The sequence below is a fragment of the Populus nigra genome, chromosome 1 (genome assembly GCF_951802175.1).
Source record: "Populus nigra chromosome 1, ddPopNigr1.1, whole genome shotgun sequence".
Classification (NCBI taxonomy): domain Eukaryota; kingdom Viridiplantae; phylum Streptophyta; class Magnoliopsida; order Malpighiales; family Salicaceae; genus Populus; species Populus nigra.
Genome location: NC_084852.1, coordinates 14,065,335 through 14,121,939, shown reverse-complemented (window position 1 = coordinate 14,121,939; position 56,605 = coordinate 14,065,335). Strand labels below are relative to the sequence as shown.

Here is a 56,605-nt window from a genome sequence, read left to right as displayed (position 1 = left end):
GTTTCACTCCAGAGGGATGTCGCTTCTCCCGGGCCTGAGAGTGAAAGGGGAAATTGTCTCAATAGCAAAGTTTTCTTTAAATTTTCGTAACAAATGTGCCATTACCAGCAAAAAGAACAATAGGAAGAATTCTAACTATTTAAGTGATGATCCAGTGATAAGAGCTTGGGATCAAAAAATTTATTTTTTTTGTGATCTCAGGTTCGAGTTCTGTGATTATTCATATGATGGTCACTGAAGACTTACATGGTCATTAACTTCAAAGCCTGTAGGATTAGTTAAGGTGCACGTAAACTGACCCGGACATCCACATTAAACTAAAAAAAAAATAGGAAGAATTCTGAGGGCAAGCCCTTCATTTTTTTTGTTTTCCTTTTCTTATTCCGATTACATTGACGACACAATTTTTAGGTTTCATATAGTGTTAAGTACCGAATGGCATGTTGGACAAATTCTCAATTCTTTATCCCGGAAAAGAAAAGAAAAATCCTTATTTTTTTGTGATTTCCTCATTTTAATGATTTTTAGGAGATTTTATTAAATGGAGGGTCCAAATTGTTGCTAGAATAGAGAAGAGGGGCTGAATCAACTTATTATTAAGGAACTCAATTAATTAAATCAAAAAAATCAAAAAAATGACATGTAATTATCATGAAATTTTATAGTGTTTACAAAATCACTAGTGGTATCTTATTAGTTATTTTAGAACTTTATATATATATATATATATATATATATATATATATATATATATATATATATATATATAGAGAGAGAGAGAGAGAGAGAGAGAGAGATCTAAATAGAAGAGATAATTTCTTGGTAAAGATATTATTATTAATTTTTATGAGTTTTATTTTTTATTTTTTCTTTATGTTTGTTTCTTCTTCAAGGTGGACTTAAGAAATAACTAATAAAATATCATTAGTTACTATTTGAACACCATATAAATTTCCATTATTATCCTATTATAATATGTTGACTAAAACATAAATCATAGTTTTAATTAAAATAAAATTATATAAATTAGATAATTTAATATATCATCATTTCAATAATTGATTTGTTTATATTTAAAGGTCAAATATAAATCTAACCACATGTCATGACCTCTCAAATGTTATGCAACTTATTTGTGGTTTGTGGTTTAATTAACATTTCAATGAATAGTTTCTTAGTGCAATTAATATTCTTTTATCTATAATGTTTTAATTTAGATATTTGAGTATGAAGTGTATCTACTTTATTAAATCATACTAGCTCACAACATGATAATCATTGATTTTTTCAATAAAATTTCAAACACTTTCAAATCTCATTCCATCTTTCATAAAGATTTTATAATCAATACTGTTTAAGAATAAATAAAATATTTTTTTTAATTTACCTATGGCTATAAATTCTTTCTTGATTACTCAAAAACATTCATATAATTTTTAGTTGTTCTCATTGATTAAAGCATTGAGTAGTTAAAATCAAAACATAGTAGTTCTTATATCTAATAATTTAATGATCTCAAATTTAAAGATCAAGTCTTTTCTTAGACACATGTAACTCTTTATACAAAATCATAGTGCGGGTTAGTTCAATGAACTTGTTGATATACAAGTACTTACATATAATTTTAGGTATCTTTTATATCCTAATTTGTGAGAACAAATTTTTTCTTTCATAAAAAAAAGACATAGAATGTATATATTTCAACAGTACGGATTAATATCCGATTTTAATAAAACATTAACAATAAACATTTAGAGTTAATACTTTGATGAAAAAAATTTATTAAAATTATAATAACTTTATAATTTCATTTTCAAAACACTTTGACACAATTACTTTATTTATACTTTAAATTTATTAATTAAACTCAGATAACTATTAAAACTAAAGAATGCATTTATTATTAATAATAACAATATCATGTATGACTAACTGATTAGTTACAAAGTATATACATTAACAAAAAGATATACATGAAAAAAAATAATAAATAGGCTAAATGAGTGTTATTTTTCCTATACTCAATTCATTTAAAAATTAGTCATTTAATTTTTCAACTTTAGACTTGAACTATATTTCATTTGAAATAAAATAATTTTTAATTTTTTTTTGTTACATCTATAAGCTAACAGATTTTGCTTATAAACAACACAATATGATTGGAAAATATATTATTTTTTTTAAAAAAGGTGAAAATTAAGAAAAAAAAGTACATATGATGCAATAAAAGAACAAAAAGAGGCTTATATTTTTTTTTTTGTTGAGTTGACTTTCATATGCAAATGTTTGTTATTTTATGGAATAAATCCTATAAAGGTAGTTGATGATTTGATTTCAAATGAAACTTAATTAAGAAAAGTGAAATCTAAATGGATTAAAAATCATTTTTCATTTGATTTAATGATGTTATATATATATATAGCTTTTAGACTGAAAGTTGATAAATGATCAATTGTTAGCTAATTAAATCTTGACACATGCCTTAGTTCCATTGAAAATAGACTAAAAAATGTCCAATTTGGATGGTGAAGGGGAAGAAATATTCATTTTTCATATAGATGACTATTAGATACTTTGCTCGTGCTTTCTCGCGGTCAAAGGGTTTTTTTCAGAAAACAATTATATATATAGGTTTTTTTGATATATTTTTGTGGTTAAAAAAATTCTAAATAAAAATAAAAAAGTTTATGCATACAAGTAATAAAATAAATCGAGAACCATGTGTGTTAAATAACTAAAAAAAAGCCATAAATGATAACTAAGAATAAAACTAGAAAAATCAAAAGTCAGATGTAAATCAAGATATTTAATCTCGTAAGACGAGATATTTACCTGGTTATATTTGCTAAATTTGTCTATTAATATAACTTTTTTATTCAATCAAACGATAATAGAAATATGCACATACATTAAATTGATTGAATAAAACAAAAGGAAAAAAAATATTATGTAAGGCTGCACATATTAGAAATATTATCTAAAAATAACATTTTTTTATTTTAAAAATTAATTTAATCTATACAAAAGATAAATATATATATATAGATAAATCATAAAAACCTCTTAAAAAATTAAATGCATATAAAATAACAAAAAAATATCCATTTTAAAATAGGCTCTCTAAATAAAATAAAAGATAAAAATGGTATTAATCTATATATAAATAAAAATAATAATTAAAAAAAACATTCAAAAAATCATTAATTTAAAAAAATAGAAAAAAATTAGAAAAGAAAAGAAAATGCTAGACGATGTTGGGCCTAAGAAGTCATGCTAGCTCGTTTGACCCATTTCATCATGACCTATGATATTGAGTCTTTTTTTATTTTTTTTGCAGCCGAAACGGATGATATGTCATCAATACCAATTATTTTTGAAAAAACAAAAGATCCAGATGACGTGTCGTTTGTATTACCAAGTTCTCGACCATTGTGGTGGTCGAAAAAATAAGGTTAATGGTTTTGTGACCCAAAAATTAGGGTTAACGGTTTTGTGACCCAAAAATCAAATTTTGAATCCATTATTAATCGAAAACACCTATAAAACATCATAGGAAACTTGATAAATCCATTCACGACCTAAAAAAACCTAGAAAATCATCCCAAAACTTAAAATCAACCTAAAACAAAAAATCTTACCAAGATTAAATATGTTTTTCTTGGCACTTTCGAGGTAAAAAAACACCTTATATGAGATCGTCTTATAAAAAAAAAACAATTTGATACCAATTTCAACTGTTTTGAAGGTTGGAATCGATGCCAACATTTTTCTCTTTAGAACCTGATTATAGTGATTTTCTCTCACCTCCTTCGTACTTGGAGCCAAAAAAATAAGAAAAATAAAGTTTATGATCAAAATTGATTTTTTTTTAATTTTGAAAACTAAAAGGACTCAATATCTATAATTTGTAAAGTACAAGGATTACAATAAATATTTTACCTAAACTTTTTAAATTCACCAATTCCCTACGCGTTTTTTTTTAATTTAGTCCTCTATCTTCAATCCCAACCTCCCCCCTCCCCCAAACAAATTGATTTATAATTAATATGATAAGAGCCAAATTAAAACAAAAATAAAAAAAATAGCACTATAAGTACTCTGTCCACAATGTTATATAGGAGGATCTACACTGCATTTTGCATAATAAATCCCCCACGCAATTTAGGTTTGTAGTTGACATTAGACTAAATCAATATAGTACATATAGAATTGTAAACACACCAGGTATTATATCGCTCAAGATCGACTCATATAAATTAAATCGAGTTCGAGTATCATATCAAGCTCCAAAATATTATTTAAGCATGGTTTGTTACTTTATTTATCAATCGACCTCAAGGTTCTTCACAAGAGCAAAACAAAACAAAATCAAATAAAATATTCATAAAAATTATTTCTTTATTTCAATTATATTAACCTCCATCTGAATATTAAAACCATTTTGTACTTCATCTTATATGTATATTTATAGTTAATTTGCATTCATTTTATAATAGATTTTGTAACAAAATATTGCGTTTTAATAATGTTTTTCCAAAATAATTATTTTAAAATACATTTCATGTTTATGAATATTTCAATTCAGAATCAAGTTTATTCATGAAAATGATAAAATTTTAAATTATGAGAAAGGATTTATTTAAATAATAATATTTTATTAAATAATCTTTCAGATCAAGTTGAAATAAAGTAGTCTGTTTGCATTACTAAAGTAAAGACATATCTGGTGATTTTAATCCAAATCTAGTAAAAGTTGAGAGAAGACAGACAAGGATTTTAGCACCTAAAATTAAACTAAGAAAAAAAAAGGAAAAAAAATCATGAAATATATGAAATTTGAGCTTGCTATTTGTTAACTAACTAGATGGGCCTGCATTGCGACTCCATGTATTTTTCAAGTAAAATGTTTAGGTGTCACAATTTTTTTTTTAAATCCAATAATCTCGAACAACCAAATAAACTGGTTTTATTTGAATTAGACAAAAAAAAAAGGTAACAATAACAAATAAAAAATATATATATAAAAAATGATTACAATAACTAGAAAAAAAAAACCTATATCCGAGAATGAAAAGACAATAATGTTTGATTTTTAGCTAATTAACTATGGAAGGATGTAATAAGGTTAAAAAAGAAAAAAAGAAACTAGTTGTGAGTTAACATGATAGACATATAATCTAGGCATTAAAGGGTAAATCAGTTTGGATTAACCCTTCAAACTTGCGTCTAAGGTAACGAGGTCAAGATAATATGATATAAAAGTTTTTTTAAAAGAAAATCACAGCCATTTATTTAAAAAACAAACATGACCCCAGTATTAGAAAAAAATAAGTAAAAAAAAAATATCAAACCCTGTTAACTTTTCAAATCATAACTCGAGTCATCAAACCAGAAACACAATACATGAAAAAACTATAAAGGCTACTCCCCAAGAAATGAAATTTTGAAGGATGGAATCGAAAAACAATTATACAAAAAAACTCAAAATAAAAAATAAAAATTAAAAGAATGAGGTTAAAATAAAAAATAAACTAGAAGGCAACAATAATTTTTCAATTTAAGGGCTAAATTGAAAAGAATAATAAGGTTAACAAAAACAAAAGAATGAGGAACAGATTAAAAAAATAATACACCATAAAGTTAGATTGAAGAGTGAAATTAAAAATACTAAAACTTTTATAAAATAATCAAGGAAAAAAAATCAGATTCAAAAGAATACGGATCAGATTAAAAACATTAATATATAACAAATTGAAATCAAAGAACTAAATTGAAATAAAATAATTTGTTTTATAAAAAAAACCAACAATAAAAACTAGAATTCAAAAGAAAAAAGATAGACAACAAACCAATTAACTTCCACTAATATATACGCACCAAGAGAAAAAGAATGTGAAGGCAATTTAAAAAAATAATTTAACAACTGATGATCCATGCGCCAACAACTTTTTAAATTATAATATTATTTAATTTATATAAAAAAAACCATGATACCTTTCATCAAAATAACAAATAACAAAACACTAAGATGAAAAAAATAAAACCCTAGCCATACAATTTTTTTGAGTTGAAGAATATTTAAGTAATTTAACTGGATATTCAACCAAGAAACAAAAACTGCCCCGGGGACATGTATTTGCATTTTAGTGTTTTTACTGTTATGAAAAAGAAAAAGACCCTCTTACCCCAAGATAGGCGAATTGTTATTTCAGTAAGAGGTAAAACCGTCCTTTCACTGTTAAAATTCACTGTGAAGCGGAATGAGTCTGGCGCTCCCACGCTTTTCCTTCGTTGTAGTATATTTTGTGATGTTCTATCCAGTTTCTCATTCTCAAAATTTCTCTTCATCCATGAAATGTTGCTTTCCCTTAACCACATTAGCTATGCTTGTCCTTCACCTAGAACACACTCTTCTTCTCTCATCTGCCCAATCCCCAAAACCTTAATTTTCGAGTACTATAATAGTAGTAGTAGTAGTAGTAGTAATCCCTCACTCAAATTCCTTGTCCGGAGCTCCAGTGCCGACAACCCCCAAACCCTCCCTCATTCCGCCATCCAACGCATTGCCGACAAGCTCCGCTCCCTGGGCTTCACGGAAGAAACCGAAACCAAAGCGCCAACCACTGCTGGAGAAATCTTCATCCCTTTACCAAATCGATTGCCCAAGTACCGGGTCGGGCAAACTCTCGACCCGAGCTGGAGCACGCCGGAGAATCCGGTACCGGTTCCGGGTTCCGGGAAGGCTATATCTAGGTATCATGAACTGAGAAGAGAGGTGAAGAGAGAAAGAGAAGCAAAGAAAGGAGAGGCAAAAGTCCCGTCATTGGCGGAATTGAGTTTACCCAATGAGGAATTGAGGAGGCTGAGGACAATTGGGATTGCGGAAAAAAGGAAATTGAAGGTCGGGAAAGCAGGGATTACGGAAGGGATAGTGAATGGTATTCATGAGAGGTGGAGGAGGTCCGAGGTTGTTAAGATTGTCTGTGAGGATTTGTGTAGAATGAACATGAAGAGGACTCATGATTTATTGGAGGTTGGATAGAATTTCTTGATTGATATTCTTTAGTTCAGTGAATTATTATTATTTGTTTCTTGACTACGTTTTTCTTTTTTGTTTGCTATGCAGAGAAAAACTGGAGGGTTAGTTGTGTGGAGGGTTGGCAGTAAAATAGTGTTGTATAGAGGTGCCGATTATAAGTATCCCTACTTCCTTGCAGAAACTAGTTCAGTGAATGAAACTTCTCCTGATGCTGTACAAAATATAGACGTGGATGATAAAGAAGTTGATGAGGAGGGGAGTGTCCCGTCTGCCGTGGATGGCGCAGCTCCACCTGAACCAAGATCATCCGATGAAATAGTTAGACCGAGCTTAGTCCAAGGGGTTGGTTCCCCCAATAGAGTACGGTTTCAATTGCCGGGGGAGGCACAACTTACAGAAGAAGCTGATCAGTTGTTGGATGGACTAGGCCCCCGATATAATGATTGGTGGGGATATGATCCACTCCCAGTTGATGCTGATCTCTTACCTGCTGTTGTTTCTGGATATCGGAGACCCTTCCGTCTTCTTCCATATGGTGTCAGCCCCACTCTGACAAATGATGAAATGACCACATTAAAGAGGCTTGGTCGGCCCCTGCCTTGCCATTTTGCCTTAGGTGGGCTTGTCTTCAATTTTCTATCTTGAAGTCTTATGGTTGAAATCTGATGACTTGTTTCCTTTTTTATATCAGGTCGAAATACGAAACATCAAGGATTGGCTGCTTCAATTGTCAAGCTTTGGGAAAAATGTGAGATTGCTAAAATTGCAGTTAAGAGGGGAGTGCAGAATACTAATAGTGAGTTGATGGCTCAAGAATTAAAAGTTAGTAATTACACCTATTTATGCCTTTTCTTTCTGTTATGAATTTTCAGTTCATAAATTATGGTGCTTTGTTATGTATCTTCTCCAATCGATGCTTAAGTCCTTGTATCCATGGATTCTTCATTTCTTTTAGGTGTTAAGAGTTAAGACTAGTACATTTGGAAATCTAAGGAATTAGCTATTTAGCCAATATTGTGGAAATAATTTCCCATTTCTCAAGTCTTTCTTACACTGATTGAAGCGGCTAACAGGTTAAGGTCTTTCTCACAAAATCATATATGAGATTCTTGAGCAATTAGCTTTCCTTATTGATTAACTTGGGAGTATTGCATTAGAATTTGCAGTGTTCTACTTTATTTCCATTAGATCATATCATAGCACCTCTAGTTGCATATCATCAAAGTGTAAATCCTTCTAGTGTGGTATATTCACCTATCTCTCTCTCTGAACTTGTATTCGGACTTCTTTCATATGTTTGTTGAATTCCCTCTTTTGTTATAGAACCTGGACCATGGATGGCGAATTAATATCCGAATTTATGAATTAAGATCCCAATTATGAAAGTCGAGTATTAATTAGAGCAAATAGTAAGATTGGGTAAAAGTTTTCTATTCAGTTTTGTACTTCATTAATTGAGTGGTTGTGAGGCCACTTGGAAAGTTGTTTGTTTGGGATTGTGTATAGGCCACACTAAGATCTATTCTTCTTAAAAATATAGTGCATAATTAACTTGAACACACAGTGAATGAAATTCTGCAAGGACATATTCTATTCTTTTCTGAAAAAAGTACAGATGAGTTATAATCTCATTAAGTTGTATCATGATTTTTTAAGACTGACAAGTTCAATTTTTATTTTTAATTTTCTAGTCAACTTTTATTTTTATACTTCCTATAATACCCAAAGAAACATTTAAAAAATTGTTATTTAGTGTCTTTTATTGGTGAAACTTTACACTAAATATTAATAAGTAATTTTTTCACTCATAAAACATTTTTCTGCCTTTGTAGCCAAAATAATGTTTTCCACTTTTTTTTAAGTGTTGCTAAAAGACTAAACCAGTTGTATATTGTAGTGTGATTTTCATATGATTTTATTCTTGCGAAAGTCTAGAATATTATTAGCAAGTGGTGTGGTTAGAGAATTTTCTGTGCGTTTCACATTTGTGTCGCAAGCTCCCCTAACATTATATTTGGTTGAAAGAAGGGTAGGCAAGGATAGGGTTAGTAAGGATAAATAAAGGAAGGGAGTGGTCGTGTTTCAACATTTCTCTTCTTTGGATATGCAAGGGATGAGAAGGGAAGGGAAGAGAATGAGAGGGTTAGGAAAACATGAGATTAATTATAAATTGCAAAATAGCCTTAATGAGTGGAAGGAAGTTATGCTTAATATTAATTTGTTTAGTGTCCGTCTTAATTTTGCCCTTTATTCAAGCAGTTTTTCCTCACAAAGTTGCCTGAAGCCTAGTGCTGTAATCTCATTTAATGCTGCAATAATTTCTGCCAGTTGTTCTTCAACTGTTATTAAATCAACTACTTATAGAAGGTCTGAAAACTAAATGGCCCAGATAGCCTGCTGTAAGCAAGCTATAATAAGAACCTGCTCTCTATGTTGCATATGTTGTCCGAGGTTTTTTTTTAAAATTTTAAGTTAAGGATGTTTATGTCATTTAATATTCTTAAATCCTCTAAACACCCCAATCTGGGGTGTTAAGATTTTTAATTATTTAAGGGGTTTGAACACTCCTAAACCTTTTCTTTCCCTAAGTATATTTAGAGCTGGATTATTGCAGATCTGGCCGTACTGGAGCTTCTAGCACCCCCAGCTTCCTGGGATTGCTGCATTATTGTGATGGCTTATAGGCAAAGTCTATGATCAGTTCTTTTTATCTCATCAAAACTAGTAACCTGCTTTACACTTGTGGACTTCCACGCCCTTTCCTTCTATTAGTAGTGAGAACCAAACAAGGACAGAGGGTTTTATCCCCGCCTTTTATTCCCCGAAGTAGTTTTACAGGTGGATTTTTGCAGATCTGGCTGAATTGGAGCTTCTAGCACCTCCAGATCCCTGGGATTGTTGCTTTACTGTGGTGGCTTGTAGGCAAAGTCTGTGATTAGTTTTTCTTTTTTATCTCATCAAAACTAGTAGCCTGCTTTAAGTTTGTCTCCTCCCCCCACTTGGCATTGTTTACATCCAATCTCTTAATTACCTTGTCGGCTTTCTTTGAAGAGAGCCTTGATGGACTCTTCTATGTTGATGATATCTTGAGATTTGGTGCTGCTGGCATGTCCACGGGTTGGGGATTGAAGGGGGGGGGGGTGTTTGTTGGTGAGAGCTGGGAAGTATGTTCTCTTTTCTCATGCCAGCTACAGTGGTGCAGGCGGTTACATAGACTAATTAGGACCACCTTCTAAATAAAAGGGAACACAAGTAAATAACCTACTGACCCTCTATGATGTGAACATGTCGCTACAGTACTGATACAAAGAGAAAGGAAAATAAAACTGATTTAACATTACCATCCAAAATGCAACTTTCCATAATTAGTTAAAAGACCCAACAACATGAGGCAAAGACAACCAAATTCAAATTCTTCTTTTCCAACTTCTTAGTATCAAACCCAACATCTTGTGACAAAAAACTCTTTGGACTTGTATGGTTTGTGTTGAGTTATGAATGGTGTAATTTGTCTATGGTTTCTGATGATTTCAATTATTATAGATATGAAACCTTTGATTCTTGAATCAGATTGATACTAATTAAGAATTATGTCATTCTAACAATGATGAACTTGACAACAAATTTTGAAGTTGTTATGACTCTTTCAATTGGTGGCTCGCTCATGCATACCTTCTTGTGAGAGCAACTTGCATCCCCAAGTATTCATCTCTATAAATTGACACTTGATAGATGGATGGCTATGTCTGTCTTCAACCAATGAACAGAAACTCAAAACTCTACGCATTTAAACATTGGTTATCTAAGATACTTCCTTTTTAAACCCCTCCATCTGTTACAACGACTTAAGTGGATTTATTAATCATTGCATTATTCATAAATTACACATTGCAAAATAGTATCAAAGCTTGTTATTTTAAAAAGCTTTATTTGATCACACCACAGAGAATGTTGATTACTCTAATTGTAGATATATGCTAAGCTTAAAACAATTTATTGTAGTGGCTGACCGGAGGAACTTTGCTTTCACGGGATAGAGAATTTATTGTATTGTATCGGGGAAAGGATTTCCTACCATCTGCAGTTTCCTCTGCAATTGAAGATCGAAGAAAGCGTGGAGATATGGATAAACGATTGACAGACTGTATTACATCAAATGACACTTCAGAGGAGCTTAAAGACAGGAGTTGGAGGACTACAAATGCTAAATCTACAGATGACATTGATGGTACCAATGACCGGAAACATGATCTCTCTGAAAATAAAAACTTGAGGTCCACTGATGCAGCAATTAAAAGGACTAGCATCAAATTGTCCATGGTATGATGTTGTGGAGGTGCCATAGCTGTTAAGAATTGACTTGCACTTGTCAAACTCTTATTTATGTTAACACGAGGCATGTTATCACAGGCACTAGAAAAGAAAGCCAAAGCCGAGAAACTTCTTTCAGAGCTAGAGAAATCAGAGATGTCCCAGCAGCCAGAAATAGATAAAGAGGGGATAACTGAAGAAGAAAGATATATGTTACGGAAGATTGGCTTGAAAATGAAGCCTTTCCTTTTAATGGGTGAGTTCTTCGCAAGAAAGCACTGTTGCATGTATCTTTATACTCTTTCTTTCAGATTAAAGGGCTTTTAACTTGTCAAAATGAATTATCCCAAGATGGCCCCTGATGAATGTTTTCTCTTCTTTTCTCAGGTAGACGGGGGGTTTTTGATGGAACAATTGAAAACATGCACCTTCACTGGAAATATAGGGAGCTTGTAAAGATAATATGTAAAGAGAAGAGCTTTCAGGCTGTTCAAGCAGTAGCACGGACCTTGGAGGCTGAAAGTGGTGGAATATTAGTGGCAGTGGAGGGTGTCAGTAAGGGTTATGCTATTATCCTGTATCGCGGGAAGAATTATACACGACCTGCTTGTTTAAGGCCTCCAACACTCCTGAGTAAAAGGCAAGCAATGAAACGCTCTTTAGAGGCACAACGACGAGAGGTAAACTTGGCTTGTATAATAGAAAGTGCATGTATTTTTCCCTGTGCCCTTGCGTGTGCACGTGTATATTAACACATTTTAGAGGTAAACATATTGTTGTAATGTCTTAAAATTGTGTGCTCAAGCTAGAAAAGAAATAACCCATGTGCTTGTTAATTTAGCTTACAAAGAAAGTCTAAATAAATTAACTTATTTGAGAAGCCAAGAGGTTTAGCTTGTCTAAAAGCCCAAGGATGTCATATTTCAGGGTTGTCTTATTTTCAAGCTCTCATTCTCTAGAACTTGGTTGCTAAAGAAAAGAGTGAGTTGGATAGAGATTTCTTTTATATGTGTGAGGTAGATTTGTAAGAGAAAAGAATAGTGTGAGAGAGAGTGAGTTTTGGTGTAAATGGGTTTTGTTTGAGAGAATAATATGTGTGATTCCTTGTAATCTCTGTTTTCACATGGTGCGTTTTTGTTACTATGCTTGCTCATGGATGTAAGCCAAGGTTGCCAAACAGTATATATGTTTTTATGTGTTCTTGTGTGATTGTTGATTCTTGGTCTATTTCCACAACGTATATTAATGATAAGGGTCATCCATTATCGATTAATTTTTAGCTTTCAAGGTCTGTTGACTATATGGAAAGTAAAGAGAAGAGTTGTCCTGGCTTATCACCCTTGCCATGATATGAGAACCTTGAGAGCGCTTTGATGATGTTGTGCTTGCCTTTATGCAAGCTTTTCAATCATTGTTTTTTACTCGTTTCTATCTCCTTTGACTCAGTATGATATCTACATTATCCTTTGGATTTTCTGAGTTGGGCTTTGGTAGTAGATTTTATGTTAAAAACTTGCCCATTAAAATATTGTGTGGTGATTTCTTTTTCCTTTTTCTTTTTTCTTTGCATGCCCTGTCGAATTAAGTTGCCAGTTTCCCTATCTTATAAACATTCAAATAGTTGGTCCTTCTGATATCTGACCTAATATGCTGATTACTATTCCTGCTAAGTGACCTAATTTTTAAAGAGTTTGATTTTGTTTCCTTATTTTCTTAATGAAGTCATTGAAGCTTCATGTTTTGCGGCTCACCAGTAACATAGACCACTTGAAACTTCAACTAGTGAGTATCTCACTTTCCTAAACTCATTTGATGGTTTTTATTAGCCAAGTACATTGTCTTATAAAATTCACATATGATGTTTGACGCAGGTTAAAGACAAGGAAGCCTATAATGTACAGTGCTTTGATGAATCAAAATTTCAGGTGATTGGCTTTCCCTCCCTCTCACACCCAGAAACATGTCATGCACCTTGCATGCACATACACTAACACAACTCTTAGTTTAGTGCCTGCTGGCTTTGTTCTACACACTGCCCAACAATGTTCACTGTTTGATCAATACTAAATTGAACATTTTATTCTTTTACTTAAGGGTTTGTTTGTTTTGCGTAAAATATTTTACAAAAAACTGGTCAATGAAAAATATTTTATAGTCAACCTTTAAAATTAGTTTATTTGTTGGAAAATATTTTCAGCCTATGAAGTTCCGTAAAGTAATCCACTTATAAAATCATTCAACTATTTCAACTACCACTATCATTGAAATATATTTTACATGTAAAATATTTTACGGCAAACATTGAAAAATATTTTACATGTAAATCATTTTCCATCTGTAAAAGGCTAAATTACATATTTGCCTTCTGTTTCAGGTTAAAGATGAATTAGAAGAACCTGCAAGAACAGATTCTGAACTGAAGCCTGATTGTCATTCATATTCAACCATTCCTGCTGATTGTAATGCGATTATTGAGGTAAGATACATATCCACCTCAAAAGAGAAAAGAAGCATATCAATAACATATTTGAAAGTGAAACATAACTTGTCAGAGCTAATTTTTAGTTTTCGCTTGGCATTTTAAGATTGCCTGTTATTCATTTTGAACTGAAGGCCAAATAATAGTATATATGCATTCTGATCACTTAATTAATGCACTTATATTCTTCTTTATTACATAACATTGGTTTTAAATTTCCTTTTCCTTTTTTTTTTTTGTCACTTATGACATCTAATATGGAGTTTGGCATTTTGTATTATTTAAGACTAGGGATGAACATGGAGTTGATTCAACTGCTGTTAATCAAAATGATAGCCTGGGTGCATCAGCGAATCCTAAGCAACTTCAACCTGCTCAACGGTCTAATTGGACTGATCTTTATCCAACATTTGATGGGAATAGGACTGGTGAAAATGAACCTAATTCTTCACCTGAATTCGTGAGAAATGAAACCTGTAATAGTCTTCTATGTTTAAAATACATATCTGTAGCTTCTAATCTGGTATTGCTTATTGACATTTCAGTCAAATGAAAAGAATGTGTCTCACCTTAATGCCAAGAACTGTGTTTCTTTCAATGAGGAAATGGGATCATCAGTCAAATCAGCTGAAAATCAGTCGGGAGAATCAGTTCCAATTGTGGTGGAAGAGGACAATAGAAAGCCTTCCAGCGTTGTTTGTCTTTCCAATAGAGACAGACTTCTTCTACGAAAGCAAGCCCTCAAGATGAAAAACCGTCCAGTGCTTGCAGTAGGTGATATTCTATTCCTGTCATCTCATTTTCTGATTTTTTTTTTATTCTACTTTCTTTTACATCATGGTTTGCATTCCCCTTCAACTAATGTGGTTTCTAAGGGTGCTATTCTCAAACCCTGTGATGGTTTAATGGCATTTTGTCTTGCAACATTTGCTATAATGGCACACTGAACCTGGTGGTTCCAAATAACACAAATGGGTCTTTGTGCTATCATAATCATGACAAGTTGTCTACCATCCATTTCCACCAAGATTTGAATTTGGGCTATTTTGTGGACCTACTTGATTCAAATCATCACATGTTCTAATTTGATTGTGTGTTGAGAGGACTAGCTGCAGCATCAGTACCCACTAACAAAAAAAAATGTGTAAAATTAGCTAAAGTTCATTAAAAATTAAAGAAAAACACATTCAAAATTGAAGAAAAAAAGAAAAAAAACTAAAAGTCAAAATCAAACAACAACAAATGAAGCTCATAACTACTGTATCAAATTTGTCCTCTGACGCCCTCCACAAGCAAAACACAAACCGAAATCTAGTACTGCGAACAACTACATCAAATTAGGTTTCAAATTGAACCCCTATTTAACACAATTGAAAAACAAAACATTTTTTTTAAAAAAAAACACTGTTGGGATTCAGCTAACAATGCAGCAAGACATGAAACTTCTTAAGTGGCCCATGCTATGAGATTCTGCAAGCACAACAGCTGCAGTTAAGCCATGTGATTACTAACAGTTTTTTGTACTCACTGTGTTGAACTTGTGAGACATTGTTGGAGTGTTTGATGGTGGTTTCTCTGTTCCTCCATTTTTCCCCATGGCTATATTTTGTTCAGCAATTTTGCCATACAGTTTGGTGGTGGAGGGTAGAAATTGAAGAGAAGCTAGATTTGGGAATGGAGGAACTCTTTAAATAGTCAAAATTTGAACAAGTTAGTTGGCTTTTGGGTCAGATTCTTGTAGGAATGTATGTGTGGGAACAAAATATACAGCTTTAGCGGATCATTGTCACTTGAAAGAAGAAACTGAAAGTCAGTCATGCCTGGTGAAGACATTCCTTTGAAGTGTTCAAGGAGGAGGGGGAGTTGTTTTAGAGGAAATGAAGTCGATGATGGCCTTTTCATTTCTAATTTATTTATACTTATAATTTAAGGTTTAGACTTTGAGTTGATATTTTCAATTTTCTTTTTACAATTTAGATTTATTAGATTTTATAATTGACAAATCCATTTATTACTTAATATAATTTTAATTTTTTTAGAGTATTTGACAATCAGATTTAGGTATTTATCAGTGGGTGCTAGTGTGGCAATGGTTCCTAAAGGTACCCAATAAAATTGGAACATGAGTGTTGTCTGCTTCCATAAAATATCTCAAATTCAAATGTTCATAGGAATTTTTAATGGATGTGGATGGAAGGATGAAAGTCGACATGTTACAATAGCACAAGGACTTGCTGCCACACCATCGCCCACCAGTAAAATATCTCACATTAAACCTGACAGTTTCAAAAACACAATTGGACAAAATATTGCATTTTTCAAAGCCACTGGATGTAATGTGCTAAAATTATAATAGTCAGGGGATGAAAAATGCCATTAAAGCACAGGTTCTTATTTTCGTTGACATCATGGTTTAACCCTCTTAATTCTATTGGAGGACATCAATTTTGTGTGATCCACTTTTCAGATGTTGAATGTAGTCTCGTTTGCCTTAGTTTATTTTCTGTACTCTCCAAATCATTGTAGTTTGTATATTCTAAATGAAGTGACTCCTGCTCTTTCAAGCCTTTTTTATTTCTTGAGACCACTTTGGAGGGCTTGGATCAATGAATGAATTCTCCCTATGGCTAACTTGTCTTAATATACAATTACTCTTCATTTCACTCTTGACATACAAAGTTTATAATTTATGAATGATTACATGTTTTATAGAAACAAAGAATTAGGAGTTCAGCATCCCAATCTTCTTATTTTAGAGTATAAGCAATGGAGACACCTTCCAGTTTATTTACCCTCTCATTTTATGCATGTTTACATTCTAACAACCATTCTTTGTAGTCCATTCAAACTAGTAATAAATGAAGTATAAGAATCAGCTTCCATTGCTAGAAAATCCTCTGTAGTGAGAATAATCTTCTACAACGAATATACTCTCTTTTGTTGCCACTATGAAACCCAAAAAACCTAGCTTTATGAAGCCCCAAAATGTGCTTTTGTTCATCAGCTGAATCTGCTAGTCATGGCTTTGTTTTCTGGGAAAAAAAGTGGACCCCAAGTTAAGGGACTTTCTCCAATAGTCAAGTGGGGTAACCATGCTGTCAATGAGCTGGTCCTGCGATAAAAAAAACTTTAAACTACCCCATGATAGGCGATGGACGTGAATTATTGTCTCATATGCTCCAAGACCCCAGGATTTAGTTGCTAGTGAAGTTATTTTGCTGCATACTTGAACTGTGCTAACTTTCTTTCCTTGGGTTGATGTATTTTTTGTTGAACTTTCGGCATGACCCAAAAATGTTGAAAACTTTGAACCTCAATTTTCTACTTTTTGGATGTGTAATAGGCAAATTGCCAACCAAACGTGGCATTTCAAATTTGGTGATCTTACCAACTGTTTTTTGTGGATGCTACAACAATACATTTTCTTAGAGAGGAAAATGTTACATTTTCCTTTCTGAACATATTATATGCTCCCAGTTTCCAACCTTAGCCCCTCTACTCCCCACATTCTTTCTTCCACAAGGCATAAACTAAACATAGGAACTTATTGAGTCTTGTATCTCTGCTACTGCAATTGTTTTCTAGGGAGGAGCAACATTGTTACTGGTGTTGCAAAAACAATAAAGGCCCACTTTCAGAGGCATCCTTTTGCTATTGTACATGTCAAAGGCAGAGCCAAAGGAACTTCTGTACAGGAGGTGGTTTCCAAGTTGGAGGTCTGAACCCTAATTTCATGTTCATTTGGTTACTTTAAACCTGAATAAATTAATTGGTTAGAATCTTCTGCTTCTGTTTAATCCACAGGAAGCAACAGGTGCAGTTCTAGTCTCTCAGGAGCCCAGCAAAGTCATACTTTACCGGGGTTGGGGTGCAGGTGAACCAGGCCACAAGGGCAAGGAAAATAAGCAAAATGCCGGGGAGGCATCTAGAGCAAAGGGCAGGAGTCGGCATGCTGTGTCTCTTGAGCTCATGGAAGCAATCAGACTTGAATGTGGGCTGCAGCACAACAACCAAGCTAACAGACCAACTTCATCTGTATAAATTCGAGCATGTGCCTGAAGAATTGCATCCATTGCCATGATCAGTGCTTGTACTAAAAAATGCATGTTATGATGTTAACACCTTGGTGAAAGGTCATCCCTCTTCACGCTGTCTGTGTAGTGGAAAGTACACGTTCTCCGATGATTTTGGATAGTTCAGCAAAGAGCAACAATGATTTTGCTCGTGTAAGATACTTGACAGAAACTTGGTTTCCATCTTCAAGAATGAGCCGCATGTTCGGAGTCCTTTGGATCAAGAAAAAAAATCAAGGCATTCGTGTTTCTACTGCATCAACTTTTGCTGCAAGAATAAGATGGGAAGGAAAAACAAACGATAAAGTCTCGTTCCAGATGACATTCATATATATATATATATATATATATATGCAGACAGATTTTTATATGATGTTCATATATAAGAATTATAATTAAAATCAGGAATTTTGAGTATTTGTGTTTTCGTTCAAGTCTAGGGGACATTTACAATTTAATCTTAAAATCTAAACAGCTAGAGAAGAAAGTTATTTTTTCCCCTCGATTCCCTTGTATCTGTTTCCTTCGCTCAAAGGCTTAAAATTGAACCTATATTCCACTTTATTGAAAGTATCCCATGCTAAATGTTACTCGTTCAGTATTTTCAGACAGGTTTGCGGTATAATCTTTCTATTCTTAATTTAAACAAACTATCACTCTTCTGTTATCTAAAATCCATCTTTATATATATATTGAAAATGAAAAAAAGTAATTTTATAATTCATGGATGGTGTGTGCGTGTATATATATATATATTAAACTTACATTTTATTTTTATAAAATTAATATTAAAAAATAAGACTCAAATAGAGTGCCTGTAGGGTGTAGCAGTAGAAGTCCTCCACTTGATTCAATCCGACTAGATTGGAGCGAAGACAAGTGATGGATTAGTTAGAGGAGGGTGGAGAAAATCGGCTCCAGCTTTATCTATTTTCATCCCTACCCTTCACTAATCTATCAGATAATTTTCTAATAAATTATGCTACCAGTTAATTGTTTCTCCCTTGTAATGAGAAGAAACTACTAGATAAAAACTCAATCCCAACAGGAGACATGTAACAATTTCATAAAATAAAGTCATTTAAGATTATTTTTGTATGCTTGTGTATCCAGTATCTTAAGTAATCATGTTTTTCTATTTAATTGATTATTTTAAATTTGTTACGATGAGTCAAATTTAAATATGAATTTTAATCATAATTTGATCTTCTGATATTTTTTTGTAAATTAATAACTCCTCCTATTAATTTGAAAAATATTGCTTAGTTCTTTTAATGGACAACCTTGAGTGATTCAACAAATCAAAATAAATTAAATTAAATAAATAACATAACTTATCAATTATATTTCCACATAACTTCTAGATCAATTAGTTGACAACTCTTTATCTAAATATATCATATGTAGTTTGCTTAACTACTGTGTCTAATTTTATATAATCATGAGTGGTTATTCCAAATCTTATAGGTTTAGTTAAGTAGAATCCAATTATATAACATTAAACATTTTCAATTAACGGTAATCTTAAGTGACCTAACAAGTTATAATGAATAATATTAGTCTCCCCTTTAACATCTCAATAACCACTTACACATTTAAAGTAACTACTATAAACACCTACATATGTAAACAAACATGGAAATCATCTTCATATCTCCATTTTTCAATTTTCTTACTTATAACCTTTACTTGAAAGTATACTAATAGTTTTAATTCAATGAATAATATTAGTCAATACTCATCCAAATATTATCACATCAACAATATATAAAAACTAATCACAATTCATAAAAATTACCATTAATTAACCTAATTACCTAAGACCTCCTTTATGGTCGGCCTTAAAATGTCAAAATTTTATGTTCTTTCCTTCAATTTGTTTCATCTCATTCATTCACACATAATCAACTCATAGATCCATTTGATTTACAACATTTTCACATATCAATATTATGTCCTACAATTTCATTTCCTAGTTATCATCTTCTATCATATACAAAACATACATTTTTCATATTTAGCTTAAAGCTTATTTCATTGCAATTTCTCATACCTACTTATTGGATAACCACACATTTCTATAAGGTTTAACACATATCTTAAATTTCATACATGTAACTCTTATTCGCTAACAAAAATTCTACATCAACACATTATATTAGGCTTTCCCATTAGTTTCTAACCACCAATATCACAAAATTAAAAAAGCTTTCATCTCCCACCATTTTTCTCATATAACTGGCCAAGTATCATAAAAAATTCATAGTTTCTATCCAAATCTATCGTTTTATTTATTGTTATCCTAACCATTGTAATGCAAATAAGGAAAAAATGCAAAAAAATAAAATAAAATTCAATCCCTTAAAATTTTTACATGAATCCTAGACATGCATATTAGAGATTTTCATCCTCTCATCCACAACACAAGAAAAACAAGACAATATAACATAAAAATCAACTTACCCATGAAATTTGAACTCAATTTGTGAGTTTACTTTGTAAATCTTCCCTCAAGTCTTCTTCTTCCCTCAACTTGTGCTTGCTTCTCTCTCTAAGTTATAATCCCTCATTGTTCTTCTAATCTTACTCTTTTTTTTTTGTTTTAAATTTCTTTATAAAACTTTACTTTTTATGTTCCTAACACAAATTCTCATCTATGTTAGATAGAAGAAGGGATAAGAAAAAACATGCAAGAAGTTTTGAGGCTTTTCTTTATCTTTTCTAGCACTATACATTTGGCTAGATCATAAAAAGAAGGGGTTGTTTGCATTTATTTATAAAAATGCCACTTCTTAGTCCATGTGTCATATTTTATATTTTTGTCATATAATCAATATTTTTACAGAGCCTTATTAAATTCTGATTAACATGAAAGCTTAACCTAAGATATAAATATATATCAGGAGACTTCTCGTAAAAGTTTAGCCTAATTCATGGTCGGATTGAGAGATATACTCAAAATTGTAAGACTAGACAATTAATAAATTTACACCAAAAATCTAAATTTTTTCATACTATTTTATTTACTCAAATCATCAGGATTTTCAAAGTAACTAATTGAGGAATTTCATCCCTATTTATAATAAAAAAATTCCTTTTACATTTCCTTCATTTTCGATTAAAAACTATACGATTGTACATGGGTTTATATTAGCAGTTAGCGTTATTTGCATATAAAGTCACCCATTAATTTATTTGGAATTCCTTTTTATCTTTCCTCTAAAGATTTTCACTCTAAATTTATAAAAAAATCTTTCTTTAAAATAATTATTTTACCAAATTAGAAAGTTTACATGATTTATCACTAATTAACATGTCATGTATCATTTTTATTACTTTATTTCATCCAAAATTTAGGTTAAATTATTAATTTTTTTCATCACTATTTATAACAACTTTTCTTCTTATTTATCATTTCTCAATTGAAATTTGCCATTTCTAGTATTGATTTACCAGTTTTAGGTCAGAGGTTTATAATATAACAAAAAATAATTTGAACCAATGTTGCGGTGTTTGTTTCCTATATTCGAGCTTTTTAGGTATTGGCTTAGCACATTCGACAAGCTTATTCCATTTTTATTGGACCTCTAGTCATATCTTGGTATCTGGCCTAGTTCTTACTTCTATAGCTCTTGGATTGTTGCTTTATAGACTTTTTTTTATTATCATAACAATAACTTTAATTAATTCTCAATATTCTCAATGGTCTATCTTTTTAGTAGGTCATGGTCTCTTACAACATTCTAAGATATATATTGTATAAATATGAGAATTCTCTACATCTTTTCTATTATGTTTTTTAGTTGTTATATCACTTTACTTTTATATAAATTGATCTATAATTAACACTAATATTTATTTGTACAAACAAAGATACATCCTATATAAGGTTGATTGATTTAGGTGCCTTTTGTTAATAGCTTGAATGATGCTTGAGATTGTTTGTTACTAACCACTTTATTGGTCAATTCATCTTTTAAAACTTGTTTCTTTGACATAATGTATAGTTTTGCATCAATTTCCCTTACCAAAGTATTTAGGCTCTGTATTCTCTGAAACTAGGCTTTGAACAACTATCATAGTTTCTATCTCTTTTTAAAATAGAGGAGATGTTGGTGATTATTAACGAGATCATCATCATCCTTATCATTGGGTCTAAAAGATTTATATTGGGGTTGATGTTTATCCTAATCATTATTAGTTGGTTTTTAAAGGCTAAATATTGATTTGTTACTGAGCTACTACTTGCTCACCTTTTCCCCTCAAGTCTTCACCCTTTTAGAAGAATTGTATGGTATCTAAAGTATTTATACAGCTTATTACAAGGAATATCTTGTGCTTATCATGCCATCCTTTTGGCTTTTCCATGCTTTATGTATCTCTTCTTAGTACTAACATTTATGACTAACTAATATTTATCATGATCGACCAACCATTGCCTTTTAATGCTTTTTTTTTTGCCAAGGAGCCCATCAAACTTGGGGGGTAACAATTACTAATATGAATTTAGAGAATGATTTATCATATACTTTCATATTCTTATCTAGATCATGAATATATATAGATTCAATAATATTCTAGATTTGGTTTTTGAAAACTATACAGTTGTTAGTGTCACCTTTCTAGAAAGTGTCACCTTTCTAGAAGTCATACCATTTAAAACACTTATTCTCCTTAAAATTATCAACAATGAGAATGGTGTGATTGTTAATGAGATTAACCCTCCTTTCATGTATCAACTGGTCGAAGGTTTTTTTTTTTTAACTCTTTTAATATCAAAAGAGTATTATTTTCTTACTACTTTAGTAACCTTTGTATCTTTGCCACCATATTCAGTACCATAATCTGGCTTTCTTAATACGATGATCTTAAATGGTTTTTCATTTTTTATGACAAACTTGAGCTGTTATTAAACCTCTTCAAACTCCTCATTAGAGTTACTTATGTTTTTATAAAAGTGGCTTCTAAAGGCTTAGGTACACCTTCAACTTGGAGAATGGGGTACTCTAGGAGGCTCTATAATTCAGAGAAGCTCTTAATAGTGATTGGAAACATGAGGAGTTTCTTCCAATACTTTAGTAGGATCACCTCGATATGTAAAATCAACTTGAGATGGTTGCATTTTACAAGTATGGAGAAAATCCAGCAGCTTTGATGTATACGACTTCTTAGTTTTTTACAACAACAAATGGTATCGTTTTTAAAGACGGTGAAATCACTGGTTTTCATAATAAAAAATTAAAAAAGGGGTAAGTTTAATTTTATAAATGAAATGTAAAAAACCAAACATAGTGATTAATAGAACTTACTTGGTCATTAAATTAGTAATCTATGCCTTCTTTTTCTTTATTATATGGAAAGCTATTAAGACTTGACATGATTGACAGTTAATCCAAAATCAATCTTAGACTATGACATTGCATAGTGAAGTGTTATAAGAACATAAACAAATGGTAATAAAAATCAATTCATAACAAATGTTTTTACACGAACCTTCAAAAGCATGTCTTTTGCTCAATCTAGCGGGAAGGTTGAGAAGGGTTTTTCTTTTTCTTTTTTTTTTTTGAATTACTTATTATCAAATAAAAACATCTCTCCTATGTCTTTCAAAGGAGAATTGTATAAGAGTTATAGGTTTTCATTGACACATAAAAAAAACCCTAGTTAATGACCTATATTGAGTGAAAAGCCCAATATTTAAAAATAATTGAGTTAATGTCTTAGTTGCGTTCCTTACTTGGTTAAAACAATAAAATATTATTCTACATGAACCATCTTTGTTCATAACATATAGTATAGGAAAAAAGTATGCTTTGAAGAAATCTCAATTATATAGCCATCATATATGGATTATATGGTTCAGAAGATCAATAGTTGTTCTTTAGAATTGTGTTAATCACTAACCCATAGTGCAAGTCAAGGATAACCCTTCGTAAAAATTTTCTTCTCTCTCATTTTTTTTCTTTGAATAATATTATTCATTTAACATTTGTTGAGCTCCTGTCTTTTATGGTGTTATAGAACTAATAGCATTTTACTCTTATTTGTGAAATTGAGGGAGGTCTTTACAAACTCTTTGAAATTAAAGGAAGAAAAAAGATTGAGGTTTGTTACAGGAGAAGTAAAAGCACCTAATTAAAAACAAAAAAACTTGAATAAAAAAAGAATATAATAAAAAAGGACTTGAATGAAAAAAATAGAGTTGGGGTTGTTGAAAAAAAAATAAAAAAGAGAAATTAAATGAAAAAAAAAGGAATTAAGATGGTTTACGTTTTATACCTCAAATAGTATTGATAATAATAATTGATAAAGATTACAGGATATGGCTTTGTGATGCTTGGTTGGGTGAAATCTTTTTTTTTTTAGAAAAAAAAAAAAAAAACCTGAGGCGGCCCAGCTGAAAGGGGTGTGGTTGGTGTAATTTGCTAGCCGATATTTACAACGAGTGGCGGGCACGTAATGAGAAATCAAAACAAAAAACAAAACATATATAATATATATCCTCAGACTCACTGGATCAGGATTCGGGAAATAAAGGTTCAAACCAGAGGTGAGGAGAGTAATTAAAAGAAGAAGAGGGAAAAAGGAGGCGCAAGAAAGTAATAGATTAAATCAAAGATGAATTGGAGCTGCTCCACCGCCACCACTTGTGGCATTTCTTCCTCCTCCTCATGCTTTTCTTGCCCGCCCAAAACCCCTTCTTTCCGCGCCGTAATTCGAGCATCTAAAGGTACCTGCCTCTCTTTTCTGCTGCCGCTGCTGCTGGTGCTAATTTGATTCATTATTTATGTATATACAGTGGAACCGTCGGATAAGTCGGTGGAGATAATGAGGAAGTTCTCGGAGCAGTATGCTCGTAAATCCGGAACTTATTTCTGCGTCGATAAAGGAGTCACTTCTGTTGTCATTAAGGTAACAACGATTATCAATATTCCCCTCTTCTTTATTACGCTACCACTTACTTAATTTGTTCCCTAATTATGTTTTTCCCTCTTCTTTTTTACCTATTAATTATATGGGCGTTAAAGGTGCTTTTCCACTAGAATCACTAGAATAAAATCCTCCCCTCATCCCTCCAATGCTTAAGTCAAACTACAACTCCTATGGTGTGGCTTTGGAAAATGGTTTGCTTGGGATTTGGAACTGATTATTCATGACTCTCTATGATCATGTTTGTGGTCCGCATTTAAAATGAATCGCTTCCCTGTGGTGCACTTGTCTGAGTGCTCTTCTGATATGGCTGAGCCATTTTGGTGAACGTCTGAAATCTAGTTGGTGCATTATTGAAATATTGTAAGTTGATTTTCTTTGGTTATGCTTTCTCTGTTGAGTTTTGATTTTTGAATGAACTATGCTCGTGAAAAGCGGATGCTGTAATTTGACCTTTTGTGTTATGATTTCTCTGCTGACTTTTGATTCTCCACCCTACTGTTTTATTAGTTGAATAAGATTAAACGGACAATTTGCAAAACCATTTTGATATGTAAACAGGGGTTGGCTGACCATAAGGATTCACTGGGTGCACCTCTTTGCCCATGCAGGTAATATTTTCTACATCATGCTATTTGGTTCAGAATTATCAGCATGTAATTTGTACTTCTAGTGATCTCACGGGGTTGATTATGTCCTGTCATAACTGTCCAAGCTTGATTTTATGGTGAACAGGCATTATGATGACAAAGCTGCAGAGGCTGGGCAGGGCTTTTGGAACTGTCCATGTGTTCCCATGAGAGAGAGGTAGATATATCTATGTGAACTAGTATCTGTCTTATAGTTAGCTTATGAGTAGTTTGGAGGATAGATTGGAGCTATATAAGGCACATCTTAATATAGATATATGTTTGGAGTTATCTGTGAAGCATGTTTTCAATATTCTGCGTATATTGGATTAGACCCATTAAGTTGCACACTTGTGACTGCTAATTTTGCTTGTAATTAGAGAATCTAGTAACCATGATTGTTTTGATTTTAATAATAGTAGTGAATATCTTTAAATAGATGACTGTTGGTAATTGCAATGCTTCCAAGATCATTTTAGGAAACAACTGTGCATGAATGTCTTTTTTCTCCATCTATTGGGTGCCTGACAATTGGCATGAGAGCATTTAATCTTTTTCCCTCTGGTGATTTATTGAGGTGAACAGTTTTTCTTTTCTGTTTTTGGTAAATCACCATTTTTATTAGAAGGAAAAAAAATTTGCACCCATGGCCAATCTAGATTCAACTACAAAGACAGTAGCAGATACCATGAATCCACTTCATTATAGCAGCAGCAATGATGGTTATGCCAGGCATCTAGAGCATGCTTACCACAAGTCACTATCCTTGAAATCAAATATTAGTTTGTAGAAACTCAAGAAAATGCTAGCCTAAAAAACAAGCATACTAATCTCCCATCACAATAGGCAACACGTGGGAAGGATAGTACCATAGCAGGATAGCAAGAACAACCAACTGCACCTGCATAGCACCTCTACATCCGCTAAAATTAATTGATTGCCCCATCACAACCATGCTACCAAGTCAGATACTCTCCTAATGCCCTGTTTTGCCAAATCATCTGCTATAGAATTTGCAGCTCTTGGGGTATGCTTAGACCACCTCTCTAAAGAACTTAGACAGAACATCTATCTTATTAGCAACCATTTTGGAGGATGAGAATGAGAGAAAGAACTTCTACCTTCCCCAGAATCCAAGCAAAAGGATTACTGGAGTCAATTTTGTAAATATAGGAGCCTGGAAGTTAAGTATCTTTATAGTGGGAAGATAGTTTCTGAACCAAGATAAGTATTAGTGAATGACAACTATTTATGCAGCAGAAATTATTTTGTTAGTATTGAATTAGAGGAAGTATGCCACTGGGTTATTGGGGAGATACTATGGGAGGTAACATGGTTGCTTGGTTGGTATCCTCATAGTTAAGGAAAATTAAGTGGTCTAAGGGATCTGCAAGAAATAGTGAGATGGTTTTGTATCTTCTTGCTTTTGGTTTTGATCTGGTACCCTTTACGTTAAGGTCTTGCAGAGATCCCCAACCCAAGAGCCACACGGCTATGAGCTTGATTCCACTACTCTTTCTCAATTATGAGGAGGTTGAAGAGGAGTACAAAAACTGGATTAGGGTGGATGACAAGGATACACCCATCTCCTGTCATGTTGAGTGGATGATTATTGGCGGAAACTTTGCTTAAGATAGTTATTAGGCAATGTATTACTCATAATAAAGAATGCTCAGTCTAGCAAATGTAATATCAATAACAGATTTTTAAACTAATTTGAGTGGAATTTTGTGATACACTGATTGGAATCACATACTGGAAGTTTGGTTGGATTGTATTTGCAATCAAGAGTATTAATGGGTCCTAACTAGTGATATGGTTGAAGTTGACAATAATTGGCATTTACCAACAACTTTCCTTAAAACTATGTATTCTTGGATAGATCAGAGAGTAAAAGAGGATACATGTTGTTAAACAGCCTTGAGATGCTACTGTCAATTTAAGCCAAGCACTGATCATAGCTTTTAAAGGATGTACCGGATTATATATGTTGCAATTTTTCATCTTTGTACTTTGGTCAAGGTATTAACCAAATGAAAGGGATGAAGGAAAAGGTTTCAATCAAGTGAATTGAATGCTTAGCTGACACTTCATGTTAGCAGGACTGCTCCTTTCCATGATTTAATTAGGTACTGAGTGTAGCAGCCTCTATATAATCACCATCATGTTTTGGTGATATTAATAGCACCGTGGAAAATGTGTAGATCTTCGCCCTTGAAACTTCTTGCAGCCTAGAACTTACAAGAAGAAAACCCTGAAAAACAGTTGAATTTCAACATGTAATATACTTATACAAATAACTCCATTCATAAACAAAACTGCTTAAGATATCAAAATGCATTCTAGGGATAAAGTGCTGATCTTTTGTCTTGGCTAAAGAAAAACTCCATTGTGCCCTTATTTGACATGTTATCCATATGCATAAAGGACATCTAAATTCTTGCAAGACATAATTTTAAACTCTATACTAGCCTGAACTTTGCTTGAGAGAGGTAATGTCTTCTTTGTTCTTATGTAGTTTGAGCTTCTACAAATTGGCATTCATCTATTTGTCCAATGCATGAATTTTTTTACTGTTAACCAGTTCTTCATGCTGCAGGAAGGAGTGCCACTGCATGCTCTTTCTCACTCCAGATAATGATTTTGCTGGAAAGGATCAGGTAAATTCTAAATACCTTATTTTGGTTTATTACTAATTAGCCTCTCAAATATAATGTTTTGAAAATTTTGAAGTGGCTATTGTAATCCTTATGAAGTGAATGGAGTTTCTTTGTTTTTCTTATTTGTGAGAGTCATGATAAGAATCTCAAAATTAAGGAACATTTCAGGCGTACATAACACCCACAGTTTTTTACATGCACCACAAAATAGCCGACACCATAATAACATTTTGTTAAAAGGGACTTTTAACCACTTCCATTGTGTTTGTTTTGTTGGATTGGAAGATGTCTTATGTTTCAATAATTTTTTTGTACACTTTTCTTTCTAGTAGGATTTCTTTTTTCATCAAAAAAATGACTTGAGTTTTTCATTTTCCCACTTCTAATGCAATTTGATGGTTTTCTTGGTTTGCAGACAATATCATTGGAAGAAATCAGGGAAACCACAGCAAATATGTGACGTCTTGTGTATTGAATTGCTCACTTAATGAGTTATCGCTTTGCATTTTGCATAAACATTCTGTACTTATCATGTGTATGTATATCATATGCTATACTTGCTAATTGAAAGGGAAAAAGAGACAGCAAAAAAGACATCTGAGTTCTGAATCTGTACCCCCTGACATATTCCACCAAAGCTTTTGCATGGCATGACATATATCTGAATAGAGGATGTTCATAGGAAAGTTACATGCCTATCATAGGAGAGAGCCCTAAATTACTGGCCTCGTCACAGCTAAAGGAATCGCCGAGGCTGCATTCAGTATGGGGCCTGTGAAAGCTCCAGGTATGGCATCCCGGGTTTATTCTTCCATAAATTTTGGGACATTGTGGGTAGGTGATGAAGGTAGTCAGATGATTTTGCTATTTGAAAGAGTAGTCCTATCAAAGGACCTAAATCACATCCAGATTGCTTCAGTCCCCGAGGTAAAAACCCAGAAACCATACAGTAGTATAGACCAGCCAGTCTGTGAGTTTGTTTTCAAGATGATTTCTAAAACCTTGTCAAGCCGTTTCAAGTATTTTTTTAATATTATTTTCAGTGAGTTTTCTCTCAGTGATTTATTTTTTAAATTTGATTATCAATTTTTTTTATTTCATCTTTTTTATGTATTTTTTCTGTTGATAATTTCTATTATTTATATTTCCTTGAGATATTAAAGTTTTAATAAGATCTTGGAGTTTAATTAGAGGTCAATTTAATGATGTGGTTTTAATTTGTGTTGTTAGGATATAATTAAAAAAAATAAGAATCAAACTGGGGAAAAAAAAAACAAATTGGGTGGCTTATCTTAAATTCACCTGCAAAAGTTATATTTAGTTTTTATATTCTACGTTGACTTTGTTTTACATAACTTATTCCTTAAGTTTTTTTGAATTTTAGTTTTAGTCTAAATTTTTATTTTATTTATTTATTTATTTTTTTGATTTGAAAGAGAAGAAAGAAACTCATTAGAAAGGGAAGAATGAAATAAAAAGTTGCAATAAAAAAAGTTATTCTCGGTGTTAACATATTCAACATATTCAATTTGATTGAAAAAACTTTTATTAAAGTGTTTTTTTATCATTTATATTTTTGAAAAAAATAAATTAGAGTTGAGAGAATTTTTATTTCGGTTTGATTTTGTATTTTTTTAAAAAAATTAGAGGTGTTTTGAGTTGTGATTTAGTGGTTATAAGGATGTTTATTTTATGTTTATGCATGAAAATAAATTAAAAATATATATTTTTTAGATAAAAAAACACGAATTTGATTTTTTAACCACCTCTTCGATGGTTTCAAAACTGGGCAAGCAAACTCTGTTTTAAAAAATAAAATAAAAAAAGGTACGCAACATATCATTTGCTCTTTTGGCCAAAAAAAAAAAAAATCAGGCCTTACAATCCCAAACATGTGACCTCTTCTTTTGATGGTTCATGTGACCTTTTCTTTTAATAGTTGGGCATGCTAAGCCATACAATTCTAGTCACTTGACATTTCTTTACCAAGCCCATTATGATTTTTATTTGATTTGATTTGATTATTATTCAATTTTATACTTGGTTTTTCTAATAAGATTATAGTGTTTTTTTAATTATCAATCACTTATCTTGTGTGTTCCGTCGTGATTTGTCTTTGTTTTTTCTTAGATTTTATTTTTTTAACTTTTATGTGCAATTTTTTTAATTATCAATCACTTATTTTGTGCATTCCTTCGTGATTTATCTTTTTGTTTTTTACATATAAAAACAAACTAAAAAAGTTGTGTATTATTTTTATATTTCTTAATAGATCCAGGCATAATAATGAAAACAAAAACTTTTTTATTAAAATTTTCTTCCATGATTCTAATATTTTTTGCTTCAAAAAATAAATATTCTAATAAACAAATTATCAATAAATGAATTAGGATAATGAAGTTTTAATTAAAAAGACGTATTTTTTTATCCTTATTTTAGATTGTCTAAAGTCTTTCGTATATTTATTCGAATTGCCTTTGATTTTTATTAGATGAAGTAAATTGCTAAAAACAAAAATCTATATTTTTTGGTTGAGAAAAATAATTTAATAAGAGAAAAAAGGATTATAATAGCAAAATGATACCTCTAGAATTGTTTCGCTTTAAGATTACAAAAGGTTTATCTATGAATACTCATTTTTGTTTATGAGTGAAAATTATTTTTCTACTTCACATACTAATTTTTGGGTAATGAATATAAGATATAGTTTTCATATTTGCAATAATGTGCAATAACTAAAATAAAATAAACGATTGTGTAAAGGTGAAGTAGATTTATGTGTTGGCAATGAGCAAGAGTTAATTAATTATATGAACTTATTGTTTAATTTTTTCAAGGGAATTGATACTATAACTTTGACAATTATTATTTTGTTTTAATACTTTTTATAAATATCATATTCATTTCTTATTTAATTTTGGATGTATTTAAATTTATTATCAATAGAAAATGTTGCTCTTCATATAATAATAATGTTTATTAAGGATTTGGTATTTATACAAATTATTTGTATATACTTGGTTTAAAAATGTCTATGTTCAATATGAACGACAAAAAAACAAATTAAATAATCAATATTCATCTTATTTATGACATTGTAGATTAAGTCACATCAATAACATAAGAATCATCAAGTTACATAAAAAATAATATTTGATCATATTGATTATGAATTATATAAAACTTGTAAAGCTTGTTTATTAAATAGATGATCAAAATACTTTTTACAAAAAAAAAATGAAAGATTTAATGAATTGTTAGGTTTAATACATACATATGTATATGAACTAATAATGATTTGTGCTATAAATTAATATACATGTTTCATCGCATTTATTAATAACCATTCTAACTATGATTATGTGTATTTGGTGACACACAAGTCATAATCATTTAAAATATCCAAAGAATTCAGAAGAGAAGTTGAAAAATAAACTAGAAAATATATCAAGATACCTTGACTAGATCAAAATGGTAAATGTTTAAGCCAAGAATTTCAAAATTATCTAAACAAAGTTAGGATTATTTCACAATGTACCTCTATTGAAGCAACACAACAAAATGGAGTTATTAAAAGGAGAAATTGCACTCTATTGAATATGATATGGTCCATGATGAGCTATTCAAATATTTCATCCTTTTTTTTTTGAGGTTATACTCCATAACTTATCGCTTACCTTTAAATTAGGTTTCCAATAAAATATATTGATGAGATTCTATATAAAATATAGAAATATATGAGATCGAACTTATCATGCTTAAAGATTAGAGAATCGGATGCAGTGTGAAGCATATTGTATATGAAAAGTTAGGAATTAAGTCAGATACATATAAGTTTGTGAGCATTCAAAAGAAATTATTGGACCAAGTGCTAGACCTAGCCCTTTACTCTCGTTTTTTTTTTTTTTTCCTTTGCTTTTTTTACCCTACAAAAAATGTTTACTAGAATCACCTACTCTTCATTTTTGATATGATTCTTAAATACTATTATAAATTTTTATTTGAATTCTAATAATTTTTTTTTCAATTATTATTCATCTAATATGAAAATACTACTACTAATACTCCTAATAATAATAATAATATTATGTACTACTACTAATACTAATAATAATAACAAAATGTTGAAAATTTGATTAAAATGGGTGTTTTATTATTATAATTTTAAAATATATTTTAAACATATTTTTATCACATTTATAATTTTTTAAGTTTTCAAAATATGAACATACTAATTTGATACCTGCTTTAACAATCATAAAATGTTTATTTCTCAACATAAACAATGATTTTAGTTAAATTGGTTAAGATATACAAGACATACATCAATAGAAAAATTTATCATGATGAAAAATTTTCAAAACAAATTTCAAAAAGTTTTCAAAAGGATTTTATTTTCAAGGATAACAACAATGAACAGGTAAAAAACCATAGTGGGGGCATACAATTTAATTTCATGCTAAAAAAACCATATAGCCAACTAGCAATCAAATAGATATAGCATCAAATAAATAAACCTTGGTCTAAGATTATTACCAAACAACACAATCTAGAGACAAGAAAGCCTATTATTAAAAGGATACAAGAAAAAGAAAAAGAACAGGTAAAAAGTGGAACGTAGAATTTGGCAGTCAGGAAGTGAAGTGGACGAGGGAGGGAGAGAGGGAGGTCACTCTGGGTTTATAGAATCTGGTCTGAAACAAATCAATTATTTTATAGATTAATTTATTTTTATTTGGACAAAATTTAATGAGAAGATTGAGATCCTATCATGCCGCCATGATGTTTATTAAATCTAAATCTTTGAATTCATCTTGAATAGATATGATTTAACGCACAATAACATCTTCACTACTCATTATTTTATTTCTTTCACAGTTCAAATTATTGAATTAAACTTGAAATATGACAGGCAGATGAAGTCCCTAAAAGACGCAGATCGAGAGAAAGAGCACGGCGGATATGCCAATAGCAGTTCCCTTATTATTAACCAGAGAGGGCTTCCGGGCACCATGGTCGGGGCTTAAATCCGCCAGCATTCAAAGGACTTAAGAATTGCAGGGGGGCGGGGGCAGAAATTTTGGCTAGACCATCCATCAATACTGCTCAAATTAGTTTAGCTTGAGAAGGAATAATGGCAGGCAACAACTCTAGCCACTCTCAAATTGGAATACAGAGATGAAGCAGAACCAAAAGCACAAGCAATTTTCACAGAGACTGAAATAATATATAATAAAGCTTTGATATCATATAAATTATCATGCTCCTCCAACTGGTGCAAACATTGGTATACATGGATTATCAAGAAAAAGAAAGAATTGTAATAGGAAAAACAAAACACCATGCATCATCTAAAATCACTCTCTTCTCAATCACAATCAATAATTAAAAATATGGAAAAGAGAGGGCTGAGTTAATTAATGGCATCACACCTGCGCCTAATCTCGCCTCTCCTCCCAGTCTTGATCCCATAAACACTCAGCTTCTCCATGGCTCTTGCAAAATCCTGAAAGAATTTCTTCTCATCCTTGGCATAAATCTCCACAAAAGGATTTGTCATTGGGTTGTTATATAACCCATGATCTGACTCTAATAGCCCCAACCCTTTACCCAAATTATCAAAATACTTATTATCAAAGTTATTTGGTGTCATTATATCATTGAACACCGACAGAGTTGGGTTCTTTGGATAATCCGCACAAGCATTTCGCAACGCCTGAACAAATCTCTGATTATAATGCGTGTCGTTATACAAATAACTCTTGAACTCCTTGCAATGAGAGAAACCAATTGTATGAGCACCGCTCAGTGCCACCATTTCTTGGACACTGAAACCTTTAGCAGCAAACAAGCTGATAATTTTAGACATAGGCATGGTGGGTCTTGGCAGATTTCCTTCAACATACGAAGATTTACTGATGCGGTAATCTTTGCGCCCGAGGAGGACATTGTAGTAAGGGCCACCGACCATGGTTACGAGATCGCGGGTGGCGGTGGCGAGGATGTCGGCGCAGGAGACGGTGTTGGGGCAGGAGAGCTCGAGGGCGGTCTTGGCGCGAGTTACAAGGTCGAAGGCGTCGCCGGGTAAGGAAAGGTTGATGTCAGCATCACGCTCGGCGGAGTTGAAAGGGGTGGAGGAGATGAGGATGGAGGCATCGCAGCCATTGGGTAAGCAGTCATGGAAGAAGAGGCGGAGAGTGCCAGCTGCGGTGCTGGGGCTGGTGATCTGCTTGCTGGTTACTGTTTCTTGAATGATTTTGTTGAAGTTTGGACAGGATTTGGAGTAGTAGTTGTAGGAGAGTCTGGACTGGGAGGGGTATATGAGAGAAGAGAAGGAAATGAGAATAAGGAAGAATTGCTCCTTTGGCATTGCCATGCTCTAATTACTCCTTTTCCAGAGAGGAAGCGGGCCTGGTGGTGGTGAGGCGGCGCTTTTTAGCTGCAAAATGAGCAAGCAGCTAAGTGTTATTCTGAATGGGAAAGGACTCAAGGGACTGTGGTAGATGGGAGTATTTTACTAAACCTTTTACTTCTGGCTTTTGAGTGAGAGAGAGAAGAGGGAGCACGCGCCACTCTCTTCACCACCAATCACGGGATGCATGCTCCAAGGTACGCCAACTGGGATTAGTAAATTGCGTGCCTCCCTCTCATTAAATAAAAATAAAAGAGAGATTTAACTGAGATGAGTAGAGATTATTTGTTTTTGTTTTATAAAAGTATTTTTAAAAATATTTAAATTTTTTAAAATTAATATTTATTTGATATTTTTAAATAATTTTAATATACTAATATCAAAAATAATTTTTTTAAATAAAAAAATATTATTTTAATACACTTCCAAAAAAAAAACATTTTAAAAAATGATCGCAACTACATTTTTAAACAACTCTTAGTGTTATTGTTAGAGTAATTTAATGGTACTGGATTAATGATCTGTTATTTTTAATATTTTTTGTGAATAATATTTTTTTTATATCAATTGTTTTAAAATAAATTACAAAAAATAATTGCTAGAATATCATTAATTATTCTTTAAACACCATATAATTTTTCATAACTTAGTGACATATGTAATGACATATGGTATATATTTTTATACAAATATAAATATATGGATGTGTTTTAATTTTAGTAAAAGGATGCATGCATGCATGCGGTTTGGTTCATTAAAAACATGAATTCCTTTATTTTTTTATCAAATCATTTTTCCTTATATTTTTACTGATTCTAATTTCATATAAAATAAAATTGTTACAAATTCTAAAAACTAATAAAAAATTATATACTACTTTTTATTTACTTATCATTGGAATTATTTTTTCAGATTAGTTATTCATGTAGGAATTGTTTTTACGTTATTTTATAAAGTAAAAAAAATTTAGAGAATCGAGCAAGAATTTTTTTTCTGAATTTTTTATATTTTTATTGTATTCTTTTAATCTTTTCTAGCCCATCTTATAATTATTTACCAGTTGAGGTTTTTTATTTAGGAAAAATGTTTTGTTTTATAAAGTCAAAAATAAGAAAACAATTATGAATTATTTCTGGATTTTTATATTTTTTAATTTTTTAATTTATTTATAAATAAACCTTAATAAATAAATAAAATTTATGAAAAAAATAAGAAAAAAATATAAAACACGTTTATAAAAGAAAAGGAAAGATCACAATAAAGGGCAATCCAGCCATTTAAACCTTCCATCCAATCTTACTAGCTGTTATACCCTATGATTGGGCCAAGCCCAAGAGACTGGTAAGAGTTTTGTTGATGGGTTTGCTCTCACAAAGCCCAAAACATTATTTGCTAATGGAGGATTGATTTGAGGCCCTTAAGTGGAGAGGCACCAGGACAGTCAGAAGAGAGAGAAGCACGTGACTATTCTCTTAATAATTGGGAAAGAGGTTGATATCGGAGCGTGAAAAGAGCAAGATGTCGGCGCTGGAGGAGCATGGCGGTGGGCATTTACAAGGCGGCACGGAGCAGAGGAAACAATCAACGTAATTTGCAAACTGTAAGAAGCTTTCCTACCTCCTTCTCCCATGTTTCTGTACACTTGAAGTTCGTGAAGCGCTCTATCTATACCAACATTGGATTCCACTCTGGGTATCCTCTGCCATTGAATCTCTACGTGAACACACGCATCAATGGATTGGAGATCACGTTTTGCACTGTAATTTTGTATCTTTTTAGTTCTTTTTTTATTTTTGGATCTATTTATCTTAAGAATAAATTTTAAAAAATATTATTTTAATTTATTTTTAAAAATAACACTTTAAAAACAATTTTTATTATAGGTCTATTTGGAATTGTAATTGTAGTTTAAAGTGTTTTTTATTTATAAATATATCAAAATAATTTTTTATTTTTTTTAAAAAAATTATTTTTAGATCATCACGTCAAAACAATTTAAAAATATAAAAATATAAATTAAAAAAAATTAATTTTTAAAAAATACGATTTAAACCACGATTCAAAACTATCTCTGGATCTGATGCTTTTCAAGCCCGCTCAATTCATCCAAATTTGTAAATTACTGAAGAATATGAGTAGCCCTTTTAACCTTGAGTAATTAAAGTTGAATTCTTGCTTTCATTAATTGTTGTTTAATTCTATAGAAGTAGTAGCACAAACATATATGTAGTTTGCAATAAAGCTTGAAAAGAATAGATTATCAATTTGATTCTCGGACATGTGGTAGGGTTGGGTTTGTTTCAAAGCCATGTGTTGATTTCATGCAATTTTAGACCTTATAATTCAATTTCCATACATGTCATTCATGTATACTACAATTAGCATTTTTTTTATAACTAGATTAAATACTAAAAGGTAATTATTTTATTATACTTTTCATACACAAGTTAAAAGGTAATTATTTTATTATTATAATAAATACTAAAATGTGTGGGAAATACATTTTCAATGGTCCATAATGTTTTTTTTATTCTACCCCTCTCAAAAACACCCAATTAAATAGTTTTTGGGGTATTTTTATCATTTTAGAGGGGTTTATTTATCATTACCATATTATACGGAATAGATCAGCCTTTTATGTATGTTATGCATAGTAAAATGACTTCATTATACTTTGAATAATATTTTTTAAAAAATTGGTGCCAAGGGGCATTTTTATCCTTTTGATTTTATATACATAATAAAATGACTAAAATACCCATAAAAATATTCAGTCTTATTTCACTAATGATCAGGGACATTTTGGTATTTTTAGAATGGTGTTTCACCCGATGGAGGAGCTTCATTGAAATTTTAATTTTTAATGTAAAATAAAGTTACTTAACTACCCTCGAGATAAAAAAAAAATTAAAGCTTTTTTGCAGGGATGTTTGTGTCTTTTGATCTTGACTTTTGTTTTTGTTATTCTCAATAGGGCTAACGAGCCCTTTGGACTTTTAGTAAAATATAAAATATATATAAAAAAAGGTTGATGACATGTGTGTGGCACGCACCAGGAAATGAACGGTGCGCGTGGCAGTGTCCTGTGGTCAAACACCACCCTCAAAGGTGGCGTTGAAAGCGTGTCAAAGTCCTGTATGTGGTGGTGCGACATGTATGCACGACAAAGCTCTATTTGGGCTCTAATAAACTTTTTTCTCGTCCCTCTTTTCTTTTCTCCTTGCTAGAGTATTGGTGTGTCATATCATTAATTTTTTATATTTAGTTTAGTTCTCATTCTTTTGATTATTATACTTTGATATTTCATTGTTTTTTTCATTTTTCATGTCAAATTTGGTCCTTATTACTTTGATATTTCATTTCCCTTTTACTATTTTTTTAAATTCATCTATAAGCATTTGTTCTAAATTTATTTTTATGTCAAATCTGATTTATATTGTTTTTATTGTTGTTTGTTTTGTATTGAATGTTTTTTTATTGTATTTCTTCCAATTTAATCCATTGGCATCTTTTTTGTTGATAATTTTTCTTTGTTGTTTCTTTCCCTTCTATAAAGTTAGTTCTTGCCTCATAATCAGGGTCATAGGTTTTGAAAGTTAACCCAAATTGACTTTAATTTTATATGTCTTCTTATAAAATTTATTTATTTTTAATTTTATTCTTCAATATTTAATTTTGTTTTGAATTGATATTTATGTTTGTTTTTCACTTTCATTTAATAGGGGTTATCTCAAGTCAGGTTGACTTGGTTTTTTTACATAGTTTTTTTTTAAATTAATATTTTTAGTTTCATCTCTAAATATTTTTTTTATTGATAATTTTACTTCATTATTATTGATTTTGCTTTCAATGTGGTCAGACCTTGCTTAATGATCATGATTATGAGTTTCAAAAATTAACACAAATTAACTTTATTTTAGTTAATTGAATGCATGACTCATGGTGTGGGATATTCATTATCTTTGTTGGTATGTTTTAATTTGTTTTAAGAATAAAATAATTATTTTATTCATGAATTCATAAGTCATGGATAAAAAAATAATTAAATTATTTATTTTATAAGCTAGGTGTTGTAAATTAAGTTTTATTTATTTTAAAAATAAATAAATACATAATTTTAATTTATCTTAGAAATATAATACAATATTTTATTGTTAAAAAAGATTTTATAGACCTTTTGAAATAATTATTATTTGTGTTATAAAAATAATTAATTATTTGTTTTTTTCAATTTTGTTCTTAAATTGCTAGAGATATCATGGGATTTAAAGGGAATGATAAAGGTGGTTTGGAAAGAATAGTTGAATAAGTCCTTACCAATGGAATGGAACAGGACAAGTTTTGGCCTCGCAGTTTTGGCATGCTTTGCGCCGCGCCCTCTCTCTCTCTCTTTTCTTTCCTCCATAATATCTATTGATTTTTTAAAAAATAATTAAAAAAATAAAACGGCTTTGTATATAAAAATGTCGGTGAAAGATGTCTGGTTGTTCTTTTGCCGCAACAAAAACAAGGCATAGGACACGGGTCTTTAATTTTATTTAATATTGATCTGATGAATTAAGAAGAATAAATTAATCTAAATATTAACTTCAAAATTCAAATTTAAAAAAATCAGAAAATGAACCCTTGAATTCCACAAATCAACAACCATCACGTGGCCAGATCAGAAAGAAGAGTAGCACCGCAAAGAAAAGATGCAAGAAAAGCGTTCTGAAGTCTACACCGCAAGGATTAGGGGACATGTGCATGTGCACAGGCGGTCCCACCTAAAGCATTCATGTGGGGTTCCTAGAAGTTTCCAAATTAACAGCTAACTCGGCATCCAGCCATGCAACACAGCTAGGAAATTAGATGAATCAGGGTTCAGGCCCACGGTTTCCTGCTACCTGCAGCTGTGAATTGGTGGCGTTTCCCAGCCGTCGTCTCCTCCTTTTCTTCGATGGTAGGCTGGGATGGATCTAGAAAAACTATATATATATATAAGTAAAAAAACAAAAACAAAATCAAATTTTATTTTAATAAGTTAAATAATTATAATAAAACAAATTCTTAATTTTCATATATAATATTTTATTACATTGTAATAAATACCAAAAGTTAACAATATTTAATACAGACATAAAAAAAAATGGATAAAAGAACTTTAAATTAAGTTATCTTCAACGATTTTTTATGGAGTGATCATATATTTTGTGAAGTTTATAGTAATGTTTTTTTTCTACATGGATAACTAAAATGTCGGCAAGAAAACCATTATTTAATTTGCTACAGGGCCTTGTTTTCATCAACTTTATTGTAAAAAAAACTTGTTTTGTAGGTGTCATAGATACATGAAGAGTTAGGATTAGTCAGATTAATGATAGTTTGTTTTTAATTTTCTAGAAGTTGTCATTACTCTATGCAACTCAATAGTCTATTTCTAAAACTTTAAATGTTTTATTACATCAAATAAAGTTTCTTTTGCTCACTAGAATCTTTGGGATAAAATTTTACATTCAAATTGCATGCATCATTAACATTGAAAGAGCTATAAGAATCTTAAAAACATAACATCAAACTTAAAATAAAAAGCTCAACTATTTGATAACAAAATTTTATTATTTAACTCTTATAATTAAAAATTAATAGCAACTATAAATATATCAACTTTGAAATGATGTTTTAAAGTTATGAGAACTTCAGTTTGATAATAAGACCTGCCACGAGCTCTTGTATATTGTGCTTTCAAATTAGGAATATCAATGTCATTTTATGCACAAAATACTTTAACATTTGAAGTAAAGGTTCTTATACATCATCCCGTAACTCTTGAATCAATGACTTTATAGTTGAAACTAAACTTATGACATTGATAAAATCTTGATCTTGTTGCTGCAAAGCTCGGTATAAAACATCAGTAATTCCTATAATTTGTTTCATCATATGCAATATGTTTTATTCAAAATATGTTAATGCCAAATAAGTTGTTTTCACATCTTCTCTTTGAGAATAATTTGCTCTATCTTAAAGGACAATATTAATAAATTTACAAGTTGCACTAAACATCCTTAACAAGCTATAAATTGATTAAAAATGAGAATCTCATCAAGTATCACCAGGTTGTTGTAAGGTACTGGTATTGTTTACTCATTTTCCTGTCTGTATTTCATCTTGACCATTCTTATTGCTGGTTTTAATTGCTTGAGCAAGTTGTAACTCATCATTCTCTAGATGCAATAATAAGAGCTAATTATAACCTATGAGCTAGGCAATATACATAATAAGCAAAATGACAATTTTATGAAACAAAGCTTGGAGTCCATCCCACTCACCCCATATATTGCTCACACCATCTTCTCATTAACCATGGATACAAAAGCATTTGATCCTAACCTTCTTGTTGACTTTCCAAAATAATAGCAAGGTAGATAAAATATAGCATTCACTATATTTGAGTACTTTAGCCAACTTAGATATGCTTTAAACCAAGAAGCTTGAAATCAACAATGATGATTCTCATATTTTGAAAAAGGATACTATGAAAGGATAGGTTGGAATGGACCAACTTTAAGATAAGCATGATGGATTTTTGTTATTTGGTTAATAGGAAAATTCAACATTATTGGACATAGTCCTGGATCACGTTCCAAAAAAGTAACATTTATTTCTTTATAATGATTTTTTGGCTTTTAGAAGGGTGTCCATTGAGTTCCTCAAATTCACAAGTTATTTTGTCAAGATCTCGGGAAAGAGTTGCCATGTTTGAATATTATCTATAACAAATGCATTATTTTCTAAGATATTGGCATATTATTTTTTTTTAAAAAAAGTTTAGAGTTCTTTGTTTCCACATCTCAACTTTTAAAACTTAATTCAAGATAGAGTAAACCTAAAAATATCATTACTATTAGTTCAAGAAATTAAAATCAAAATAAAACTAATACATTATAATTGTTTGTATAAATGATTTCATCATACAATTCTTTACTTGACGGTAGCGGCGGTGTAAGATCACTTTCAATACTTGGTAGTGGTATTGGTTCTAGACTATAATAATTGTTTTTGAAAATGTTGTTTTTGGAAAGAAATTTTAGTTGGGGGAAAGAAACTTTGATGTATTATTTGCTTTGTTCAATAGACCTAGAGAGAGAATAGAAATTAAACTGAGATTTTAGGTTATATTATTTATAAGGGTGTTTTTATATTTTAATCAAAATTAAATTTTTGTATTGACTAGTGTAATTTTTTGAAACAAAAGGAAATATATTATCATATTCAAGTTTTTAAAAGGTTAGAGTTATTTTTAAAAGAAGAAATTGGAATATATAAAAAAAGAAAGGTAATCTATATGTCTTTTGACTTAGAATCATAGTTATCAAACCCAGCCTGGGGATTGACCCGACCAAGGGGTTGGGTCTCAGATTTCATAGGTCAACTTGAAAAAATTTTAAGAAAATATTTAAAGTTTTAATATTTCATATAAAAAAATTAAGAAAAAATTCATGTGAATATAAGCTATACATGTTGTAAATAATAAAGTTTAAAAGAATAATTTTAAAAGATTTTTTTTATCTCACATTGAAAAGATATTATATTATCCTTTTAAGTTGAAGTATTTAAACCAAAAAAGTTTTTTATCCCACATTGAAAAAAGGCTTCAAAAAGATATTATATTAAAAGGCTTCAAATCCCATATTGAAAAAATAACTTCTTTTTTGTGAACATAGAATATATATATATATATATATATATATATATATATATATATATATATATATATATATATATATATTAAAAAGCTTTAAATCCCACATTGAAAAGATATCATGTTATCATTTTAAGTTGAAGTATCTAAACTAAATTTTTTTATCCCACATTGAAAAAACATAACTTTTTTCTTGTGAACATAGATTATATATATGAAAAGGCTTCAAATTCCATATTAAAAAAATACTTTTTTTCTTAGGAACATAAAGTATATATACTAACGGGTTTCAAATCCTATATTGAAAAAAACATGATTTTTTTCTTGTGAACATAGAGTATATATACGAAAGAGTTTCAAATCCCACATTGAAAAATAACTTTATTCTTAGGAACATAGAGTATATTTATTGAAGGGTTTGAAATCTCACATTAAAAAGATATTATATTATCCTTTTAAGTTGAAGTATTTAAACCAAAAAGTTTTTTTATCCCATATTGAAAAAACATAATTTTTTTTCTTATGAACATAGAGTATATATATGAAAGGGCTTCAAATCCCACATTGAAAAAATAATATTTTTCTTGGAAATATAGAGTATATTTACTAAAGAGTTTTAAATTTCATTGAAAAAACATAATCATTTTCTTGTGAACATAGAGTATATATACGAAAGGGTTTCAAATCCCATATTGAAAAAATAAATTTTTTCTTGGAAAATTAGAGTATATATACTAAAAGGTTTCAATCTCACATTGAAAATATAAATATTTTTCTAATATTTATATAGTGAATTTTAAAAAGTGTTAATAATCAACTAAAAAAATATGAAAAAAGAGGGGTATAGAAGAAAAATCACATTTGAAAAAAAAAACACCGGGTCTCGTTCAAGTTCGCTCAGGTCATGGGTCAACCAAGTTGTTGAACCGACCAGTCTTTTAACAAACCCGGACTGGTCCAACTATCGGGTCGACCGGGTCCCAAGTCAACCTGTCGGGCCGGTCCGGGTTTAATAACATGCTTAGAACTCAATATATATATATAGCTAGCTAGCTAGGTAGATTTCAATTTTTAGACTTAAAGAAAATCCTAAGGATTTGATTTAACAACATTATAAATATTTAAGACATATACTTTGTATGAGTGATAGTACTTTTCCATGTTATATTTAAAACATACTTATAAATTGATATCTTAACACAAACTTTATTGTTATATGTCTTTTTAACTTAACCATACTCTTTAGTATGAAAAACATGTCCATTAATGAAATACTCATTATGCCACTTCACCTTTCTTTCAGGACGTAGACATGGTAAATTCAAAGTAACACTAGCATTCCCTCCAATTAATAAACCTGATACATAAATTACAACCAATAATAGTTAACGAGAAATATGTAATGAAATTAATATTTCTAGAGATAAGAATGATTAAACAATTTTTATATGTGTTCTGAATCACATGGAAAATTATTCATCTTGTAATCGAAAAATTTAAGATTCAGTGAGCTATGAGTTTTGAAATAGTAAAAATTAACGATGTTGCCTACAAGGAATAATTAAATTTTTTTTGTTTATTATAGTATAAGAGTTAGATTTTTCAAAAGTAACTACATGTTAATTGTTATACTTATTGAATAAAAGGTCTTAATTCATCGCAATTATATAATACATAATTATATGCATATCTGAATTTAATTTTTGTCAAGTATCTTCCTCTTACAATATTTTTTTGTACAAGTCGTTTAGAATGAGAGAATATTGACAAGTTCTCACTTAAAAGCACGTCCCCACCATCTTCATGCTTTGGAACGTAATTCTTATTTTTAAGTGAGGCTCAAAATAGTATAAGATAAATGTTGAAATCTCTTTAACAATATAAGCCTCGCATATCAAAATCTCAACATGTGCTTTGTTTTTTACTTTTCTTTTAAGGTTGAACAAGTACCTTCATGAAATTAAATGAATGTTTTAAATAAAAAAAATTTAATATAAATTTAATTACAATGCATATATAATCCATAACCTCTTGAATGGATACATCTATTCATACTTGACTGGGCCTTCAACTTTTATATCAAATGATAAATGTATGGTAAGTTAGTGGAATGAATGTTTGCATAAACACGTGGTAATCATGACTCTTCATTGCATACAATATGCAATCCTTCAAATTCACCAATCTAGATATGTTTGAAGCCTTTCCATCATAAAAACAAAAACTCTTAAGCCATTGGTAGACAAATAATTGTGTATTCTTGTCTAAGGCGAAGTTGACTTTGGGCTTTATGACCCGTGACCCATCATATACCAATTCTATATTTTTATGGTGACAAAAAAGGTATATCTATTATAGTCTTCATATTGTCCTTTGTCTTCCATTTCAAGTTCATAATCGTGTTAAAAATATTTTCAAATATGCTCTTTTCACTGTGTATGAAATCAAGGTTATGGCAGAGAAGATTGATCTTCTAATAAGAAAGCTTCGAGAAAATACTTTACTTTACCTAATTGTGAGTCACCCAAAACCAGGAAACTTCCGCTTACCGGATTGAAAATCAAACACAATGTCATCGTACTACGACATCACATCATACAATTCTTTATTTGTGCAACATCCCTTTCAACTCTACCAACAAAGAAGTCCTTTCTATTTTTTTTTTGTACTTGTATCCATTATCAAGAATTGCCGGTGGAAATAAAAAAGAAGAAGATGTTTTACCACCATTTGTTAATGTGAAGGCTTTGTTATTTCTGTATAGTATGAACATGCTAATTTTCCATGCATGCTTTTAACCAGATTCTCGTAATGTCAAAAAAAATTTTAAGTATTAAGTTTATGCTTGATTTGGCAAGATAAAATTCAATTTCATTGCTTAAAATAAATTTAAACTTCAAGGAGTAAATTTGAATGTGAAAAAAATATGCAACCTTTTTTAACTATTCATGAGTCATATTTTTTTTATATGAAAATTTAGTCCCCAAAGTTTTTTTTTTTGTTTTATATTTGATCCCTATTTGTTGAGGCTCTTATGTTTTGGTTCAAAATTTAATTTTTTCACATTTTCGTCCCCAAGCTTGAAAAAAAAGAGAGAAATTCATTGAAAAAAAAAAGAGAAGAGAGAAAGTGGTCGGTTGACCATATTCCAACAATGAAAAAACCACTTTTAGTATTAATGGGTTCTATTTGAAAAGAGAAGCTCTATTATGGTGTTTCTTACTGCTCATCTTGCAAGAAAAAGTATATTAGGGTTTAAGATTGTTTTTTGAATTGGGGTAAATGTTTGGTTTTTAAATTGATTAAAAGTTGTTTTGAGAATAGATATGAGTTTATCAAGGTTTGTAGGAGTTTCTCGGGATTTTTAGGTAAAAAAAGGTTGAAACAAGTTTTTTGAGTCCAAGGAGTTACTACCCGATTTTTAGCTATATTTTAGCCACCTAAGGTGACCAAAATGCAACTAGTTGATAAACATGTCATCGACCATTATAGACTACGTGTCGTATACCACTATAGACCACACATCATTTGTTTTGTTTTTTTATTTTTTTAAAATAGATAAATAAAACGTCATACTCTCATTTTAAAAAAAATAGAATATGAGGGACAAACATGTGGACCTGAACTTACAGCCCATGTGCTTAGCCTTTGTTTAATGGTTCAAGTGCGCAGGCCATCCAAGCCTAATTGCTAGCCCCGTTTTAGCCTTTATATTTTAATATGTTTTCTATCAATTTTAATGAAAACTTATTAAAATATATTTAGAATGTTATTTTATTTAATACCATTTAATTTTTATTTTAGTTTCAAATAAGTTTATAACATTCTTTTTTATAATATTAGCAAACACTATTTTAGTATAACCCTTTATGATTATTATTTTTAAATTTAGTTTGGTGGCTTTCCTTCACATGCCTTTTGTTATTATCATATAATTAAATAAAAAATAAGTTTTTAAAAAAACTTAATAAACTCAACTATTCCATGACTTGGGTTGCCAGTTTGGTGGGTTAACTCTGGCTAACCAAGATCGATCTAAAATATTATTGTCTCGATATTTTTTAAAAAATCAAAATGATGGCGACTTTGAAGACCTAGGTTAATCCAAAACGTCATCGTCTTAATACATGTTTTTTTTTTTAAATAAAATGATTTTGTCTTGAATATTTTTTTAAGTCAAAAAAAGTTTTAACTGGATTGACTAGATAGTATTTAAGATTGCTAATTCGATCGAATCAACTTTCACATGCTTTAATTTAAAATCCAAGCCAATCATGAAGTTGGACTTAAGGTTAATAATACTTCCAAATAGTCCCTAACAACAATGCGCGAGTGGTTTACTATTCTTATGTTTTTTATACATTCACGACAAAATTCAGAATATTATACTTGTAATCAATTTTTTTTAATGATCATGAGAAGATATTGTCTAGGAAACATATATTCTAGTAAAAAAAAATGCAAAAAAAGAATATAGATATGATAAATAGGTTTTGATTAGAAAAATATTTTTTTATTCTTATTTTAAATTGTTCAAATTTGTTTTTGATGTGTTTTTTTATTACTGAATTAATGACATAGAATTTTTTTTTCTAGAGACAATAAGGAATTATACTAGAAAATTATTTTTTAATAAAATTTAAACTATTATTCTTTTATATATATATATAATTATTTCCATATAAATAAATAAATAACTAAAAAAATTAAAAACCTCCCCGAGATACAATATTAAATATTTTAATTAGCATCTAAAACTTATTTTTAACATTTATTAATGTATAAAAATGGATCTATTTTGTTAAATAGAATTGTATTATACTAGAAAATGCTTTAACAATAAATGTAGATTCATTTTTTGTGTTTAATTTTGACCCGACCTGAGCACGTGCCAACAGGCTATTGATATACTATTTAGTTGGCTGACGGATCCTCTTTCAAAAAGAGGACAAATAAAAATGGAGATGCGGGGTATCGATCCCCGTACCTCTCGCATGCTAAGCGAGCGCTCTACCATCTGAGCTACATCCCCACAACATCCTTCAGTATCAATATATGTTATTAGTGCATGCAGATGACTGCGATAAAAAAATAAAATAAAATCAAAGAAAGAAAGCTCAACAAAAAATGCTTGCATGACAGTTACCAAAGCAAGCTTGAACCTGCCGTAATTTCCTCTTTTATACCGATAAAACAAGAACAACATTGACAAGTTCAACTCTTTTCTTAGCCAAATGTCTTCTTTTCTCTTCTTCTTCTCCAGAATCACAGAAGGAGTACTTTCATCGAACACTTGAAGGGCAAGAATACCGACCGGAACACCTACTTGCACCTCCATCTCCAGTTACCGTTCCGCCCTCTATAATCCACCTGGTCTCATTTCTCTTCTCTTCTCTTTTTTTGTTTCCTTTCTTTTTTCAAATTAAAATTTTGCGGTGTTTTTTGAATTAGTTTTCTTTTTTACTCATTGGTTATTGTTTTTTCGTAGAGCATTCTCAAGGACCCACATCGGAGTCTGAGCTTGTCAAGCACCTTAACGGCATTATCAAGGTGACCCACTAATTTATTTTTATTGCTTTTGAAATGGAGATACTCTGTTTGATTCAGATTTTACAATTAAATAGAGTTACGATTTAGAGTGTGTTTAGTATTGCGGTAGCTGTTGTGGTTATAATTTGAAAAAAATTATTTTATAAAAAATATTTTTAATTGAGGTTAGTTTGAAAAAATAGGTGTTTGGTTAAAACTGTGGTTGAAATTGAGGTTGAAGAAAAAATAGTTTAATATGTTTGGTTAAGAATGCTTTTGAAATTAAGGTTTAATATATATATATATATATATATATATATATATATATATATATATATATGTATATGTATGTATGTGTATGTATGTGTATGTATATATGTATGTGTGTATGTATGTATATATATGTATGTATGTATATTGATGGTTTTAAATTTAAATAGAGTAGAATTAACTTCTCCTATTACATCATGAAATAAATAATACTTGATATAAAATATTTTTTATTATTCCATTAAACTATTTATAATTCCATTACATACAAAATTCAGCCGATAAAAACTACAGTTTTCATAATTTTGTGAGCGTGTAATAAAATCAGATAAAATATTATCAGGTATAAAATTGATATTACAGTGCGAGTGAATTTAATTTACTCTATACTAGTTTTTCATGAAAAAAAATATTGTTCACATCACAATGCGAGTGAATTTAATTCACTCTAAACTAGTTTTTTTTTTAAAAAAATTAACAAACTGCAAAAAAAAAAAAAAAACGTGAACAGTGCAAAGTGAATTGCACTGTTCACGTGAACAGTGCAATTCTGTGTTTCACAGGTTGAAACTCATAAAAAAGCAGTAAAATACTGCTTCAGAAAACTCGTGGTCCTGCCGCGTATAAATGGCGGGACCCATGTTTTTTTTTGAACCACAATTTGTAACCAAACGCCTCTTCAGTGCGTTTTGGAAAAAACACAACCTTTAATCCGTTGCCAAACGGGTTCTTAATGGTGTGTTTTGGCGAGAGGTGTGGTGAATTTTTTTTTTAAATGTATAATTTTTTTAAAGTATACATCACATCTTTTATGTTTTTCATTAAAAAAAGCTATCACACCTCTCATCTAAATACACATGTATTTGTTTTTATGGTAATTATTGTAATTGTAGTTTGAAAAAAATTATTTTGAAAAAGTTATTTTTGTTGTGATTGGTTCATATAAAATGTGTGCTTGATTAAAATTGTGATTTGACATTTATTTTGTCATAAATCATGGCATGATATGTTTGGTTAAAATTATGGTTGAGATTAATATTGTATATAAAATGACTAAAAAGAACATAAATTAATTTATTATGTTTTTAAATAGGAAAAATAACATTTAGTACAAACAATAATTGACATAAAAATAAATTGTTCATTTTTATTAAAAAAAATGAACATTATTGCCTATCAAACTTGTTGCAATGCCATCACGAACATAATCCATATGCGAAGCCCTCTGGTGCCCACATGTTTGTGATTGTAGAATCACATCGGTTAAAAAATCATCAGGAACAAAATCAGGATGGCGATCAAACTCGTTAAATGCAACATCTTGAATTGATTTCCTTCGAATGTAGTTATGTAGTACCATTGAGACGACGACAATTTGAACTTATGTTTTGTAAGGAAACATATGCATGTTTTGCAAGATTCTCAACATTTTCTTCTAAACTCCAAAAGTATGTTGTATTATATATCGTAATGATGAATGAACACGCTTGAATATTTCTTCTCGACTTTGCGGTTGTCCTCGTCGATGAAATTTTGGAAGATAATATCTCTCACCTCTATATGGCCCCAAGTAACCGTACTCATTTGGATATCCCAAATCAAAGAGATAATATTTTAATTTCTCAATACCTTCTGGTGGCTTCAGAAATCTTATATTTGAATTGTCAATCTCCTCAATAAATATTTTTGTATCAAGTGCACTACCTTCTCAACCAGCCAAAAAAATATAAATTGTATGTCAAAGTTACATGCCGCCATTATATTTTGAACTAGTACACCTTTTCTGCCAATAAATTATATTTGATTTTCCCATAATACACAGCATGTATATGTGTTCCATCAATCGCTCCAATATAATTCTACAAAAAACAAAAATTTGCCATTCAATTGAAATGTAGTAAAAATATTTCTTCGTAACCTTTTTCGTTATTTAATAACTTAAAAAACTTATTATTAAGTTATTTAATAACTTAGAAAAATTATTTTTCACTTTTAAATATGACATATATCTTGGATTCATTGCGATTTCCATTGATGTTGTGGATAATTGTGGATCAACCGGTTTGATTAATTCAACAACTAGAAAGCACACCAACCTAAGAACTTCATTGGAATATCTGTTTACGGTTTCACTTGAATGTTAAAATCTCTCTTGAACTTCCCTGTTTGAAGCTCTTAGAGCTAAAGTATAGAGAAACACGCCTACCTTCTCAATTACACTCATCCTCCTAGACTACTTTAGCTCGTACAATGTTTCCGAATCAACACACAAACTTTGCAATGTGTTTGCATCCATCCGAAACATGTTAACACAACGTACTTAATGCCCATTTAAAATTTCATTCAACCATCTCATTCTTGTGTTGTATGAAACCATACATGTTCCTTATAAATATAATTATTATATTACAAAGCAAGTGCTCCAGTCGTGCATAACAATAGTTTATTGCGATCACACTCTCTAAGCCAAAACAAATCACCTTCCTTATCATCATCGTGTTTATTTTCATTATCATCGTCGTCGTCATCGTCATCATCTATATTGTTCCCATTACCAACACCGCTACTGCATCCAAAACCACCATCAATACTTGTACCACCAAAACCATTTGAAACATAATGAACAACATTACTCGTAACATTGTCATACTCGTCATTAAATAGATCATTAAACCAATTCGCATCCATATATACAAAACAACAAATTTACATATACATGAAATTGCTATAAATACATTTAGACGAGGGAATCTGTTTTGAATAATAAATTTTCATGTGACATCAACTTAAACCTAAAGAAAAATTATAAAGCATTTCCAAATTATCGTACATCTTTTAGTAATTAATGAATATAATATTATGTGCAACACAAGCATACTTAGATGTAATATTTTAATTACATAAATGGTTTTAATTGAACATATCTTATGGTATCTAAGATCAATTTCAAATTCAGTTTATTGAGATGGAATGAGGATATAAAAATGAAAGTGAACATGGGAAAATAATTGTACATAAAATGAGAAAAATTATTTAACTTCAAAACCGACAACTTACCTTCTCAACAGCATGCAATTCAAATGCAGAGTAATATATATGTTGGCATCTAAAAACCACTACCAGCAGCTATTGTGTTTTAAATAAGCTACGAAAGACATGGAAATCAACGTGAACATGTAAACCTTCAACAACAATTCAATCTAACTTTACATATACAATTCCAAACTCCAACATCAAACAGCAATGACTAATTAACAACCATTCAAATTGAATTCCCAACATCCAATTCTAGATTGCAACAAAAAAAGAACAAATGTCAACAACCATTCAAACCACATTCAACACCTACAATTTCAGCTTCCAACAGGAAGCATTCCCAATAAATTTTCTAGCCTTCAACAGGAACCATTATCCAACAGATACAATAGAAATTCAATACATCAAGATAGTATACGCTATAGAACATTGTTTGAAAAAAACAGCAATGACTAATCCCGTACATTGAATGTCATACTCAGCAGCAAACATTACATTTAAAAAATAATCATATTATAACAACACAACAACAACATGGACGTGTAAATCAATATATCGAAGCAAAGTTTTGCCGTTGTAACTGTCAAAAAACATAACACCAAAATATGTTCATGACAGATCAAGAGAAAAATTATGTTCATGGATCATTAACATACAATGACAATACATAAACGCGGATTTACACTTACATCAAGGTTTTACGTTTGATCTCCTCTCGAACATTAATTTCAACCATTGAAATTTTCTTTTCTTATCTCTAATTGCTGCCCACATTTCCCTCTTGCTTCTAACCATGAAAAACTCAATTCCAAAACAATAAAGCTCACTACCGAAAACCACTTCCTCAACGGAGTGAAACTCCTTCATGACCTCTTTTATGCTACATCCTTTTTTTTATCCCAACCACTTGATGTTCATTCACTCCTAGTAGATACACTATCAACTAATCAATCTAAACGCGAAAACAGTGGTGCTCCCATTCCCGAACCCTTTTTTTTGCCCACTTTTTTATGTACATTGTTGAACACCTTTTCTCTTCCCACTACTACTACTAAGATTGCTACTACTATTGGTAAAATTTACACCAGCAACCATATTATTGACATCCTTTACAAAATTTGGTAAAGTATCCTCCTCCGAATCACCACTACCTTTCTCTAGATGTGTATCCTCATTAGATGCATTTTTTCTCCTTTCACGTACATCATCATCATAAGAATTGAAAGCCTATGATGGAGCCCAAGCATACTAACCGGTAGCCACGATGTTTTTTAAACATGATATCATATTTACAATACAATGCGAGATCGATACCAGAATGCCTAAACTTTTTAGCTCCTCGTATCTCCTACAACATGGGAAAATAAAGTTGTAAATGAATTGTAATGATTGTAAGAACAAACAATAAAATAATTAATATTAATTGTAAACATAGTAACTCAAAAACAGACCTTAATTTTAGATTTCTACCACTCGTCAATTGCCGAAATTGTTCCAAGTTCATTACTCTAGCCTACTTCAATTTTGGAAATCAATTTTTTTCATATTCTCCAATCCTTTTTTATTCCGTCCCACTTATTCTTTAATTGTGTTTTCGCTAATGCATGACCAGTCTTCTTCTTAAAGCAATTTATAACATATTTCCAACCAGCTTTGTTGAAATGTGTGTTCGGTGGCATACTATTCTTAATTGCTTTGATACAAATGTCACAAAATGTGTTCAACATCTTTTTAGTCCAATAAGCCTTATCTTGTGATTGAGAATCTTCCATGTTCTCGGTTAAAATCTTTTTTCTAACATAATGAATAGGTTAATTTCCTAGAGGCACTAAACAAAGTTTACAAAAACAACAATTAAAAGAAACCCATTCAAAGTTAGAAAAAACATATACAGAATAAGGAAATCAAATCATTAAGAATATAATCAAGTTCATTTATTCATAAGATGTTGATTGATCCCAAATAAAAGCAACACAGAATTCATAATATTAGAAAAAAAAATCTAAACCTTTAAACAATTTCAACTTAGAAAATGCAAATATTGACATTATAATGGCAGTGCATTAGAAATACACATGGACATGGCTTAATTTTTTTCTCGGTTAGATCTAAACATGAAAACATGAAACCTGAAGAAACAAAAAACTAACTCTTGTAGTGTAGGATGTACCGAAACAGAGATCAGATGTTTGTTGTGCTTTCCAGGAGACAGATTATCAAGGCCTTTTAGGTTCCTGACAAAAAACAAAACACCAAAAAATTATAATCGGAAGAAGATGAGAATGATAATTGCAGATATTGGGCATTTCAGTTACATGAAGATGTTGAAATATATTATCACGAACATTACCTTGAACATCACCATCAATTTGAGCTTGTGTTGTAGTGTTGGATGTGCCTCAACACAGATCGAGAGTTTGTTGTTCTTTCCAAGATATAGATGTTAGATCTTTAGTTCTTGAATCAAAACAAAACAAAAGAAATTAGAAAAAGAAGAAGAAGAAGAAGAAGAAGGGTATGATTATTGCAAATATTAGGAATCTGAGTTACAAGAAGTTTTTTAAATTAGTTTCCAAGAAAATTACCTTGAAAATCACAAACCTAATTTCTGTGTGTCTTCAACCATTTATGGGTTTTCAAGAACCATCATCACTGCGAACAGACTTGAAGAAGGCAGCAAATCAAGGTGTATGGTTTGAGTTTAGGACGGGGATTTGAGTTGGAAATGGATAGTCTTTTTCCAATTTGAATGATCTGTTGAAATTATTCCCCAATCGGCTACAAACAACAGTGTGTGAGGACTTGTTGAATGAGAGGGAAGAACAGTGGAGAGAGCAACGAAAGAACAATGAGAGGATAAGAACAGAGGGTTATTTTCAACAAGATAAAATTAAAATAATTATATAAGCGTTTTGCCACGTTTTATGTTCAGCTAACAATTCATAAAAGCAAGTCAAAGTTGCTTTTGCCTAGACTGTGATTCGAACGCAGGTTATTCTGGGTCCTAGTAATTAATTAGTGTGGTTTGTAGGTAACCAAACACATAAAATTTATGGTTCAATCTGAACATGACAACTATCACGTAAACAAACAAACGCTCTCTAAATTAAAGACCCAGTTTCAAGATCTAACAATATCAGGAAATGCTGTAGTTGGAGCTTAGATACATGTGGTTTTGAAACTCTTGGCAGAAATGGATGCTAAATTTCATAATGTTGTCAATGAAACTATGTTTTTGTGCTGATGTGCTTGAAAAAACCCTGATTGTAAGTTATGGATGGTTTTTCAGGTGGCCCAATCTCAGTGGCAAAGTATACGGGAGAAGTTTTGATGAATCCTAAATTTGGGTTCTATATTAATCGAGATGCGTTTGGAGTAGAAAGAGATTTCATTACATATCCTCAAGTAAGCCAGATCGTTGGTGAGGTAAATGAGTTATCGTTAAACTTTTGAGTACTTGTCTGATTGTTATACATGGAACTTGGAAACCTTGTGCCATTTTTAAGGTCATCAAGGCGGCAAGGGAGCTATTGCATTGGAACAACATTTGTACTTGTTAGATATTGGATTCTGGTCACCTTAGTTGTCATTTTTTGGTGGATTGTTGCCTGACAAAATAATTTCACTTTGACCGTTTCAATGTAATGCCAGATGGTTGGTGTGTGGGCAATGTGCCTTTGTAGCAAATGGGACAACCATAAAAAGTTAACCTAGTTGAGCTGGGCCCAGGACGAGGAGCTCTGATGGCTGATCTTCTGCGTTTATGTTACCACAATTCTGAATAAGATAGTGCTTTGAACTTTATTTAGTTGGTTTTCATTGAATAAGCGTGCCTTTTCCTTATAGGGTGCATCAAAGTTTAAGAGCTTCACAGAATCGTTGCATGTACACATGGCAGAATGTAGTTCCATGTTACAGAAAACTCGGTAACACAACTTGTTTGGATGAAGATGATACCAGTGATGGTGTTGAGAAAAGGACTATCAGCATATTGGCAGCAACACCTGTTTCGTGGCATGCTTTGTTAGAGCAGGTTCCATCAGGATTTATGGAGTTGTCTTTTAAATTGCTTTTCCATGAAACCATATGTATCAGTGTCGGACCTGTATTGTTCAAATGGAATGAGTTCTCAATTTTAGTTCAGTTTCATATTTTATGGGATAATAGTTTATCTTCGTTTTCCAATGTTGTAAAGCTTACAACGACAATTTGCTTTTTCCCGGGTTACCATTGATGTTTGTTTGCGATGTTTCAGTGCCAACAATTATAATTGCCCATGAGTTTTCATTGTTCGGTTTTTTAAAACATATGCACGGAATGATAAATTTAAAATTTTTTAAAGTTGTTTAAGATTTATATAAAAACTACTTAAAGATTATATGTTTTTTAAATTTTGAATAATTATTTCAAGACTATATTGGTACAAATTATAAGTCATCTAAATATTCAGTTTCTAACAGTAATTCATACAAATCACCAGTGAAAAGTCTATTATATCTTTTTAGGAAAGAGAGATAGCATACCTTTTAGTGCTAGACCTTTTTATTTATGTTTAGATGTTTTTGTACGCTTGTCTATCATCTAATGTATAAAAAAAAGCATAACATTATATTTATAGAAAAACCTAAAAGCCTTATAGATAGTAAAATATCAATTTACTCTTTAAATAATATCACATATATTATTTTAAGATAATTTTAGAAATTTATTCAATCAAATCTCTACTTAATTTTTTATAGGTTTAGAATTGTAATCTCATGTATTAATTACATTCTAGTTTTCAATTTCTAAAATTTATTTACAATCAAGTCATACTTGATTAATCATCTTATTTTAATTTTTGACCAATAGTTGTGTAACCTATTAAGTTTTTTAATAAGGTGACCCAAATATAAAGCATAATTCAAAATAAAATAAGATTAAATAAATTAAACAATTTAATTTATTATCAATTCAATAATTAATTGATTTATATTTAAAGATCAAGTACAATATGTAGCAACCTGTTATGATTCTTCAAATATTAAAAAAAATCAATTTAAAACCATTTAGAGTAAGAACATATTCTGACTGAGATTTTCTATCATCAACGTCTGATTGAATACTAGTATATGAATAACCATGAACTTCCAGTTCATGTCCCCGATATATCAGAAAAACATTCTTAGTTCTTTTAAAGTATTTAAAAATACTTTTAAATATCTTCTAATGACTTTTACTTGGATTAGATTGGTATCTACTCATTATACTTAAAGCATAAGATACATTTGATCTTGTACATTATCGCACGTGGACGAGAGGCGTCAGGGGGTTTTGAAGGAGTTGCCACCTAGTTGTTCGGTTTAGGGTCGCTAGGAAACCTATGTATATTGGTTTTATTGGAGATTCAAAGAGTAAGCGACTGATTGTAGCCAGATGTAAGCTGCTATGTGTTGTTTAATATGGTTTATATGTTTTGATGATTTTCTGATTAATGGTCTATTTGTGGCTTAAGATTGAGATTTATTTGTGTGAATAAATCTAGTGTTAAGAATTTATTATGGGCTCGTATAC

The 56,605-nt window shown here is 30.7% G+C and overlaps 3 protein-coding genes, 2 long non-coding RNA genes and 1 other non-coding gene across 8 annotated transcripts; 3 read left to right on the top strand and 3 right to left on the bottom strand.

Moving 5' to 3' along the window:
- The first annotated feature begins 6,287 nt into the window (after window positions 1-6,287).
- LOC133705513 (CRM-domain containing factor CFM2, chloroplastic) lies at window positions 6,288-18,160 on the top strand. Its single transcript, XM_062130771.1, has 13 exons — window positions 6,288-7,033; window positions 7,127-7,655; window positions 7,731-7,861; window positions 11,042-11,359; window positions 11,450-11,606; window positions 11,738-12,030; window positions 13,073-13,132; window positions 13,222-13,275; window positions 13,725-13,826; window positions 14,116-14,289; window positions 14,375-14,603; window positions 17,415-17,545; window positions 17,634-18,160. The coding sequence occupies exons 1-13, from the start codon at window positions 6,356-6,358 to the stop codon at window positions 17,868-17,870; spliced, it is 3,093 nt and encodes a 1,030-aa protein (XP_061986755.1). The 5' UTR covers window positions 6,288-6,355; the 3' UTR covers window positions 17,871-18,160.
- A 6,239-nt stretch (window positions 18,161-24,399) lies between these two features.
- LOC133672261 (ferredoxin-thioredoxin reductase catalytic chain, chloroplastic) lies at window positions 24,400-28,758 on the top strand. 2 transcript variants are annotated; one of them, XM_062092633.1, is made up of 6 exons: window positions 24,400-24,632; window positions 24,702-24,814; window positions 25,394-25,443; window positions 25,568-25,639; window positions 28,046-28,121; window positions 28,537-28,758. In XM_062092633.1, the coding sequence occupies exons 1-6, from the start codon at window positions 24,521-24,523 to the stop codon at window positions 28,579-28,581; spliced, it is 468 nt and encodes a 155-aa protein (XP_061948617.1). In that variant the 5' UTR covers window positions 24,400-24,520; the 3' UTR covers window positions 28,582-28,758. The 2 variants fall into 2 exon arrangements, with proteins under 2 accessions (XP_061948617.1, XP_061948625.1); XM_062092641.1 differs by having other exon boundaries at window positions 24,409-24,632; window positions 28,061-28,121.
- Window positions 28,759-33,344: 4,586 nt separating this feature from the next.
- Window positions 33,345-34,708, bottom strand: LOC133705327 (peroxidase 31-like). Its single transcript, XM_062130851.1, has one exon. It carries the CDS (start codon window positions 34,495-34,497, stop codon window positions 33,535-33,537), a length of 963 nt encoding a protein of 320 aa, XP_061986835.1. The 5' UTR covers window positions 34,498-34,708; the 3' UTR covers window positions 33,345-33,534.
- Window positions 34,709-47,176: 12,468 nt separating this feature from the next.
- On the bottom strand, window positions 47,177-47,249 carry TRNAA-AGC (transfer RNA alanine (anticodon AGC)). Its single transcript has one exon. It is a non-coding gene; the product is annotated as a tRNA-Ala (tRNA).
- Window positions 47,250-47,301: 52 nt separating this feature from the next.
- LOC133680923 (uncharacterized) lies at window positions 47,302-55,206 on the top strand. The gene is made up of 3 exons (XR_009836403.1): window positions 47,302-47,590; window positions 47,706-47,767; window positions 54,342-55,206. It is a non-coding gene; the product is annotated as an uncharacterized LOC133680923 (long non-coding RNA).
- Window positions 50,323-54,509, bottom strand: LOC133680922 (uncharacterized). 2 transcript variants are annotated; one of them, XR_009836402.1, is made up of 5 exons: window positions 53,638-54,509; window positions 53,403-53,509; window positions 53,203-53,286; window positions 51,742-52,400; window positions 50,323-50,582 (listed from the first exon to the last, which is right to left on the bottom strand). It is a non-coding gene; the product is annotated as an uncharacterized LOC133680922 (long non-coding RNA). The 2 variants fall into 2 exon arrangements; XR_009836401.1 differs by having other exon boundaries at window positions 53,223-53,286; window positions 53,638-54,505.
- Window positions 55,207-56,605: the final 1,399 nt, after the last annotated feature.

What these genes read in the sequence shown, in the direction of transcription:
- LOC133705513 (XM_062130771.1), top strand. Translation starts at nt 6,356, where the DNA reads ATGTTGCTTTCCCTTAACCACATTAGCTATGCTTGTCCTTCACCTAGA. An exon ending in GCCTTGCCATTTTGCCTTAG is followed by an intron (nt 7,656 to 7,730) that starts GTGGGCTTGTCT and finishes TTTTTATATCAG; the next exon opens with GTCGAAATACGAAACATCAA. An exon ending in TAGAGGCACAACGACGAGAG is followed by an intron (nt 12,031 to 13,072) that starts GTAAACTTGGCT and finishes TTCTTAATGAAG; the next exon opens with TCATTGAAGCTTCATGTTTT.
- LOC133672261 (XM_062092633.1), top strand. Translation starts at nt 24,521, where the DNA reads ATGAATTGGAGCTGCTCCACCGCCACCACTTGTGGCATTTCTTCCTCC. An exon ending in TCACTTCTGTTGTCATTAAG is followed by an intron (nt 24,815 to 25,393) that starts GTAACAACGATT and finishes ATATGTAAACAG; the next exon opens with GGGTTGGCTGACCATAAGGA. An exon ending in TGTGTTCCCATGAGAGAGAG is followed by an intron (nt 25,640 to 28,045) that starts GTAGATATATCT and finishes ACTGTTAACCAG; the next exon opens with TTCTTCATGCTGCAGGAAGG.
- LOC133705327 (XM_062130851.1), bottom strand. Translation starts at nt 34,497, where the DNA reads ATGGCAATGCCAAAGGAGCAATTCTTCCTTATTCTCATTTCCTTCTCT.